Source organism: Lactuca sativa, chromosome 4, assembly GCF_002870075.4.
Source record: "Lactuca sativa cultivar Salinas chromosome 4, Lsat_Salinas_v11, whole genome shotgun sequence".
In the NCBI taxonomy this organism is placed as follows: domain Eukaryota; kingdom Viridiplantae; phylum Streptophyta; class Magnoliopsida; order Asterales; family Asteraceae; genus Lactuca; species Lactuca sativa.
This window is the reverse complement of record NC_056626.2, coordinates 238,048,397-238,120,485: the sequence shown is the minus strand read 5'-3', so window position 1 is coordinate 238,120,485 and position 72,089 is coordinate 238,048,397. Positions and strand designations below refer to the sequence as shown.

Below are 72,089 nucleotides of genomic sequence, written 5' to 3'. Positions count from 1 at the left end.
GTCTCGGCGGCTTTACTAGGGTACACAACTATTCCTATAAAACTTAAAAGAGATTATGTTGAGCTCTCAATTATTATCATACATCTTTTTCTCGGCTGTTTTTTGTTTTTTATGCTTGTATTCAACATCATCTAAATTATTCCTCATTGTCTATAGGATTGTCTTGTTAAAATTATAAGATCACAACATGCTGCTAAGTATGAGATTCACCCTTTAGACTATGGATGAGCATATGGATTGGGGAACCGGCCGGAACCGGTACCGGAACTGGCACCGGCATCGGAACCAGATGGAACCAGTCGGGCCGGGACCGGGACGTTATTTTTGTGGATTTTTGGAACTGGTAACCGGTAGGAACCGGAAACGATATAACCGGAACCGGTAGAACCGGCAAAAACCGATAGAACCGGCAAAAACCGGAACCGTATGATGCTATTTTTCGAAGACCGGTTCCAACATTTGAAGACACGACAAGAACCAGTAGGAACCAGGAACAGGTGGAACCGGAACCGGTAGAACCGCCGGGCCGATTCGGTTCTTGATTTTGGCCGAAGCCGGTTCCCGGTTCCGGCCGGTTCAGGCCTTTTTCTCATCCCTACTTTAGACCATATGCTTGAATGAGCAGTGTTCGGCATGGCATGGTTGGGGTCAACAAGATTTAATCTTTTCCGATTTAATATAACACATTATCCATTGTACAAGCAGTGTTCGACGTGGCATGGTAGGCAGATTTTTAAATCTAGTAAAATTGCATGGTTACGTGGAATATGTTTTTGAAAGTTTGATGTAGCGACAGCTACAGATTTAGGCCCCGTTTGATAGTTGCTGACTGAGAAAGTTCTGACTGAGAAAGGTCTGTCTGAGTAATAAATTCTGACCGAGTAAGAAACCATTTCGTTTGATTGTACATCTGACTCAATGTGCTGACCGATGCAAAATGACCATTTTACCCTGATGCTCTACTTATGCGTTATAATAATAATAATAATAATAATAATAATAATAATAATAATAATAATTGATTATAAAAGTTCAGGATCCAACTAGTAATTTCCATAAATTAGTTATGCAAGACAATTTATAAAATGTAGCCTCTGTTTGTGTATCTTTTTTTGTACGCTTGTGTTCTAGTTTCCTTTTCCATTTCCAGGTATTAAATTGATGGTTGAGGAAGGAGGATGGGGATGGTGCAGGAGCAATGGTGGAATGAATTTCAATCAGATTTAGTCAGCAATTGTTTTGGGTATTGTCACACCCCCAAACCGGAACGGCGGAAATGTTCAGGGGCGGATGACTTCATGTGGTAACGTAACAAATGAATACATAGTAAAGAAAGCAATACAACCATCATATATATAATTGAAAGTTTACATTGTTAAAAGGTACATGTTCAAAAACCAATTACAATATGATGCCAAAATATGAATTTAAACTGGCGCCGCAGCGTTCCTTCTTCAAAAGTTGTTTGTTACCTGTAATTACTGAATCCCTAGGACATACAAGTAGTTATGAAAGAGTAGATCAACATTTAAGCTGGTGAGTTTCATAAGTATTAAATGACAATGTTTGTATGAAATGAAATGTTTTGTTTGTTTTGTTTGTTTGTTCCTAGAAAATCCCATATTTTCACCTAGCATAAATATAGCCTTTTATTAAAACCAATGTTTGTTTCTAGGAAATGTATGTACGTATAAAATTTCCAATACGTCTGAAAACCCCGTAAATCAATGTGTTTTTAATACTCTATGTGAGTGTTATAACCATGCTATTGACTAGAAATGCCTATACACAACGTTCTTCAGGCGTTGGAATGTTCTGACGTTTGTCACCCCAAATGGTGTACTGTAGCTAACAGTAAGGGTGCGGGGTTGTCAAGCCCGTATACATCTATACACAAACACCATGCTCCCCCTCGAAGGGATTCTGGTATATAATACAGGACTTGACATGTGTACTCGAACGTACGTGAAGTTAATGTCTCACAAAACTTAGTATAAAATAGATTTACTTGTGAAAATGTTCGTTTGTTCTTTTAGGTGAAAGTAAACTTCTTGAAATAGTGTTTCTAGTATGTAACAGTTCGTGATGTTCTCGTAAAACTATACTTATTATAGTTTTCTAAAAGTGTGTCTCGTTTGTTTAGAAATCCCTAGAAAAATGAATCACTTGTTATGAAAGTATAAATTTTTATAGCGTCTAAGATGGACACATATACATACAGTCTAAGCAGAGTGTTTGATTTATACATATATAACAACATTTTTCATTTCAAAAGATATGATGTTATCGTGATATATTTTGCATACGAAAGTTTCCCTATAATCGTGTGTTTTACTTGTATTTCCCCCCCCCCCCTTGAAAGCATAGAAAAGCATTTATAAAAGATTTAAAAGTGTGGATTATAAGGGTATGAACTCACTTGAAAGATCGGAAAAGGCGAGGTGAAAACTAAGCAAATCTTCGACTCGAGAAAGCGGATTTTCTCGGGATTCTCGGGAATTTAGGGAGCACATACGACCTTCGGGACTTGAGCAAGGAAACCGGGGCATCGAGATAGTTCGTGCACGGAAAACGAGGCAAAAACGCAAGAAAGATGAGAGGAAATGGATCTTCTCTTCGGAACCCTCGCATCCCTTTTATAGGGGGTGGAAACCGCCTCCGTACGCGGGGCGTACTCGAGTACGTTGGGCGTACTCGTGCGTCACGCATGAGCGCATCCTCGACTGCTTCGGACTCCAGATGGGACTGGACATAGGCTCGCATAAGGCGCGGCGTGGACAATCCGAGGCCTAGGCCTTGAGTATGCTGGGCATATGCGTGTACGCTGGGCGTACTCGTGTGCGACTCAGCCTTCGGATAATACCGAAATTTCTATGAAAAATTATATTTTTAATATTTAATAAACTTCAAAAATTCATATCTTCTTCATACGAACTCCGTTTTCGACGTTCTTTATATCCACGCGTAGGTGAGAATACGCTCTACAACTTTCATTTAGATTTAGTCGGCAAATTTTGAAAGTATTTTTATTATTTATTTTTAAAAGGTGGTGGTAAGAAAATTTCGTTAGAAATTCATAACTTCTTTATCTGACGTCTGTTTTTGCCAGACTTTTTACCGTTGAAATACCATTGTCGAGACTTTCGATTATCGTTTATGTCATTCCGGCCAAAAGTCGCTCGATCTCCGATTCGAGTTTTTAGCTGTCTGTCGCTAAGCCGAACTTGGAAAAATCATAACTTCATTATACGAAGTCAGATTTGGGTGTTCTTTTTACGTACGATCACGGTTTAATGACATCAAACATAGTAGGTAATTATTTAGAGACTTTTTGGACTTTTTATTTTCGAAGTTAATTTCATTATATCAAAAGTGGTTACAATACTTGACTTTTTAGGTCATTACATAGAGTTGAAATATCGGGTTGTCACATCATCCCCCCGTTAGAGGGAAATTTCTTCCCGAAATTTAAAGTAAGAAAGCTACTTGTGAATCAGAGAAAAAGATGAGGGTACTTTTGTTTCATCTGATCTTCGCGTTTCCATGTGAATTCAGGTCCTCGCTTGGCGTTCCAGCGAACCTTCACGATGGCTATGCGACTTTGTTTCGTTTGTTTGACCTCTCAGTCCATGATTTCTACCGGTTCTTCCACAAAGTTGAGGCACTCGTTTATCTCAATCTCGTCGAGTGGAATAACAAGAGTCTCATCGGATAGACACTTTTTCAAGTTCGAGACATGGAAGGTTGGATGAATGTTACTAAGTTCACGTGGTAGATTAAGATTGTCAGCTATAGGGCCAATTCTGGCGAGAATCTCGAAAGGCCCTATGTATCTTGGATTTAGCTTTCCAAAGCGTATTAAGCCCTTCCACGGAGAGACCTTCAATAGAACGCGATCTCCTCCCTGGAATTCCAAAGGTTTCCTCCTTTGGTCAGCATAGCTTTTCTGTCGGTCTCTAGAGGCTTTCAACCATTCCCGAATCTGAACAATCTTCTCTATTGTTTCCCATATGATTTCCGGACCGGTGAGAGTGTTGTTAGGAACTCTTCCTTTAGCTAACTGGGTGTCGCCAACTTCAGTCCAACACAGAGGGGACCTGCACTTACGGCCATAGAAGGCTTCAAATGGAGCAGCCTTTATGATCGTATGATAGCTATTGTTGTATGAAAATTCGACAAGGGGTAAATAGATATCCCATGCCTTTCCAAAGTCAATCACACAGGGTCTCAACATGTCTTCCAAAGTTTGTATCGTTCTCTCACTTTGCCCGTCTGTTTGTGGATGGTAGGATGTACTCATGTCTAGCCTAGTCCCCAGGGAACTTTGTAGTGACTACCAGAACCTTGAAGTGAATCTACTATCTCTATCGGAGATAATGGATATCAGAACACCATGTAGTCGTACTATTTCCCTTATGTAAGTTCTTGTAAGCCTTTCCATCTTGTCAGTCTCCTTGATTGGTAGGAAATGTACGGATTTGGTCAATCTGTTGACGATGACCCATATGGTATCAAGTCCACCCGTCGTCTTGGGCAACTTGGTTATGAAGTCCATAGTAATCCGTTCCCATTTCCATTCCGGTATCTCCGGCTGTTGTAGTAATCCTGATAGTTTCTGATACTCGACCTTAACCTTAGCGCAAGTCAGGCATTTAATTATGAAGGTAGCAATTTCTGCTTTCATGTTAGGCCACCAGTACAGTTTCTTAAGATCCAGATACATTTTATCTAAACCTGGGTGAATGGAATATCTCGTGTGGTGTGCTTTGGCCATAACTACGTCTTTGAAACCACCATGTTTCGGTGTCCAGATACGGTCCATGAGATAATATGCTCCTCCACCCTTGATTTCTAGATTCTCTTCCATTCCTCTCAGGGATTCACCCGCCACATTTTCAGGTTGCAAAGCTTCCAGTCAAACCTCCTTAATTTGGGTGGATAAGTGGGAATGGATAGTCATAGTCAGAGATTTAACTCTCCGACCAGTGTATTCTTTTCAACTGAGGGCGTCAGCTACCACATTAGCCTTGCCAGGATGTTAACGAATTTCACATTCGTAGTCATTGAGTAACTCGACCCATCATCGTTGTCGCATGTTGAGCTCCTTCTGATCGAAAATGTGTTGAAGGATCTTGTGATCGGTGAAAATAGTACTCTTTGTTTCGTACAAGTAGTGTCTCCAGATCTTTAGAGCAAATACTACTGCTCCTAACTCAAGATTGTGTGTTGTATAGTTTACTTCGTGTGTCTTAAGCTGACGGGAGGTATAAGCAATAACCTTCCCTCTTTGCATAAGAACACAACCAAGTCCTTGGTTTGATGCATCGCAATACACTAGAAAATCTTCTATCCCTTCGGGCAGGGATAGTATCGGTGCGGTGCACAAAGCCTGCTTCAGTGTTTGGAACGCCTTCTCTTGTTTTGCTTCCCAGTCAAAGGCCACGCCTTTCTGGGTCAATGTAGTAAGAGGTTTCGCAATGCTAGAGAAGTTCTTTATGAACCTGCAATAATAGCCAGCGAGACCTAGAAATTGACGAATCTCTGTAGGTGTCTTTGGTGCCGACCAATTCTCAATGGCCTTAATTTTGGAGGGGTCCACGTGTATCCCCTTCTCGCTAACAACGTGGCCCAAAAATTCGACTCTTCGAATCTAAAATTCGCATTTAGAGAACTTCGCATAGAGCTTCTCCGATTGTAATGTTTCTAAGACTTTTTGTAGGTGCTGACTATGCTCTTCCTTACTTCGGGAGTAGATAAGTATATCATTGATGAAGACGATGACGAACTAGTCCAAGTAAGGATGGCACACCCTATTCATTAGCTCCATGAATACTGCTGGTGCGTTGGTTAATCCGAACGGCATCACTATAAATTTGTAGTGTCCATAACGGGTTCGGAAGGCTGTCTTGGGAATATCCTCCTCTAGTACTCGTAATTGGTGATATTCGGATCGTAGATATTGATGGGTTTTAGCCATAAGAACTTTCCTATGTGCGCATGCAAAACCCTAATGCTTGGATCTAGGCTTTCTAATAAACATGCTTTGAATCCAAGTCTTCTAATTACTAATTAGGTTAAATAACAACATTGAAACAGATCTAGAATCATACCTTTGAGTTCCTTGTTGATCTTGAGGTCTTGGAGCTTCTAGAGTCACAAATGTCACTCCTCTAATGGCTTACAAAGACCAATAGCAAGAAGAATGATTTAGGAAAGAGGAGAGGGGAGGAATTCGGCCAGGGTTCTCTTACTTTTTGAGATGTGTCGAATTCCCTATGCCATGGGGTCTATTTATACTTGTAGACTCCTTAAGGGTTACAACCTAAACCCTAATTGGATAATCTTCTCTTAAGGCTATCCAAATCCATTCCATAGATAAGCCTTTGGACGATTTTAGCTATCCTATATCTCATAGAATTCGTCAAAAGCATATCCCAATGGATTTACAGTCTAAAGTTTAACTATCAAACAATTGACAGTTTATACCCCTTTATTTAATTAATCTCTTTAAGTCACCAAATTAATTCTAATTAATTCTATGACATATATTAATCAAATAACAAATATATTATTCATTATATTATTCTCATAATATATTAATAATATTTACTCTCTCTTAATAAATCATCCTATCAAGTTGCTATGGTGAAGGCAACCCAAAAGGACCATGCACAACCGGGTCAAATACTTGTCTAATATAGTTGCAGCCTTAGACACTATTCCAACAATCTCCCACTTGGATAAGTCTAGTAACTATATTCACAAGTACAATTCGGTTTGCAATCGTAGCTCTCAAAGACGCTGTCAACTCTGATCTAATCAATCTTGTCCTTTAGATAAGGGAACGTACAGTCCTCTGTTAGATATCATGCTGACAATCCTATGGAATGGTTAGTCAAGCATTTAGGTTTCTCGATCTCTGATTTATTTGACATAGAACTCAATCGAACACATCAATTCAGTTCTGACCGGGCCCGACACATAAGTCAAATCACATCATCGAGCGGCCAAGATATCGCTTTTACCTTCTTAGATAAAAATTACAGATAAACTTCGACTTATATGCATTTACTTATTCATTAACCAACTAAACACAACAATACGTTTTATAACACCAAGTTACTGATGCGTTTTCGTATTATCAATGTACAATCAATTAACAAATAATAAACCATATATCTAGGTTTTAAGACTATATTATATTATCGTCTTGCGATCACCTTTTATATCGTATTCCATAAGGTGATTCCAGCAAGCGCGGGTTTATTCCAATGCTCAAAACTAGTTCATAAGCACTCATGAACGTTGCAGAAATCTTTTGCTATGTCTAACACCATTTAGACATTCTACACACCAATTCATGACAATCTTCATTCATATCTACTCCCAACATATGAACGATTGTGGACCATTTGAACAATTTCTATTATTCTTAATAATCTCAATTATTCTGGAAGTCAAAACATGCAAAATGAAACAATAGCTAAACAATTAACATAAGATAGTAACATTAATCATAAATAAAACTCCGTTATTTAATCATCAAATTTCAATTACATTTATCTATTACACGTTTCTAATACTATCTAATCTATGCTAATATCATCCTTTAGCCCAATACTCCTATCATGCTGCAAGTGCTTAACCCTACTCAGTCCCTTCGTAAGCGGATCTGCTGGGTTATCTTCTGATGATATCCTCTTCACTACGAGTTGTCCTTCTTCTACACGATGTCTAATGAAGTGATACTTTCTGTCAATATGTCTTGATCTACCATGATCCCTCGGTTCCTTGGTCAAGGCAACCGCGCCTTCGTTATCACAGAAAATCTCCATTGGCTCCTTTATGGCAGGTACAACTCCAAGATCACCTATGAAGTTCTTTAGCCATATTGCCTCCTTCGACGCTTCGCTCGCTGCAATGTACTCTGATTCGCACGTTGAATCAGCTACGGTTTCCTGCTTTGAACTCTTCCATGTCACTGCTCCTCCATTTAGGGTAAAGACCCAGCCCGACTGCGAACGGTAGTTGTCCCTGTCGGTCTAAAAGCTGGCGACACTATACCCTCGCGCCTTCAAGTCATCACTCCCTCCGAGGACTAAGAACCATTCCTTCGTCCTCCGAAGGTACTTAAGGATGTTTTTCACCGCAATCCAATGTGCTTTGCCAGGATTCCCTTGATATATGCTAACCATACTCAAAGCGAAAGCTACATCAGGGCGAGTACAAGTCATAGCGTACATGATTGAGCCAACTGCGGAAGCGTATGGTACTCAGCTCATTTCTGCTATCTCAGCTTCGGTACTCGGACTTTGAGTCTTACTCAATTTGGCATTACTTTGTATCGGTAGTTCTCCCTTCTTTGAGTTTTCCATACTAAAACGTTTTAGTACCTTCTCTAAGTAAGTATTCTGAATAAGTCCAATTAGTCTCTTACTTCTTTCTCTTACTATCCTTATTCCCAAAATGTAAGAAGCCTCTCCGAGGTCCTTCATAGCGAAGCACTTCCCGAGCCAGGACTTAACCTCCTGCAGAGTCGGGATGTCGTTTCCTATGAGTAATATGTCATCGACATATAGAACGAGGAAGCTTACTATACTCCCACTGGCTTTGACATACACACAAGATTCGTCTTCGCTTCGTACAAATCCAAACTCTTTGACTTTCTCATCGAAGCAAAGATTCCATCTGCGAGACGCTTGCTTAAGTCCATAAATAGACTTCTCAAGCTTACACACTCTATTCGGATGCTTCGGATCCACAAACCCCTCTGGTTGAGCCATGTAAACATCCTCAGCCAACTTTCCGTTAAGGAAAGCGGTCTTGACATCCATTTGCCAAATCTCATAATCATGAAATGCGGCAATTGCTAGCATCACTCTAATAGATTTAATCTTCGCAACTGGTGAGAAGGTCTCATCATAGTCAACTCCGGGAGTTTGAGTAAAGCCCTTCGTGACCAATCGCGCTTTATATGTGTGTACGTTCCCATCCACGTCGGTCTTCTTCTTGAAGATCCATTTGCACCCAACAGTCTTACGTTCGGGCACGTAATCAACCAAATTCCAAACTTGGTTATCATACATGGATTGGATCTCGCTATCCATTGCCTCTTTCCACTTTGCAGACTCCGGGCCTACCATGGCTTCCTTATAGCTATTAGGTTCATCAAGGTTTACTAGTGTACCATCACTAATATACGTGTCCCCTTCGGTAGTAATATGAAAGCCATAAAACTGGGGATGAACTCTAACTCTATCGGAACGTCTAAGAGGTAGGGATTCATCAATCGGTTCAACCGGAGTTTCCTCCTCGGGTTGAATGCCAGCGGTAGAGGTTCCTTCATCTATCGACTCTTGAATCTCTTCAAGTTCGATTTGCCTCCCACTGTCTCCTTGGCTTATGAGTTCTCGCTCTCGGAAAACTCCTCTCCTCGCAACGAAGACAACATTGTCCTTCGGTTTATAGAAGAGATATCCAAAGGATGTCTGCGGGTAGCCGATGAAAATACATCGCTCACTTCGTGGTTCAAGCTTGTCGTGAGTATCTCGTCTTACGAAAGCCTCGCAACCCCAAACCTTGATATGTTCCAACGAGGGAGCTCTCCCTGTCCACATCTCGTGAGGTGTTTTGTCAACCTTCTTAGTAGGGATTCGGTTAAGGATATGCGCGGCAGTCTCTAAGGCATACCCCCAAAAAGAGATTGGTAGTGAAGCACGACTCATCATAGAGCGAACCATATCCAATAAGGTTCGATTACGCCTTTCTGCCACACCATTCAACTACGGTGTCCTAGGAGGCGTCAATTGTGAAACTATTCCACACTCCTTGAGATAATCGTGGAATTCAAGACTTAGGTACTCTCCTCCTCGATCGGATCGAAGCATCTTGATTTTCCTGCCCAATTGATTCTCCACTTCATTCTTGAACTCTTTGAACTTTTCAAAGGTGTCTGACTTTTGCTTGATTAAGTAGATATACCCATATCTACTATAGTCATTGGTAAAAGTCACATAGAAGCGGTTCCCATCCTTCGTGGTTGATCTAAACGGTCCACATACATCGGTATGTATTAGGTCCAATAGACCCTCGCCCCTTTCACATGTACTCGTGAAGGGTGACTTAGTCATCTTTCCATGTAAATAAGACTCGCATGTGTCATCTTCCCTAAGGTCGAATGACTCCAACACTCCATCCTTTTGGAGTTGGGCTATGCGTTTCTTTTTGACATGTCCAAGACGACAATGCCACAAGGATGCTTTATCCATACTAGTGGAAGAATCAATATTCAAAACATCATTTCCTAAGTTATCAACAATCATAACGGTTTCATATATTCCATTACATGTTATAGCTTCAAAGTAAAAGACACCATTTAGATAAGCCAAAATAGAACCATTCTCATTATTAAAAGAAAATCTAAATCCTTGTCTATATAAACCATGAAATGAAATGATGTTTCTAGCCATTTCTGGCGAATAGCGACAATTGTTCAAATCCAAAACCAAACTATTCTTAAGCACTAAAGAATACACTCCAATGTTGGTCACAGGCGACGATCTTCTGTTCCCCATGATTAGATTGATCCTTCCTTACTCCACATCCCTACTTCTTCTTAGTCCCTGCACATTAGAACAAATGTGATAACCACAACCGGTATCAAGAACCCAAGAAATAGCATGATTAGAATCGTTAGATTTGATTGTGTATATACCTGCGAAAGATGGCTTGATCTTTCCTTCTTTGATCGCTTGCAGGTAATCCGGGCAGCTTCTCTTCCAATGTCCTATCTTGTGGCAGTGGTGGCACTCTGCCTCCTTCGAGTTAGAGCAGGGCTTAGCGGGATCAACTTTGATCCCACTAGAAGAGGCACCATCTCGGGCTTTCGCCTTGCGATAGTTCTTCGATGAAGCTTTCCTCTTTTTTCCCTTCCCTTGACTAATAGCCAAGACAGGAGCAGCGGACGGATTGGGAGTAGGTGCAACAGATTTGTCCTTGAAGTTGCTCTCAGCGACCCTCAAGAGACCTTGGAGTTTGCTTAGGGTGACCTCTTCTTTGTTCATGTGGTAGGTCATCCTAAATTGGTTGTACGTCGGAGGCAAAGAGTGAAGCACAATGTCGATCGCCAAGTCCTCACCGAAGTCAACATTTAACTTGCGAAGGCGGTCGACATACCTTTGCATCTTTTGCAGGTGCACGGTAAGAGATTCTCCATGACCCATCTTCGCAGAAATCATGTTGGTGAAAATCTCATAACGCTCTTGTCTCGCGTTTTGATGGTATCTCTCCAATAAGTCTTGGTGCATCTCGTACGGGTACATGTCCTCGTAGGACTTTTGGAATTCGGAGTTCATGGTGGCGATCATGATGCAATGTACCTTCGTTGCATCTCGCTCATGAGTTTCAAAGGCGGTGATTTCGGCGGGAGTAGCAACTTAGGGGTTGATTTTCTCGAGCTTCTCATCGAGGACATACTCTTATCCTCATAGCGAGCAATGGTGCGAATGTATCTTATCCACTCGCTAAAGTTCGTTCCATCGAAGGTGACCTTTTGGCAAAGGCTCATCAACGTGAAAGAACTAGCAGCATCGTTGTTTGCGTTCGACATCTACAATTAGAAAAGGACAAAGATAGATTAGAATAAGAATCCCTAATTATCACCCAATAAGAAAAATTAGGGCTAGGATCCAACAATAACATTTACATACTAGAAAAGGGATGCCGTAATCTAACATGCAAATAAATTGAAGGTAAGTGAATGACGATTCACTAATTCTCCATCATAAAACTTAAACTATTAGTCCTAAGTGTTTTTGAGAATTCCTAGGTTCGGATGAGATTCATTGAAACTATTCAATGGCATGTTTAAATCTCGATATGCCCCTCTCGTTTGTGACTGGGATGCCGAGGATCACAAAGCAGGTGTGAATTACCATGCAAATTCACATGGTGCCTTCATTGTAACGATCACCTATTCGATGTGCCGGTAAACCACACACGCTCCATCGAACTATGATGAACAATGAATCACCCTTTGCCACCTTCGCTTAGAACCAATTAGTGTGCCGGTAAACCACACACGCTCCACTAACATCTTAGCAAGGTGCAAAGTGTAATTTCATGGGATTGCATCAATTCATTTTTCCTAAAGTAACTAGGATTGGGAAATTTTAAAAAAATGTGTAGTTACTTTGTATTTCTTATTATACTTTTAATGAGAGGATGAGGTTGCCCTATCCTACCCGTTCGGCTAACGACCCTCCACCAATCAAGCAAGCGGTGGGTGTGAGTGTACACCCATTAACCGCCATTTTATAGGCCGCAACCTTATACCCACCTTATAGATCGGCTTCGTGAATGAGGCCTACTAACGGTAAGACTAGCATTTAGTTATACATATATATATTATTCTAGTAATATCATATTAGTATAGGGTTGTATTTTAAAACTTTTAAAATCTAGGGTTTGAAATTTAAGTTGTCTAAATTAAAACTTTTAATCACAAATATAAATTTCAAAACTTGAGGGTAGGTTTTAAACATTTAAAACATGGAGGATCAAATGACAAATAATTCCAATTAACAATTAATATCCTAATTATCTATATTTGATTTTATTCAAGATAATTACCAAAATAATTAAAATAATTAATTAATTATCATATAAGGAAATTAAATATTTTATTAGTTGATAAATATCTTTAACTAGATCAAGATAATAGTCATATATATCAAAAAATCGGATTTAGATTGATCTATTATGATTAAGGTAAGTTCCCATAAGATAAATATGAAAAAATCCCGAATCTGGCCATTCCTGATGCCTCGACTCGCCGAGTGCACAAGGGGACTCGCCGAGTCCACCTTGGGACTCGCCGAGTCAGTGACTCAGAAACCTAAAAATCGAATTTTGTAGGTTTGTTTCAGTTAATCAAGCAACAATTTAAAGAAAACCAAGCTAGGCTCTGATATCACTGATGGGTTTTAGCCATAAGAACTTTCCTATGTGCGCATGCAAAACCCTAATGCTTGGATCTAGACTTTCTAATAAACATGCTTTGAATCCAAGTCTTCTAATTACTAATTAGGTTAAATAACAACATTGAAACAGATCTAGAATCATACCTTTGAGTTCCTTGTTGATCTTGAGGTCTTGGAGCTTCTAGAGTCACAAATGTCACTCCTCTAATGGCTTACAAACACCAATAGCAAGAAGAATGATTTAGGAGAGAGGAGAGGGGAGGAATTCGGTCAGGGTTCTCTTACTTTTTGAGATGTGTCGAATTCCCTATGCCATGGGGTCTATTTATACTTGTAGACTCCTTAAGGGTTACAACCTAAACCCTAATTGGATAATCTTCTCTTAAGGCTATCCAAATCCATTCCATAGATAAGCCTTTGGACGATTTTAGCTATCCTATATCTCATAGAATTCGTCCAAAGCATATCCCAATGGATTTACAGTCTAAAGTTTAACTATCAAACAATTGACAGTTTATACCCCTTTATTTAATTAATCTCTTTAAGTCACTAAATTAATTCTAATTAATTCTATGACATATGTTAATCAAATAACAAATATATTATTCATTATATTATTCTCATAATATATTAATAATATTTACTCTCTCTTAATAAATCATCCTATCAAGTTGCTATGGTGAAGGCAACCTAAAAGGACCATGCACAACCGGGTCAAATACTTGTCTGATATAGTTGCAGCCTTAGACACTATTCCAACAGATATATCTTCGATAAGTAGTTTGCTCCTTGAAGTTGATCAAATAGGTTGTCAATGCGGGGCAGAGGATAACGATTTTTGACTGTAAGTTTGTTCAGTTCTCTGTAGTCGATGCACATGCGGAACGATCCGTCTTTCTTCTTTACAAACAAGACCGGTGCTCCCCAAGATGAGAAACTTGGTCTAATGAATCCTTTTTTATGGAGTTCGTTAAGCTGACTGGAAAGTTCTTGCATATCTGCTGGTGCCAGGCAATAAGGCGATTTCGCTATTGGGGTAGCCCCCGGAACTATGTCGATTCTGAACTCGACTTGGCGTTGTGGTGGTAATCCCGATAGTTCTTCTGGAAAGATATCGGGAAATTCGCGTACTTCTGGAATGCTCTTGATGTCCTTTAATTCCTTACTCGTATCGACGATGTATGCAAGAAATGCATGACAATCCTTCCGCAAACACTTTCGAGCTTGAATGCACGAAATGATGCGAAGGTTTGTACTTGATTTGTCGCCGTAAATCACTAATGTTTCGTCATTAGGGAGATTAAGACGAACTGATTTCTCAAAGCACATGATATCGACATGAAGAAGACTTAACCAATCCATGCCGACTATGATGTCGAAACTTATAATTTGGACCAGCATGAGGTTGATTGGGAAAGAATGATCGTCTAAAGTTAATGTACAACCCATGAATATGCAATTAATGTTCTCCGTTTTTCCGTTTTCCATTTCTATAGTGAATGATTTTTCTAACTTGCTAGGTTTATCTTTAAGTAAGTGAATAAAGTATTGACTCACAAAGATTCTCTCTGCTCCACTATCGAATAGTATGCATGCATATGAATTATCGAGAAGAAACGTACCAGCAACTACTGTAGGATCAGCTACGGCTTCTTCGTGGCCTATAGCCAAAACTCGTCCCACCCCGCCGGTATTTGCTGCCCTTGGGCAGTTTCTCTTGTAGTGGCCCACCTCGCCACAACCGTAGCAAGCTTGGCCCACACCACCGTTGGGAACTTGAGTGATCGGCTTCACGGGGGGCCTTGCAGAAACGGAAGGTGTGTCCCTTTCTGTTGCAGTTGGAGCACTGCATTTCTCGACAAAGTCCATGATGGTGGTAAGTGCATTTGGTGCACTTTGGAAGGTTACCCACATAAGGCTTTGTTGGGTAGGGATTTGTAGGGACGGTAGTAGTTATAGTAGCAGCATTCACTGAAACCAGTTGTTGTTTCTTCGAGGATTCTTCGAAAGATCCACCCTTCCCTTTATTCCATCCCCTCTTCCTGTTATTGTTATTGTTATTTCCCTTTTGTGGTTCTGGTGAAGAAATTGTTGAGTTATGATGACTTCCGTGATCAATTAGAGATTGTGCCAGTTCCTTGGCATTTTCAAAAGTGTCAGGTTTTGAAGCTAACATGCTTGACTGAATTTGGGGCGACAGTCCCCAAATATATCTCTTTATTTTCTTGCTCTCAGGAGCAATCATATCTGGGCAAAGGATTGCAAGATCGCAGAATCTATTGGTATAAGTTGCTATGTCGGTACCAATCATTCCAAGAGTCCAGAGTTCGTATTCGAGTTTTTGAATCTCTCCTTGTGGACAGTATTCACTCATCAGCATGATTTTTAAGCTCTCCCAGCTTATGGAATTCGCCACTATCAGAGTAAGTACCTTAACGTGGCCATTCCACCAAGTTAAAGCTCTATCAGTAAGCGTGACCGTGGCAAACTTAACTTTGCTGTGCTCGGGACAGGAGCAGATTTCAAAGACTGACTCTGTCCTTTCTATCCACTGCCTCAAAATCATCACACCATCTGTCCCATTAAACATCCGGGGTTTGGCATTCGTAAAGTCTTTATAGGTGCATTCTCGGGCTTGTCCATGACACTCGCCATGGTTGGAAGGAAGCGTGCCAATCCCCGAGCCAGTAGTAACAGGGGTATTGAGTTGTGACATTGCAACCGCCACAGCTGCTGTGACTGCTGCTTGGAACATGGCAACATCAAATTGAGGAGTTGAAGGCGGTGGTGGTATAGGTGCTTCCCCACCGTTGTTTCGTGTCGGGTTTCTACGCGGAGGCATCCTTCAACTATAGGTTGAAAAGATAAAGATAAGAATTCCATAGCATAGAAAATGAATGTGTCTCATGAGCTAAATTGCTATAGCTCAACAACAGATGATAGTATAAGTCTCAAAGATAGAAGAATGAAAGTTATTTGTAAGACTGAAATACGAAACAAGCATATGGTTTCTCCATAACATTTTAAGGATTGAACAAAATACTCAACGTAGTAATAATAGTGCCACTTATATTAATATAATAGTTGATACAACAATCACGAAAATTTGACCCCTATAAGGGTCTCCGGTTACAAAGTTTAAGAAAAATAAAAACTTTTAGCTGAGGTCCTAACTTATAACAAAATTTGGGATTTTGGCAAGCACTACTTGCGACGTAGGTTGCGCTTGGAGCTTGACTCCACACCCGATTGCTTCGATTCCATAATACGCCTATCGAAGGCGGCTTGTTGTTCCCTCTATTCGGCGAGGGCTGCAATCATTTGCGCTTGGAATGCCTCGGTTTGGAGTTGGGCATTGTCCTGAGCTCTGTCCAGCCTGCGGATGTCGGAAGTGTGAACCTGTACTTCCACGTTGACTTCCCGAATCTGGCTAGCTTGAACTCCTGATTGGTAGGACTGGTTGGCTAGTTTGCCCACCATGACTGGGAGTGCCCGATCAGCTGAACCTCCGCCACGGACATCGTAGAAGTCTCGGCACATGTCGTAGGGCAGGCATAGACTTTGTTGTTGGCTCCAATGGTGGAGGTGACTTCCCCAAATGGGAGTCGGTCCTTGAAAGTTCCTTACGTAGGCCGGAGGTTGTGCGGGTGGTGGGTTGATCACTTCCGGCTTTGAGTTGGTACCGGAGTCATCCTCTTCGTCCAATTCTATGGGTTCTTCGTCCTCCTCAGGATCCTCTTCAATCCAACCCCCGTTGCCTTGGTTGGGATAGTAAGGGTCGCCGGGGTGATGAAATCCAGCCATTTAACTGTACGAGAATAGGGTTACAAGAATTGAATAAAATTTGGAACATGTAAGACTAAACATGTAAGTTAAGCTATTTAAGTAGCAAATACTCCTATAGTATTTAAATTCGTGTTTTTGAACCCCGTGGCTAGTGTCTCGGCGTTCGTCGTGACTGCCGTTATAGTGGCCGGTGTAGCTACGGATTGCTTTCTTCCAACAAGTTTTTGAGATAGGTTACACTTCTTTTTGGTCCAGAACTTTCGCTTCTTGCTCGTAATTTTGTGGCCCGAGGTATTTTCGCTGGCAGGAAACTGTTGGTGTTCCTGATTGTTACCACAATCTGTATTTTCAGTACCGCTTCCACTCCTGCTGGCGTTGTTAGCATCAAATTGCGCCATGACAGCTGTCACGGCTGCCGTGACTGCAGCCTGAAAAGTAGCAGTGTCTATCTGCAGAGTTGGCGCCTTACTAGTTGGTTGGTTGCCTCTTGGTGAAGACATAGCTCTGTTTCACAATGAAAAACGTCTTCGTTAGTGGAAATGATTATCTTAAGTGCATCCTTACGATTTATATTTACGCATATAAATTTTTTCACATTATTGTACTATTCCTTAATGTTTCCGTTAACGCTCCTGAGATGGAGTTTTGGCAGTGGGTAGGAGTAGGTTTCATACAGGCGTTAAGATTTATTCATTTTAAAATCATGTTTGTCCAAACACGTTTAGCTGAGGAGTTTTGATGGGATCTGGTGCATTAGTGTTGGTATGATCGCACCCTATAAGTCCATGATGAAGGATCTTCCCAACGAAATGTTTAAAGGTGAGATGATAATGAGTTTTTAGAATGGCTATACGTCGCGAGTTTCTAACAAAGTTTTATCTTATATCGATTTGTAACGTCATTCGGTCGTTAAGGGCGTTCTGAAAACAATTCATAACGGGAGTCTTTCTATGGTAAACCTATGAATTTTTAGTAGTTCTGTATCCAAGTGAACCCTTATACTTGACCCAAGCTAGGTCCTTATTATGACCAATTGATGTATGCTTAGTTATATAATTAAGGCTAAGTAGTCCTTCGAGTCTGTTAGGTATGTCCTAAGCCCATCTTGTTAATATGACTGTAGTAATTCGGGTTTTAGTGAAAATTTTTGACCTAGATGTAGGTTTACCTCACATCTATGCATGGAAAAGTTTTGATAGCAACTAGATCCCTCGTTTAGTATGACCGCTCAAACCCCAGTGTCGTGCTTACGCCTAGAATAGAGTAGCACCAACGCATACTCACGAACCTAATTTACAAGGTCTTGTGAGCAGTATGAACTCTACTTACAATGATATGTCCCTTGCGATGCATGAGGCAAAGTCGATGCACCTTGCAAATCGATGCTTGGCTGCAATCCTCCTCTCTTTGAATGTTGTGTGTCTACCCCGTTACTCTCTTGCCTCTTCCTGAGTGGTGATAAAGTCCTAAAATAGAGAGTTGGTTTCCGAAATAGTAGTCTCCTTTCGAGTCTCGGGTACGTGAGACAGTAGGGCCTGTAGTAGCGTGTAGTTTCCGAACTCGGGTTATAGTCTACCTGCTCTAATCCCCGATGTTTGCGATCCGCCGGGTCTTCGCCGGGAGGGCTCTGTCAGTCCGTCCCCCGTGGTTGAGGTCATAGCACCCTCGTTGGTCCCCACGTGGTGGTTGTTGCCATTGCTATCGACATTCAACCCTCGATCATGATTGCCCAACGGGGCACAGGTTCGATGTAGTCGAAACGGTTCGTGGAAACCCTTGCTATGCATGGAGGATTGATTACCTCCGGTTCCGCTTCTGATTCTCCTCATAATCATTCACCACTTCTTGGGTTCGTATTGGGAAAGTAGGGGTCATCCGGTAAGTAGGATCTTGCTATGTTGTACTTGCGAGAATAAGAGTGGAAGAGATAATTACTATGCGTCTAACTCTATAATTAATTACTTATAGGGGTGATCCTTATTAGTTACTTCTATGATGACATAGTGCATACTAATTACATATAACAAGATATGATAGACTTTCGAATAAGTGATCCTACCCTAGATCCACATCCAAATAAGGAAAAGGAAGTAAGGCAATGACCACAATTTCTAAGTCTATGATTTCTAAGTTATGTAATATCTTAGGGTATCCACTTAGGGACTATAGACCTATTATTAAGGATCTATTTAGTTTTCATATAAGTTATGATATTACAAAATACTCCTATAGTATTTTAAACTCGTGTTCTGTTCTAATGATCTCATTGTGGTAGTGTTGGTAAGTTTTTAGACTTGTTGCCATATCACAACCATTCTTGGGCATCTGCTAATCACTCCTCAAACCAGCATAGTTGATCAGGCTATGCCACTCCCAAGACTGACCATACATCCCCGAGCTTACTTGTGATATCCAACAATCATTACTTTTGTTTTGTTCTAGAATGATGCTGACCTTAGTATGTATGCATGCATGTATACTTTTAATAGGAAATTATTTGTTTCTAAAAGTATGATTGTTTTGAAAACTTTAAATCAGAGACTTTTGTCCCAATGCATTTATAGTTTGTATATCTTATGTGGTTCGATATACTGAGTTCACTATAAACAATGCTCTGATACCAATCTGTCACACCCCCAAACCAAGGATGGCAGAAACGTCTGGGGGTGGAGGACTTCATGTAGAGTATCACAACAACAAGTATAACAGTGCTCAAAGTAAATACAACAATCATAAATATAATTGAAAAAGTTACAACAAAGTATATGTTTACATGATTCAAATCAATTACATTATGATACAAAGTGAACTGTTCGACGATTTATCGTCCCATCCTCAAAACGTGGTTGATTTCCTGTTTCACTGAATTCCTGAGAATACAAGTAGTTTTGAAAAGTGTCAACACAAAGGTTGGTGAGTTCATAAGCTTTTGACAGTAAGAGTTTGAAAATCGATCTTTGTAAAGAGATGTATGTTACCAAGAAAATCCAATATTTTCCTTACAAAAGTTATGTAGTCCTAAATACCAGGACCGAAAGTGAACAAATATTTGTCATACTTAAAAATATGAAAGTGGTTTTAAATTGGCATAAAACCCTTTCTGATGTGAGAAAAATTCCGTAATGAATGATGTGTAGTCTTAAATACCAAGACCAAAAGTATACAATAAAGTATGTAATTGTTGATGTAAAAAGTGATTTTAAATCGACATAAAACCCTTTTTGATATGAAGGCGTACAAATATTTTTCCATACTTAAAGTAATTTCAGTGAGCTAAATAGACATAACTCGCTAATTTAAAGTTAGAACCCGTAAACCTTATGATTGTTAATACCACATGTGAGCTATCATAACCATACTTGACATAGACGGCCTCGTATACAACATTCTTCAGGCGTTGCCGTTAAATGACACTTGTCACCACAGACCTGCCGGTCTAGCTGTTGCAAGCAGCTCTGGTGTGGGTTTATCAAACCCAATATAGATCTATACACAACTATCACGTTCTCCCTATAAGAGACTCTGGTTACAATTTACAGGACTTTTTGACTTTGTTACTTTGGAAGTAACCCGAAGGGAATGACTCACAAATTTATTCATTAACAGATTTACGTGAACTAAACTGAAAACCTTTGGTAAATAAGTTTGAGAAGTAAATGATACATAAACTATACCTATTATAGTTTATCCAAAACGTGTTTAATGTATAAGAATTCTTTTATGAATGCTTTAATGTTATGAATCCATTAACTATGCTCATTATAGCTTAATATATGTGTTTTAAATGAATGAATAATCTTATCATGAATGACTATATTTCAGTTTATGATGATAAACTAACAAGGAAACACATTCAATATTTAGAACTTATCGTTATACACTTTGCTCAACATAATACAAAGTGTTATGAAAGTTATAAGCTGTTAACATTTTTTCAACCTTTCTACACTGTTTTTGAAAAGTCATAGAAAAATCATACGAAGTTGAAAACTAAATCCGTAAATTCTGGGAGTCCCCAAAATGTGTCTAGTTTACTCATAATTTTTATCATGATTTTTAATGACCTCCAACTTGGGTGAAAAAGTCCATAATCACAAACTGGTCCGGATTGGTGTTTGAAATGATAGGCAGTTTTGTAAAAATCACCATAAATTGTAGAAAAATCGTATGGAGATGTGAAAGTAGTCATTTTAAAGCTAAGAACTGGAACTACTTACACCTAAAACAGTTTTTCAAACAAAAATGTTTAAGGTGTCCAAAACAGTCCGTGAACGGAGTCCAACTTTTCTAATGAAAGCTGTTAGAAAAATTTAGTTATGTTCTTGGTGTTTTGACTTGTATTCCCCCCACCTAAAAACTTAAGAAAACATAACAATGTAGGGGTATGAACTCACCTTGAGTGATTTCAGTAGGTAAGTGTTGAAGAAGAGAAGTGTTCAACCCAAGAACACTTGAATAATCACTTGAAGATTCGAAGATCTAACAAGAATGTGATGATGTTTGTGTAAGCAATCTTTGATTTTGAGTAGGATGATGTATAATAATCGTAAGAAAGATGATGATACTTACTAATTGTAGGAGAAGAGTCTTGGAGTATGCCTTGAAATTCTCGAATTAGAGAGAAAAAGATGAGAGAGTTTGGAGTGTGATTCTTGGTAAAAATGAGAGAATAACTAAAGTGTGAGGAGAGAGGATGGATGTTCCAGCCCTAAGAACGTGGGAATAGTTGAAAATAGTGAGAAAGGACCTATGAAGTGACTAGGGATGGGCTGGTGGTGAATAGTGACATGGAGTGGGTATGAGAGTGGTTGCTTGTGTCATAAAATAAATAAAGTCAACACTCTACCTTTGTACTTCACCCACTCTCTTTTGGATAAGGTTTTATCCTTAAAAATGTGATTAATTAATAGTTAAGGGTCCTTATATGTTAAAATAAAGTTTTGGGTGAAAATCCCATGTTAAAACAATTAAAAACGCGCCTAAAATGCGAATTTAGTCGAAAACCGGGAGAAAAAGCGTTCCCAGCGAGACCTCTCGGTCCTAGGCCGAGGTTCGGTCCTTGCTGGTGCTGAGCCGGAAGCGAAGGGTGCGAACCAGAAGCGAGAAGCGAAGGGCGAGGGGCCAGTCCGAAGGTTCGGTTCGGTTCTTTGAGTGAGGTTCGGTTCGGTTCTTTCAGTGAGGTTCGGTTCGGTTCAGCAGCCTTCTTCATCAGGAGGGTTCGGTTCCTAAGGGGACTTTCGGTTCCTAAGAGGACTTTCGGTTCCTAAGAGGACCTTCGGGTCCTAAGAGGGGTTTCGGTTCCTCAAGCCCGTTTTTCGCGTAGACTTCCGCTTTTGGGCTGTTTTCGCCAAATTCGAGGGTCGGAATGCCCCGAGTGATTATAGAAAGTTGAGAGAGATTTTGAGAGCGATTCCACATACTTAGAGAGATTTGGGAGAGATTTGACATACTTGGAGAGATTTCACATACAAAGAGATATTTGGGAGAGATTTCACATTCGTAGAGAGATTTGGGAGACATTTGACATTCTTGGAGAGATTTCTCATACAAAGAGAGATTTGGGAGAGATTTCACACACTTAGAGAGATTTAGGAGAGATTTGACATTCTTGGAGAGATTTCTCATACAAAGAGAGATTTGGGAGAGATTTCACATACTTAGAGAGATTTGGGAGAGATTTGCCATTCTTGGAGAGATTTCTCATACAAAGAGAGATTTGGGAGAGATTTGACATTCTTGGAGAGATTTCACATACAAAGAGATATTTTGGAGAGATTTCACATACTTAGAGAGATTTGGGAGAGATTTGACATTCTTGGAGAGATTTCTCATACAAAGAGAGATTTGGGAGAGATTTGACATTCTTGGAGAGATTTCACATACAAAGAGATATTTTGGAGAGATTTCACATACTTAGAGAGATTTGGGAGAGATTTGACATTCTTGGAGAGATTTCTCATACAAAGAGAGATTTGGGAGAGATTTGACATTCTTGGAGAGATTTCTCATACAAAGAGAGATTTGGGAGAGATTTCACATACTTAGAGAGATTTGGGAGAGATCTGACATTCTTGGAGAGATTTCTCATACAAAGAGAGATTTGACATTCTTGGAGAGATTTCTCACACAAAGAGAGATTTGGGAGAGATTTCACATACTTAGAGAGATTTGGGAGAGATTTGACATTCTTGGAGAGGTTTCTCATACAAAGAGAGATTTGGGAGAGATTTCACATACTTAGAGAGATTTGGGAGAGATTTGACATTCTTGGAGAGATTTCTCATACAAAGAGATGGAGTGAAAATGATTGAGAGAGGTTTCATTGGTGACCTTTTTGAGTGTCCGGCTTCGCAATGCAAGGTCCGTGAACCCCGTTAAGCCTTGTTTAAGGATCTTGCATACTCCTGATGAGTATGTAACATTGTTTTATCGGTTTGGCTCTCCACGTACCACCGTTTTAGGTTAAGGAGATCTAGATGTACGCACTTTTCGATTTATGATCTCTCATTAGAATAGAGAGTTGTTTAGAAATTACATAACGTAAACTCTAGTACCTACAGGCAAATTGGGTTGACCGGTTTGACTTGTTGACTTTAGTTGACTTTGACTTGACCGAAAATTGACAGTTGTCACACTATAATAGTCATAAATCACATATGATTCCGTTGATAAAATGTATAATGAAACTTTATATAACACACGATAATAATCGTTTGTTTTACTTGTATTACCCCCCCCCCTTGAAAGCATATAAAAGCATTTATAAAACATTTAAAAGTGTGGATTATAAGGGTATGAACTCCCTTGAAAGATCGGAAAAGGGGAGGTGAAAACCGAGCAGAACTTTGACTCGAGAAAGCGGATTTTCTCGAGATTCTCGGGAATCTCGGGAGCACAAACGACCTTCGGGACTTGAGCAAGGAAACCGGGGCTTCGGGATAGTTCGTGCACGGAAAACAAGTCAAAAACGCAAGAAAGATGAGAGCAAATGGCTCTTCTCTTCGGAACCCTCGCATCCCTTTTATAAGGGGTGGAAACCGCCTCCGTACGCGGGGCGTACTCGTGCGTCACGCATGAGCGCATCCTTGACTGCTTCGGACTCCGGATGGGACTGGACATAGGCTCACATAAGATGCAATGTGGACGATCCAAGGCCTAGGCCTTGAGTATGCTGGGCGTACTCGTGTGCGACTCAGCCTTCGGATAATACCAAAATTTCTATTAAAAATTATATTTTTAATATTTAATAAACTTCAAAAATTCATATCTTCTTCATACGAACTCTGTTTTCGACGTTCTTTATATCCACGCGTAGGTGAGACTAGTCTACAAATTTCGTTTAGATTCCGTCGGCAAATTTTGAAATTATTTTTATTATTTATTTTTAAAAGGTCGCGGTAAGAAAATTTCATTAGAAATTCATAACTTCTTTATCTGGCGTCTGTTTTTGCTAGACTTTTTACCGTTGAAATACCATTGCCGAGACCTTCGATTCTCGTTTAGGTCATTCCGACCAAAAGTCGCTCGATCTCCGATTCGAGTTTTTAGCTGTCTGTCGCTAAGCCGAACTTGGAAAAATCATAACTTCATTATACGAAGTCAGATTTGGGCGTTCTTTTTACGTACGATCACGATTTAATGACATCAAACATAGTAGGTAATTATTTAGAGACTTTTTGGACTTTTTATTTTTGAAGTTAATTTCATTATATGAAAAGTGGTTACAATACTTGACTTTTTAGGTCATTACATAGAGTTGAAATATCGGATTGTCACAGGTATGAGCGAGTCAAACATTGTTGACCGACCGGGTCAGATGCAATGTTGAGGCATATCAAACACATGGAGCTGACCGAGCCAGACATTTTTTTCTAACCTGACCCAATCAGATCCAAATCAAACAGGGCCTTAGACAAATTGGGTTATGTTTTGTCGGACACAATGAAAACTTGGGGATACTATGTGTATCAGACGCAAGAACACAAATAGATAGAGAAACTCTTCTCTGACTCTTTTGTATTAAAATAAAATAACCTCCCTCAAAAGAATAGTCTTTGACCTGTTTATATAATGCTTCTAAACATAATCTAGAAGAAGTCTATAATTTATAATTTAGGAAACTAAATACCGGAAAAATAAAGAAAGTACTTGACATAAATAAAATAGCTTTGCTTGGGCGCTACTCCTTTGTATCCACATTATTTGGTACTATTGGATTCCCATCATTCTCCCCAGCTTGAAGAAAACTCGTCCTCGAGTGCTGTAAAGGGTATAAAGGGACATCTGGTATAAATTTTGTCAAGTCAGCAACATTGAAAGTGGATGAAATAGAGAGGTTATCGGGGAGGTTAACAACATAAGTATTGTCATTGATCCGTCAAAGGATTTTGCAAGGCCCAATCTTTTTCATTTTTAGCTTATTGAAAGTACCCACCGGGAATCTTTCCTTCCGTAAATGAACCATCACGACATCTCCCTCATTAAAAATCTTCTTCCTCGATGCTTTGTAACGAGCATACTTGTAGGAAGCATTGGATGTTTGCAACTTATTCCTGACTTCAAATTGTATCTCTTCCATCTTCTGAGCGAGATTCTCTGCTGCAATGCTATGACCCGGTAATTTTGGAGGAGCAATGAGATAAATAGCATGCCTAGGTTGGCGTTGGTAAATGATTTGGAATGGGGTTTACCAGTGGATTGGTTCACCATGTTGTTAAAAGCAAATTCCATTGGTGCTAAAAATTGATCCCATTGTTTAGGGCACAAAGACTCCTAATCAAATTACCAATGGCCTTATTAACAATTTCCGTCTGACCATCTGTTTGTGGGTGAAAGGAAGTGCTATACTGGAGAGCTATTTGAAATAAATGCCATAAGGTCCTCCAAAAGTGACTAAAAAACTTAGTGTCACGATCAAAAGTGATGGTGGAAGGAACACCATGAAGGCGAACTACTTCTCGAAAACGAAACATAGCAACATTAGAAGCGTTATCCGTCTTTTTACAAGGAATAAAATGCGCCATTTTAGAGAACCTATCAACGACCACAAAGACCGAATCATTACCCCCATATATCTTTGGTAAACAAAGCACAAAGTCCATGGAAATGTCTTCCCAGGGACCATCAGGAATGGGAAGAGGGGTGTATAAACCTCTATTCTGAGCTTGCCCCTTGGCGTTTTAACAAAGAAGACATTTTGCAACAAATCTCCCAACATCATGTCTTAATTGGGGCTAATAGTACCGTTCTTCAAGTAAAGCAAAAGTCTTGTCCCTTCCAAAATGACCGCCTAAACCACCTCCATGTAGTTCCCGGATAAGTTCTTCACGTAAAGAAGTATGAGGGATACATAGATGGTTATTATAAAATAAATAACCATCGAGCTTAAGCATCGGTGGTTTGAGTGGGTCGTTCCACATTTGTTTGAAATCATCATCATTAGCATACAACTCTTTCAAATGATCAAAACCAATGATACTAGATTTTAAAATAACTAATAATTCAACACGTCTACTTAAGGCATCAACGACCTTATTTTTCTCCCCAGATTTGTGCTTTAAGACGAAAGAAAAACGTTGAAGATAAGAGATCCATCTACCATGCATTCGATTGATCTTTTGTTGATTATTGAAGTATTTTAATGCCTGATGATCAGTGTAGAGAATAAACTCTATATGAAACACATATTGTTCCCAATGTTGTATCGAACGAAAAATGGCATAAAACTCCAGTTCGTATGTCGTCCATTTCTGTCTTGCGGCACTTAGCTTCTCACTAAAAAATGCAACTTGTTGTTTTCTTGAGATAAGACGACACCAATACCAACAATCAAGGAATCACATTCTGTGACAACCCGGAACATCTATCTTGTACAATTGGTCAAATTTATCAATGTTAAACTCAATTCCATCACCTTTTAACACCGTTTAAGGGTTTGTAAAAGTGTTCTAAGCCTAGTACAATCAAAGTTTGGGTTCTATGTCGAGTTATCCCAAATCATAGCACAACATTCGGGCCAAACACCCCTCTAGGAGGAGTGTACGGTTATACAAATTTAGTAACTAGTTTTCATTACAAAATCATGCTTATGAACTCACCAGCTTTATGCTGATACATTGTCAAAACCGCTTGTATTCTCAGGACAATAACAGACAGGTACCCTTGCTAGCTTTTGGAGAAGACGGAGCATTTTGGAGTCTCGTCTTTTACCATTGTTATATTTTGATGTATACAAACTATGTTTTTAAACAAATGTAAATATTCATATGCAATGTAATGGTTGTGTTTACTTTGATTACTATGATGCAATTGTTGTGATACTACATATGACATCATCCACCTCCGAACGTTTCCGTCGTTTGTTTTACAGTTCGCGGGTGTGATACACTCTAAAGTGAAGACTTTATCAAAGTTGGGCAAAACTAATAAAGGAGCTGTGGTTAATTTATCTTTAATAAGATTGAAACTACGAGTGGCCTCATCACCCAACTGAAATTGACCCTTTTTCATTCATTGAGTGATTGGGGCCATGATGCTGCTACAATTACGAACAAATCGGCGATAAAAAATGGCCAAACCATGAAAGCTTTGAACTTCACTAAGTGTGCCTGGAATTGGCCAGTCACGAATAGCACGAACCTTCTCGTCATCCACTCTAATGCCAGTTGAGGTGATCATAAAACCCAAAAATAACAAATGATCAGTCAGGAAAGTACACTTTTTGAGGTGAAGATAAAGTTTATTAGTGGCGAGAACGGAGAGAACCTATTGCAAATGGACGAGATGATCATCCTCGGTTTTACTATAAATGAGAATATTGTCAAAGTATATGACGAAAAAAGATCCAAGAGAAGGTTTGAGCACTTGATTCATCAACCATGAAAAAGTGCTTGGAGCATCAGAAAGACAAAATGGCATGACCAACCATTCATACAACCCTTCCTTGGTTTTAAAAGTCGTTTTCCACACGTCATCGGGTTTAATGCGAGTCTGATGATATCCCTGCGGAGATCAAGTTTAGAAAATAATTTTGATCCTTCCAACATGTCAAGCATATCATCGAGACGAGGAATAGGAAAACGATATGCGACGATAATTTTATTAATGGCCCGACTATCAACACACATGCGCCAACTACCATCTTTTTTGGAACTAACAAGGCCGGAACAGAGCATGGACTCATACTTTCCCGAACCACACAATTTTTTGCTGTATGATCGTCCCAAGAGGCCTCATCTGCCGGGTAACATACTTCTGCAACCTCTTCTTCGGTCTCGGTGTTACAACCTTCTTCATGCAACTCATCCTCCCTGGTGGTTAAATTTACTTTGGCCAAAGCCCTGCAATCACTCGAGCGGTGACTAGGAACCCCACATTTAAGACATTTTCCCGTTATTGGTCGAGTATAAGGATTAGCCAATGTTTTGGTGGGTTGTGTAGATGACGTGGCAATACTTTTCCCGTGGTCCAAGGTAGTGGTTTTGGTTATTGGTTTAGTGTTTTCAGTGACAGGTGTAGGGAATGTGGTGGAGGGTGGTTTGGAACGAGTATAGTTAGTGTTTCATGTTTGTTTATTCTTGAGGATTTGGGATTCTGCTCGAATTGCTAAATTGTAGGCATCATCTAAGGTGTAAACAGGAACTAAAGAAATCTTGTCTTGAATATTGGGACGTAGTCCATTAATCAACCGAGAAACTTGTTGTGATTCTGTTTCGGATAAGTTATTTCTGGAAGATAGCCTATGAAATTCAGAAGTATATACTTCTACTGTACGATCTCCTTGCATGCATTGTTGGAACATAGTAAACAACATTTGATCATGATTAGGGGCAAAAATCGTATATCTAACTCTCGTTCCATACGATCCCAATTAGAAATATGTAACTTACCTTGTCGTTCCCGATTGATTTTCAAGTTTTTCCACTAATTTTGGGCTCCACCTTTAAGCTTATAAGCCACCAACATGACTCGCTTCTCCACTGGAAACTCATAGAATTGAAAAAAAAAATTCTAGTTCACATTTCTTATCTAAGAAATCTTCGATGTTCATGGAGCCGTTGAACGACGGAACATCCTTGGCTCGTTGCTTGTAATCGAATTCTCGGTTGTCCTTGGGCCATCTAAATCGACCCCCTCTTACCTGTTCATCACCCTGTCATCTTCCAAATCAGAATTCTCCCCAAAACGACCATGATCTTGTTGTCTCAGTCGCTCTTCTGGTTGATTCCTTTTGCCGATTTGCTTGCTGACGATTTGGTTGTTGATTAGGTGGGTTATTTTGATTGTTCCGGTTTTGCGTAGCATTGAGGGCTATTAAACCTTCTGTGATCGCTTGTAGTGATTGATGAAATGAGAGCATGGTTTGTTCGATCCTTGCAATTCGAACAAATTCGTCTTTTTCTCCGTCCATCGAAGGCTCTGATACCAACTGATGTAGCGACAGCTATAAATTTAGACAAATTGGGTTATGTTTTTTCGGACACAATGAAAACTTGGGGATACTACGTGTATCAGACGCAAGAACACAAATAGATAGAGAAACTCTTCGCTGACTCTTTTGTATTAAAATAAAATAACCTCCCTCAAAAGAATAGTCTTTGACATTTTTATATAATGCTACTCAACGTAACATAGAAAAAGTCTATAACTTATAATTTAGGAAAATAAATACTGGAAAAATAAAGAAAACACTTGAAATAAATAAAATAGCTTTGCTTCGGTGCTACTCCTTTGTATCCACATTATTTGGTATTATCAGATCCCCATCAAAGTTTCAATGATATATGGCTGTGATAATAACTTAGCTGTCCGATGGGTGACTATTCGGTTTTTGTTTGGTTTTGATGTATCTAACACATCAATTGACTCGATACATATGAGATAGTAGCCAAGAAATTCTCACTGCAAATGTTAGAAAATTTTGACATTAAAAAGATTGTTGATCTATTCATCTCCAAGAGTAAATTCTTGAAATCATCTCTATGATTTAGTCAAAATTACACGTTTGGTTTCTAATTATTTTTTTGCACTCGGATTTTCTCTGTGGTTTGATTTTGTTGTGTTTTTCATTCTTATGGTTTACTCTAAATTGCATGTTTGGTCCGTAACGTTATGTATGTAAGGGACTAAAAGCGCAACAAAATCAAACCACAAAGACGATCTGAGTGCAAAATGTAATTACGGACCCAACGTGCAATTTTGACAAAATGATTTCAATAATTTACTCGTCTCAGACCAACTTATTATCACATACAATTTTTTTTAATAAACTAAAGCCGTGGCGAATCATCCGACCTTAGATTGTCATCCCAACTGAGCTTTGAATTGTGTGATAATATATGGTAATAATAATATAACATATCAATGACAAAACCTTCTGTCCATTATCTTTCTCGGAGTTCACACAACTTTAAATATTGGCGATCAATATATATAAAATATAACCCTAATTGTATCATCACTCAAATAATTTTATTTCGACACTGAAACTACGGAGTTGTCTCTCCTGTTTTCAACGACTTTTACGTCCATCTTTTTTGCACTTTGTCACACCCCAAAACTGAGAACGGCGGAATACGTTCTTGGGTGGAGGACGTCATGTACAATATCATAACAATGCATAATATTAAAAACAAGCAACAACATCCATTGCATTAATATAGTAATTGTAATACAAGCGTCTTCTGTATAGTTTGTTAGACACCAAAAAGTATAATCAAAATAAAGAGGAGTCTTGTATGTGCTCCGTCTTCTCAAAAGCTGCATTTGCACCTGTCTACTGATGACCTGAGAATACAAGTTATTTTGAAAATGAGTATCAGCATAAAGCTGGTGAGTTCATAAGCATTTAGTGTCATTGCTTGTATAAAAGTGTTTTTAATCGTGTATCGTAAAAGTTGTTATCTAGTTTGAAAATAGTGTGAATCGCTAGAAAATTCTATATTTTCTAGTAAAAGTAGTCTTCTGCCAAGACTTGGTTACTTGTAGGTTTGATCCTTTGAGTGTGTAAAAGTTTTCCCAATTAGACTTTCAATTATAAAAATATAGTTTTGGAATTCATTCATGCAAAGTAAATGGGAAGATAATGTATTATTCCAGCAGTGTTACAGCCGGCTGAATGGAAAATAAACTACAGACTCTAGGTAGCGATAAGTATATAATAAACCTCGGGGAGTCTGTTTTACCTTTATTTCTTAATTTGTTGATTTAGGGATCCGAATGTGAATTTATATGTATCCATGCGGATAGGTGATCGAATGTCTAATGACCCTCCAGGTCACACGTAGTGTGGTAACATTTTGTCATCCTTGGGCCTAGTCAGCTCGGACTGTAGCTAGCAGTCGGGATGTGAGAGTGTCTGTCCTGTATGGATCTATACACGTAGTGCCCGCTCTCCCTCCAGGAGACTATGGTTACACGGCGAAGGCGCAGTGAAGTGTCGTATAGAGGAATAGTGTGTCACAATTTGTTTTAGTATATTCTCTTATATTAGTGTATAGTGTGATTCTCGGTATTATGTATTTAGTGTTCTTTTGTATAATATATAGTATTGTTCTTATATAGTACTTAACATGTAGAAACTCATAATAGTACTAACTATGGTAAGTATCATGGTAGTGGTAGTAAGGAGCGGTAAACCTTAACTATACCTATTATAGTTAAATAGCATGTTGTAGTCTATCTTTGATACACAAAAGTATTGAACTGAGTGAATACATTCATATCCAACACAAATATATGCAATATATAACTAAGAATTCAACGACAGTTGGACAGATAACAATATACCCTAAGACCCCAATCAAACTAGAACAGGAAATAAGGCGAGCTATCAGTCCTAAGTCCTTCAAGTCTTACTTATATAAATATATTGGTGTAGATATAGTTTGGGAACATAAGAAGTTTAAAAGAGTTTGGAAATAGTTTTTATGTAACACCCAAAATCAGAAAGGCCAAGAAAGGAAAGAAAACCCTAAGTCAAAGGGTCAACTCGTCGAGTCCAGGGAGGAACTCGACGAGTCGGAGTGGGATTCAGGGGATCGATTAAGTAACCGACTCGGCGAGTCGGAAAAGAGGACTCGACGAGTCCGGCAAAAAGAGGCAAACCCTAAATCCGGGACTTTGTGCACTATTTAAGCATCTCATTCTCTCCGTTAGGGTTCCTTATAGCCTCTCTTATCCATAATACAAAACCCTAAGCCTCCATTGTTGCTCATTCAAACTTTCTTGCCATTTTGGGTGATTTGAAGGAAGAAGGAAGAAGGGAACCATTGGAGATTCAAGGATTGGTAGTAGATCCAGAGTTTGTGGGATTTTCCAGAGCATTTGAAGGTAATGAGTCGCTACCTTCACTCTTTTTCATATAGATCAACCTTTATCATGAGATTTGGGGATTTTAGGGCAAGTTTAAGAACCATTTCGACTTAGAAGCCCAGATCTGAAGTTGCTACTTCAGATCCAAGTGTATCTTGGCCTAGAGAATCATAAAGCATCAGTCTATGGGTTGATTGTTAAGCCCCTTTGTCTTAAACCCTAGTTTATAGTGTTTTGAGCCTAGATCTCCTTAGCTACACGTAAAGTTTGCCACTTTACGTAAGGAATAGGCTTTAGAAGAGTGGATCTATAGTTTGGAGTCGATGCAAGACTCAAAAGCCTCTGAATATATGAAGGACTGAATAGACTCGGTGAGTCCTTCGAGTGGACTTGGCCAGTAGTATGAAGATGGAGATGAACTCGACGAGTTGGTTGAACAACTCGGCGAGTCTGTCGAAGATTGCCTTGGACACAGCGAGTTTGTTCTTGGACTCGGCGAGTCAAGTCGCGAAACCCCAAACCCTTCGAGTTAAGACTCGGACCAGTGAGTTGAGTGGGGACTCAGTGAGTTGGTCAGGACAGGACTCGGAAATCGGTAGACTCAGCGACTCAGGGGCTGACTCAGCGAGTCGAGTCGTGAATGAAAGGATTCTGAGCATATGAACTAGGCGAGTCAGTAGGCAGACTTGGCGAGTAGGGTTGACCTAGAAGGTTGACTTTGACCAGGACTTTGACTTTGACCAGATTGGACTTAGTTGACTTTTGGAGGACAGTTAGACTAAGTGTTATATTTGGTATTGGTAGATCGGGGAGTTTTTGGAGCAGTAGTTCGAGAGTGTCTAATAGCAGTCAGAAGGGTATCAGCAAAAACTCCAGCAGTACAGGTGAGTTTCCCTCCAGTAGGAACGGGTCTAAGGCCACAATGCCGGCCCGTTTAGTAGTAGTAGTTTCCGGACTTCGGTCCGATGCAGTAGTTAGTATGTTTGATGCCTTCGTGGCTCAAACAGGATTTATGTGTTATGTGTTTCGGGCTACAGCCCGATGTAGTATGCAGTATATGTGTTCATGCTAGTTGATGTGTTTATGCCATGCTATGTTCAGTCAGTTCCGGACTTCGGTCCAATACAGTTAGTTCCAGACTTCGGTCCGATGCAGGGGACAAGGACCCAGACAGTTCCGTACTTCGGTCCGATGTTGTTAGTTCCGGACTTCGGTCCGATGTAGGGGACAAGGTCCCATTCAGTTCCGGACTTCGGTCTGATGCAGTTTCCGGACTTCGGTCTGATGCATAGGGCAAGGCCCTGGTCAGTTCCGGACTCCGGTCCGATGCAGTTTCCGGACTTCGGTCCGATGTAGTGGGCAAGGCCAGTATGTGCTTTATATGTTTGTATGGTATGTGGTAGTTTGGGGGAGCTCATTAAGCTTCATGCTTATGGTTTTAGTTTTTGCTTTCTGGTACTCAGTTTTCAAAGGAGGAGCTCGGAAAGGTTGCAGTACACACACCATAGTCAATTAGCCTGGTATGTTTTACTCTAATAATAAGTTATGTTTGAAATTAATACTATGAATTATGTTATGACTTATAATACAGTTTTTATAAATGTGGTTTTAGTAATGTTTTAAAAGAAAAATTTTAGTTGTAAAGATTGGGTCGTTACATTTTATAACCATTTAACATGAAAAATGAGTTTGATAAACATTTAAAGCAGTTTTGATGGCAAAGCGGTTAAAAGTATAGAAATCCTTTTTTATTGCAAGTTACAAATCATAGGTGATTGATACTATAATTCGTTGGATTCGACTTGTATTCCCCCCATAAAGCGTTTAAAAACATTTGAAAGGTTAATTAAGGGGTATGAACTCACCTGCAGTGAGTGGAGTGGATGGAATGCCGGGTAGGATGCTAGGTGTCAAGTGAGGACTTGAACACACCCACGGATCCTATGTAACATGTAGTGGCACATAATGGTATCTAATTAGTTATTTAATCACTAATTAAGTAAGTAAAGACCCTCGACTGCATGAAAACACTTTGCTTCAAGTGCAAGGAGTGCTAAGGGTCGCATCTAAGGAGTGTATGGCCTCACTATGGAGTTTACTCCTCAATTACCCACCCTATGTGAGTTTACGGTTGAGGGACCATTTCCCCCATGAGTTTACGGCCGTAAACTCATGGAAGTGGTGTATTTGTGTGCTTTAAGGCTTCATGCTTCACAAAGAAAGGTTCTAAGGTCAAATCAAAGGCTTAAGAAGTGATTAGGGTTCAAAAGGGTACTCCCTTGGAGTTTGCGGTCCTTGGACCATTCCTTGGGAGTTTACGGTCGTAAACCCTAGCGTTTACGGCCGTAAACCCTTGGCCACATCATTCCTTTCGTTTTTTGTAGTTCTAAGCTCATTCCTACAAGTTTCTAGTCCATTAAACATGCTATCGAAGGATTTAGGGGCACCAAAACCCCTCTTTGGGGTGTTTACGGTTTTGGGAGATTCCCAAACCGTAAACACATGATCTTGGGGTTTTTGGGTGTTTAATCCATGGATACTAAGCCAATAACTAGTTAGGAGAAGTACACTTACTTATAGGAAGCTTGTAGAGGTGTTTTAGGACACAAAAACCCAAATGTGTTCTTAGTGATTTGAAGATCCTTTGAAGATCTATGTAAAAATCGGAAATCCATGGATGAAAAGAAGTATAAACACTAGATTAAGTGTTTTAGGAAAGAATCTAGGAAGAAAAACTTACATTTTTGGCGGATTTGGAAGAAGAAGGTGATGATACTTGAGAGAAAAAGCTAGTGTTCTTGAGTGGAGAGTGTAAGAATGAGGGTCAAAGGAGTAAACTCATGCTATATGCATGAGTCTTGAGGGAAGAGGGTGTTTACCGCCCAAACACCATTGTTTGGTTGTAAACACCTAGCTAATGTGTCGGGTTGTTTGGTTTGCCACACGTCACTAATTACGTCACTTCTTTTTATTAAATCGTTTGACGAAAAATAAAATAAAGCACCAAACGGGTTTAAATTCGGCCAAAAATGTATTAAAATATCTTTGACTAATATTGGAATGTTTAACTGTGGAAATTATACAATAAAAATTTCGGGTTGTCACACACTTGTACTAACTTTCGTATTGCTAATCTTGAATGGAAAGAGATGAAACAAAGGGAAGAACAAAAAACCACCTGAAGCAAAGGGCTCATGGCCTGTAATCGGACATTTGCACCTTTTAGGGGATCTGAACTACCTCAGAAGGTTTTAGGTGCCATGGCAGAAATATATGGTCCTATCTTTTCAATAAAACTTGGTGTCCACCGAGCATTGGTAATCAGTAGCGGAGAGATAGCTAAAGACTTCTATACCACAAACGATAAGGTGTTTGTGAGTCGACCTAAGTCTATGGCAGTAGTACTCATGGGATATAATTACGCCATGTTTGGCCTTGCTCCGTATGGGGACTACTGGCGACAAGTGCGCAAGATCATTATGCTTGAGGTTCTCTCTCAACGAAGAGTGTAGATGCTTGGACATGTTCGAGCTTTAGAGGTTAGAGAATCAGTGAAAGATGTATTTTAAGCATGGGTAAAAAACAAAGAGAGTGAAAGTTCAGACATGGTCAAGGTGGACATGCAACAATGGTTTAAGAACTTAATGCTAAACGTTATTGTTAGGATTGTTTCAGGAAAGAGTTTTTCACTAATTGATGAAGAAGGGATTAGATTTCAAAACGTGGCACGAAGATTCTTTGAGTTGTTCGGCGCATTCGTGGTGTCTGTTTTTATTCCGTATTTGAAGTGTTTCGACCTAGGGGGATACAAGAAAGACATGAAGATTACAACAAAAGAGATAGACGACATCTTTGAAGGATTGTTGCAGGCGAATAAGAGAGAAAAAGAATCAAAACAACAACATGAAAGTAATCAAGTCTTCGTGGATGTGTTAATTTCGGTTCTTGAAGGTGCCTATGAAGAAGATTTCCCTGGCTTTGACCATAGTACGATAATCAATGCCTCATGTTTGGTAAACTTCAACTTCATGATCTATATCACAAGTACTTTATCATCATTTGGTCATTAATACGTCTTCAAAGTTTATCAAAATGTTTTAAAGAGAGTATAGTATAAGGATAAGTTGTAAAAAAGTAAATTATGAGCATGTTGCGTGTTGCGTGTAACATAATCCAAGAATGTTTGGCAATATTCAATTTTTGTAGGCAATTCTAATCGCCGGATTGGACACGACATCTGTGACTTTAACATGGGCGTTGTCGTTGTTGCTCAACAATATAAGAAATTCGGGATAAAATAGCCTTGGAAATTCTAAGAATTGTGGTTTCACTTTCAGATTAAAGTATTTGGGTGTACTCCCAATCTTTAATCGGATAAGACTCAGATTTGAGATCAAGAACTGAAAATATGGATGTTATGAATTTCATGATTGTTACTATACCCAGAAAAAATGATGACCAAAAAGATTAAGTGGTTTATTTGTCTGAAAACCGTCAAGGTAGTCTTCTTCCAAAAACTACTCCAACTATCAAAACCAATAACAGTCACAAATTTTTTGTTTAATAAAGGTCAAAATGAAGTCAAAAACCGAGTTCATTTACAGAAAATTCAGCTCGACCCCAGCCAGGGGCTCTGCCCCATGGACACCGCCAAGGGATGCCGCCCCTTGGACCCCGCTCCCAGGGGCGCTGCCCCCGGACCCCTGTTCTTTTAGGGGTTTCGTCCCTAAATGACAGTCTATATTGAATCTTGAATAAATTTAAACAAGTGGGCACTCCGCGCCTTCCTTACTTGTTTAATATACATCAAGATTGAATTTGGTCAACAATTCAATCAATTACACTTAAATACACATTGATGATACAAAATCACCAACAAACAACCCACAAGCATTAAAAATTCGCCAAGATGAAATTGATGAACAAGTTGGAAGGGAGAGACCGGTAGAAAAGTCAGACATGAAGAATTTAGTCTACCTTGATGCCATCATCAAAGAGACATTCTGTTTATACCCAGCTGGACCTCTATCTGTTCCACATGAGTCCATGGAGGATTGTATTGTGAGTGGCTACAACATCCCCAAAGGCACACATTTGTTGCTCAATCTTTGGAAAATTATGGTCAGACCCTAACGAATTTCAGCCAGAAAGATTCTTGACAACTCATAAAGATATTGATGTCAAGGGAAAACATTTCGAATTGCTTCCTTTTGGTAGTGGTAGAAGAATGTGTCCCGGTGTCTTCTTTGCTCTCCACGCATTGCATTTCACATTAGCTACTTTAATTCAACAGTTTGTGCTTAAAAAGCCATCGAATGAGCCCATTGATATGTGAGAATGCTCGGGATTGACTACAAGCAAAGCAATGCCACTTGAGGTCCTTCTGCCCCCCGTTTATCGCTTGACATGTATCGTGTTAGTGCATACTAGATCAGCTTCAAATAATGTACCAACCCCACTCCAACTGCCCTCGCCTGCTATATAATGCCCTCGCCAGCTATATAAAGTGGATGTGAAAGATATCAAATTTAGGTAATAGGCAGAAAAGGTGGAACAATATTCTTATTATGGTTCGAAAGCGTCAACAATATCAGCAGGACTATTATGCAATAAAATTATTACTATATAGTTACATGAAATTAATTTGATGTCACGTAATTTGTGTTTTAATATATAGGCTCATGCTCTTGATATTTTTAACACTAAAATATATTAAAAGAACTATAAATTATCATTGGTGAATTTTTATTATGTTTTTTTTGTACCCAGTAGATATGGCCTACTAAAATGTGATTAATCTAACAAATGAACAATCTTTTTTTAACAAGAAACACTACCTTTAATTATTGGTAAATAGGCTAGCCAGAAGCTAGATATACGGAAGCGAGAGACATTTTTATTCAGAATACGAATTCAATTTATCCAACTAATTAAGTATCCTAGCTCTTTTTCTAGTCCATTGAAAGAATGCGTTATATTGAGTGCTTTAAAAATCGGTTCAACCGGTCGGTTGAACCTAACCGGAACCAGGGACAAGACGATTCAACGGCTATCGGTTTTATGTTAAGTTCTAGATAAGATTGAATCGGACCGTTTCTTCAAAACCGGGTTGAACCCATCTGATAGAATCGGTAAAAAAGACCATTTGAACCGATTTATTGGACTTGAATAATTGGATTTTATTTAGCTAAAAAAATAACATTTCATTTCCAATGAAATTTGAATAGCTCGATTATTAAGGTTATCCAAAATGTATACAACTCAAAGGCCGAGACACACCCAACTAGTTGTAAATTGGTAGCTGAACCAGTTGAATGGACCGTCGAACCAGTTAAGTTATTATCAATTCAACTAACAAATCTTTTTTAAAATATTTATTATACGACTCGCCAAATAGAACCTGATTTTTTTGGTAAACCGGGACATAATATGAAAGAACTGGGATTTATAAAGTGAAAAACTATATATGACTCGGTTAAACACAAAAAACTAGGGTATATGTTCTATTTAAGTAACTTGTTTCCCAACATAATAAGCGGGACTTTTAGCTGTGTTGGTAAGTCGGCCTTAAAAAACAACTGAGTTGTAGAATTACTTGGAGAGATACGTTCTAAGAAGCTATATGGCCCAAAACAACCGGACTTTTTGACTTAATTTAGCAAATATAAATGTAGCTTAATTAATGTCAGGGCATAGAAGCTATATGACCCATTTTTCAATAACCGTGATTTTTGACTTCATTTTTGGCTTAATTAATGAAAGAGGTTGAATATACGAATAACATTCTATAACCACGATGTACACATTTGCCAAACCAAAAGATGAAGTTTTAAATGCACACCAAAACAGTTGAAGATTCCTCATTCCATAATTTTATAATTTGGCACATGTAACATTAAACATAGACAAAGTATGCAATTTGTAACATCACACTTTGAAATTAAACATTGACTTATAAGTTTTAGTTAAAGGCCAAACACTTTATTACAGAGAAAAAAAGACAGCACAAAGGCGGACTCAGGATTTAAGATTAAGGGGACTCACATCGTAATAATATATTATAATATAATGTTATACAAGTATTAATAAGTCTAAATTCTTTTAAAAAAATTGACAAAAATTAGATATTTGTCTCCATTAGCCTGAATCTTCAAAGGTTTTCAACTAACTAAAAACATCGAATTATATTCATCCATTAAACTGTAAGTATTAAAACCATAATTAAATTATTAATTACAAATAACAATAAATAAAATCTGTTACCTAGTTAAATAAATAACTGAAATTGATGTAAACAGTGTTGCCGAAAAACAAATTTAACCATTTCGATGAATAACAATAGGTGCACACTCTCTTCAAAGTTGAACCGTTGATGAAGCCTAGATTAAGAAACCTTTTTTTTATAAACAAATGGGTATTTTGGTGTGGGTATTGATTCATAACCAATTAAATAAAACATGTATGTGAGGCGGTGGTTGTAAAATAGACATGGGTGGATGGACCCTCATAATTCTCATGTCTCACGCATTTTATTATTTGTACATATATAAAGTAATTGTTTGCCCTCATAATTCTCATGTCTCACTCATTTTATTATTTGTACATATATAAAGTAATTGTTTGCCCTCATAATTCTCATGTCTCACTCATTTTATTATTTGTACATATATAAAGTAATTGTTTTTTAAAAGAGTGGCAACGCTCAAACAAAGTTAATTAACCGATGTGGGCTAAATTTTATATGAATGGCTTTTCTTATCAATAATATAGCAACAAATGAAAAGACATTGGGGGCAGAACACCCGGCAGCCCCTTGGTGCCTCCGCCCCTGAGATAGTAGGTAGCTGACAAGTAGAAAAACAAAAGACATACATTCACATACATAGAACAACAAGCAAAATTACACATTGTACATATAAATATAAAACATTCACCGGTTTTACTTTAAAAATCAGCTTTGAAAAATCACTCTCACTTTATATTATAACATGTTAAAATGCGAGAAAATATAAGATGATAATATTTAACATGATAATTCCATTGCCCACATCCCATAGTCTAACACATCCATGAATTGACAAGTATGAGCAGCAGCTGAGAAATGCTGACCACGAACATTTTTTGCAGTGGCATTATAGAAATTGACATAAAAGATTTAAGAATGTTAATCTAGTATTTATCACCGACGACAAACTTAGTATCGCACACATTTTTATTTAGAATAAACTAAAGCCGTGGCGAATCATCCGACCTTAGATTGTTATCCCAACTTATCTTTGAACTGTGTGATAATATATGATAATAATTATATAACATATCGTCTGACAAAACCTTCTACGTACCCACGTATATTATCTTTCTCGGAGTTCACACAACTTTAAAGGGCAATCAATATCTATAAAATATAACCGTATTTCTATCATCACTGAGATAATTTTATTTAGACACTGAAACTATGGAGTTGTCTCTTCTACTTTCAACAACTTTTACGGCCATCCTTTTTTCTATTCTACTAACTTTCCTGCTGCAAATCTTGAACAGTAAGAGATGTGACAAAGCGAAGAACAGAGAACCACCTCAAGCAAAGGGCTCATGGCCTGTAATCGGACATTTGCACCTTCTAGGGGGATCTGAACTGCCTCAGAAGGTTTTAGGTGCCATGGCAGAAACATATGGCCCTATCTTCACCATAAAGCTTGGTGTTCACCGAGCATTGGTGGTCAGTAGCGGGGAGATAGCTAAAGAGTGCTATACCACAAACGATAAGGTGTTTGCAAGTCGACCGAAGTCTATGGCAGTAGAACTCATGGGATATAACTACGCCATGTTTGGCCTCGCTCCGTATGGGGACTACTGGCGACAAGTGCGCAAGATCATCATGCTTGAGGTTCTCTCTCAGCGAAGAGTGGAGATGCTTGGACATGTTCGAGCTTCAGAGGTTAGAGAATCTGTGAAAGATGTGTACGAAGCTTGGGTAAAGAACAAAGAGAGTGAAAGTTCAGACATGGTCAAGGTGGACATGCAACAATGGTTTGGGAACTTGATACTAAACGTTATTGTTAGGATTGTTTCAGGAAAGAGGTTTTCACCTAACGATGAAGAAGGGATTCGATTTCAAAACGTGGCAAGGAGATTCTTTGAGTTATTGGGCGCATTCGTGGTGTCTGATTTCATTCCCTATTTGAAGTGTTTCGACCTGGGGGGATACGAGAAAGACATGAAGAAGACAGCAAAAGAGATGGACGACATCTTTGAAGGATGGTTGCAGGAGAACAAGAGAGAAAAAGAATCCAAAAAGCAACATGAAAGTAATCAAGTCTTCATGGATGTGTTAATTTCGGTTCTTGAAGGTGCCTCGGAAGAGGATTTCGCTGGCTTTGACCACAATACGATAATCAAGGCCTCGTGTTTGGTAAACTTCAACTTCGTGATCTATATTACAATTACTTAATCATTATTTATTCATTAATACGTCTTAAAGTTTATGGAAATGTTTTTGAAGATAGTACATTATAACTTTATACAGATAAGTTGTAAAAAAAAGTAAATTATGAATGTTTTCGTGATCTATATTACAATTACTTTATAACTTTATCATTCTTTATTCATTAATACGTCTTAAATTTTATGGAAATGTTTTCGTGATCTATATTACAATTACTTTATCATTATTTATTCATTAATACGTCTTAAAGTTTATCGAAATGTTTTGAAGATAGTACATTATAACTTTATAAGGATAATTTGTAAAAAAAAGTAAATTATGAGTATGTTGTGTATAACCTAAATTGGCAATATTTAAATTTTGTAGGCAATTCTAATCGCGGGATATGACACAACATCTGTCACTTTAACATGGGCGTTATCTTTGTTGCTCAACAACCCAAGAGCATTAAAAATTGCCCAAGATGAAATTGATGAACATGTTGGAAGGGAGAGACCGGTAGAGGAGTCTGATATGAAGAATTTAGTCTACCTTGATGCCATCATCAAAGAGACATTACGTTTATACCCAGCTGGACCTCTCTCTGTTCCACATGAGTCCATGGAGGATTGTATTGTGAGTGGCTACAACATCCCCAAAGGCACACGTTTGTTGCATAATCTTTGGAAAATGCATCGTGATCCTAACATATGGTCAGACCCCGACGAATTTAAGCCAGAAAGATTCTTGACAAGTCATAAAGATATTGATGTCAAGGGAAAACATTTCGAATTGCTTCCTTTTGGTAGTGGTAGAAGAATGTGTCCTGGTGTTTTCTTTGCTCTCCACGCATTGCATTTCACATTAGCTACTTTAATTCAACATTTTGTGCTTAAAAAACCATCAAATGAGCCCATTGATATGCGAGAATGCTCGGGATTGACCACAAGCAAAGCAACGCCACTTGAGGTCCTTCTGGGCCCCCGTTTACCACTTGATATGTATCCTGTTAGTGCATGATAGATTAGCTTCAAATAATGTACCAACCACCCTTGCTTAATAAAGTCATCTTTTTGGCAAGTGGTATTATGGTGCGAAAGTGTCAACAATATCAGCAGGACTATTATGCAATAAAAGTAACTAGTATATAGTTACAAGAAATCTAATCCATGTCATTATGTTATTGTTCAGTGTAATTTTGTGTTTTAATATTATAATATAGGCTCGAGCTCTTCATGCTTTTCAGACTAAAATATACTGAAATAATGGATTATATATTATTGGTAAGCATTTATTATGTTTGTATGTTTTTTGTCTAGGTAGATATGACTTACTAACATGTGATTAATCTAAAAGATTAACTCTTTTTTTAACAATAAAGACCTTTATTAGTGGAAAAGGCTAGCGGGAAGCTTCATATACAAAAGCGAGAGACGTTCTTCTTTGCAATACAACAAAAATTTATCCAACTGATTAAGTAACCTAGCTCAATTTCTAGTCTATTGAATGAATGTGTAGTAGGAGTTGCGAAACAGGACCCTGGTTGTTTAAAAAACCAGGACACACTATGAAAAAACTAGGATTTATAAAGGGAAAAGCTATATGATCTAGTTTAACAAAAAGAAACGGGTATATGTTATACTAAATAACCCGGTTCCCAACATAATAACTAGGCTTTTAGCTGTATGGGAATGTGACCAAGTGAGGTTCTATTTGTCTTCTTTTTATTTTTAACCACAAATATAACCTACTTCTAAACTAGTTCTTAAATCCATATATTTATGATGGGATTTCAACCTTCAACCTTAATAAGAGAATACAACACCAGATATCTAGAAGCTCTTTGGTTATTAGTCTTACTAGAAGATAAACATTCTAAGAAGCTATGTATTTGACCTTTTTAAAAACAAATGGGTTTTTTGACTTTCTTTTAGCAAATATAAATGTGGCTTAATTAACAATAGAGCTTGAATATACGAATAACATTACATACCGACAACATACAGTAGCCAAACAAAACATTTAATTATTAAATCCACAACAAATTAAATAGGTGAAGATTCCTCACTCAATAGTCTTGTAATTTAGCACATATAACCTTAAACATTCACAAAACAAGCAGCTTGTAACATCACACTTTGAAAATAACCATTGATTTATAAGTTTTAATTAAAGTTCAAACACTTTATTACAGGAAAAAAGGCAGCAGGTAGCTGATAAGGAGACATATATTCGGTTGTTGAAATATTTGATTAAAATATTGGGATCAATCTCCATCATTTCCCAAAATAGACCATTGACCTTTGAAATCAAGACCAACATCTTTCAAGCCTTATTTTGTGGTCTTAGCTAATTGCCATCTATTCTTTCAATGACCATTTATTGTATTTTCCTTATTTATTTTTTGTATAGACTATATAATTTTGTACGTAGGCTTGTTCATACATATAAGAAATATAAAGTTATTTTAATTTCTCTTCCATTCCTCTGATCATCATGGTTAACATGGTATCAGAGCAGTGTTTATGATCCAAAAACCATTTGTGCTCATCATCAACCAGAACCAGAAGCAATGTCAGAAGAAGATAACAATAACCTAGCCATCAAAATAGCCAATCTCCTAAAAAATGGAGTTCAAAATCAAACCCAAAACCCAAAACCGAATTCCTCTGATAGCCTAAAAATTAGCCTGAATCTTACTAGCCAAAACTACCCTCTACGGGCTCGGATGATACGAGTTGCCATAGGGGGGGGGGGGGGGGGGGAATCGAAAACTCTTTTAAACTATCGCACCCAAAACCCACCAGAACCCAGTGATGACCAGTGGGAAAAAGATGATTAAATCGTCTTTTCATGGCTGATCCAAAATATCGAGTTGGTCCTTGCTAGCAACTTAACGGAGTTCCCGACAGAGAAAACCGCTATGGGATGCTCTTACGGTTACGTATAGCAGCAACAAAGACAAAATTCAGACTTTTGATCTCTATGTCAAAGCAAATGAGTTGAAGCAAAATGGCATACCGTTAGAAGAATTATGGATCGTAATGTAACATCCCAAAATACGACCCAAAAATTTTTGTTTAATCATTACTAAAATCATTAGGTTAATACCATAAAAATAAAACCCGTACGTCAATATCTCAAAACCATAACAAGTATCAGAAGAAAACTATATCAAGACTGAATCAAATCGTATCAATAAAAGGCTAAATCAACTCCCAGGACAAACTAAAGCTGTGGTGTGTACGATGCCATCATCCCGAGCTCTTCCCTTTACTTGTGGAAGTACCTGAAACCAAAACTAAAACTTTAAGCACGAAGCTTAGTTAGCTATCCCAAACTACCACATACCATACAATGACATGTAAACACATACTGGGCCTTGCCCACTACATCATACCGAAGTCCGAAAACTGCATCGGACCAAAGTCCGGAACTAACCAGGGCCTTGCCCTCTGCATTGGGCCGAAGTCTAGAAACTGCATCGGACCGAAGTCCGGAACTGACTGGGACCTTGTCCCCTGCATCGGACCAAAGTCCGGAACTAACTGCATCGGACCGAAATCCGGAACTGATTGGGACCTTGTCCCATGCATCGGACCGAAGTTCGAGAACTGACTGAGCATAACATAACATATCATAAACATATCAACTAGCATGAACACATAAACTGCATAATGCATCGGGCCGTAGCCCAGAACACATAACACCTAAATCCTGTCTTAGCCATGAAGGCATCAAACATACTAACTAATGCATCGGACCGAAGTCCGGAAACTACTGCTAGTTAAACGGGCCGTCATTGTGGCCTTAGACCCGTTCCTACTGGATGGAAACTCACCTCGTAGTCTAGCTGCTGAATGAACTGCTTTGGAATCTGTCTGCTGCTGCTCCGGTTTCACCCCGGCTACAATTTCCATAAGTACACTCAATCAAATACAGATAACTATACTGAGGGTAAATGACTATTTTACCCCTATCAAAGTCAACATACATTTGACCTGACTCGTCGAGTTGGCCGACCAACTCGTCGAGTCCCTACTCTCATTTCTCAATTCTGCTCGCTACTACTCATCGAGTTTGGCATAGACTCGACGAGTTCCTCTTTGACACAAACCCTTAGTCAATCTGCATCCAACTCGCCGAGTTGTATGAACAACTCGTCGAGTTCTCCTTCATCACATGAACACTCTAACTAGGACTCGCCGAGTTATATGAACAACTCGCCGAGTCCCTCCATTAATGAGTCTGGCTTCCGACTCACTGAGTCCACTTCTGGCTCACTTTACCTACTCAGCATACTCGAAAGGGGAAAAATCAAGGACTCGCAACCCGAATCGCCGAGTCTGAAGAACGACTCGCCGAGTCAGTTGCATGCAACTTCTATACAATTGATTCTGCTCAAAATCAATGCATATAATTTATAGATATGGGTTCCTAAGGCTTGTTTACCACATAAAGTTTCCAACTTTACATGTATACATGCATGAAAAGGGATTTAAAGGCTCAAAAGACACTTAGAAGAGTAGATCTAGGGCTTTCATGCAAAATGGCTCCATAAAGGTGTTAGTTCCACGAATTAGGGACTGAAACATGGCTAGAACTGAAGGCCAATTACCCCAATGTGATCTCTCTACCATAAATAAGCTAAGGAATGGATTAAATGGTCTAAATGTGATTCAAAAATGGAGAATCAAACATAGAAACAGAGGGAATCCGATTTTACCACAATAACTCTGTAATAGATGCAAGATCTTGGATCTCCTTCTACTCCCTTGGATCTAGCATCCTTCTTCTCTTCCAAAACTTTAATTCTCAGAATAAGTGCTCAAAATGCTCAAGGAAATGTTAGGGTTTGCTAAATGATGCTCTGAGGGTGAAGGGGACGAGGTTGGGGCTCATAACATGGTTTAAATAGGGTGCAAAACCCGAGGATTTAGGGTTTCATTCAGACTGATGGACTCGACGAGTCGCCAACTTAAACGTGCTCGAAATCCTGTCTCTACTCGACGATTCGGGCTACTGACTTGTCGAGTTCCTCTTGAAACTTGAATAAATAATAATATTAAATAACATACCAGAAACGGGGCGTTACAAATCTCCCCCACTAGTCTCAGACATCGTCCTCGAAGTCTGCTGCTGCTGCATCTGGGAACAACTCTAGGTAGTGCTCCCTCATCTCCTCCTCTGCCTCCCACGTCCACTCAGATACCTTCCGGTGCTGCCACTGCACCTTTACCAACTGAACCACCTTGTTCCTCAAGGTCTTCGTCTTTCGATCCAAGATCGCAACCTCTCTCTCAATATAATTCAGGCTGCCATCAACCTGAATGTCCTCTAAGGGTACGACTGTTGACTCATCCACCAAACACTTCCGCAACTGGGAAACATGGAAAGTGTTGTGGATCTGGCTAAGCTCTGCCGGAAGATCAAACCGATAAGCGACCCGACCCACCCGGGCTAAAACCCTAAAAGGACCGATGAACATGGGGCCCAGCTTGCCCCTCTTTCGAAACCTGATGACACCCTCCAGGGTGACACCTTTAGGAGGACTATGTTGCCTACCTGAAACTCCAAGTCTGAACGCCTCCTGTTGGCGTAACTCTTATGCCGACTCTGCACAGTCTGCAGTCTACTACGAACCTGCTAGATCAACTCTATCGTCTTGAGCACCACCTCGGTGCTCCCAATGACGCACTGACCGACCTCACCCCAACAAATCGGGCTCCTACACTTCCTCCCATAAAGCATCTCGAAGGGAGGGCAGCCATTACTCGCATGATAACTATTGTTATACGAAAATTCCGCTAATCGAAGATACGTATCCCAACTGCCACCGAAATCTAGGACGCATGCCTGGAGCATGTCCTCAAGAGTCTGAATCGTCCTCTCGCTCTGCCCATTCGTCTGAGGGTGGAAAGTGGTGCTGAAATGGAGACGAGTACCCATCTCGTCATGAAACCGCTTCCTGAATCTGGAAGTAAAACGGACATCTCTGTCTGACACCACTGTTACCGGCACTCCATGCCGTGCCACAACCTCTCGCACATATATCGGCTAGCTTCTCAACCGATATGCTCTCCTGGATCGGTATAAAATGATCACTCTTCATCAACATATCCACTATAACCCAAATCGAATCCACCCCACGTGTGGTCCTGGGAATCTTAGTGATAAAATCCATAGTGATATCCTCCCATTTCCTCACTGGAATGTCCAACGGCTGCATCTTGCCGTGAGGCCTCTGGTGTTGTGCCTTAACCTTCCTGCAGGTCAGGCATCTTTCCACATACCAGGCGACATCCCGCTTCATGCAGGGCCACCAATAGCGGGTCGAAGATCCCTATACATCTTTGTTGCCCCTGGATGGATGGAAAATCGAGATTTATGGGCCTCGTCCATCAACACCTTCCGTACTCCGCCCCTGTACGGTACCCATACTCTCCCATGAAGAGTCAACAATCCTCGGCTGTCGTAGGTAAAAGAAGCTACTCGGCCTACAATCCTCTCACACTTCTGCCTCTCCTCCTTGAGGCCCTCGGCCTACGCCTCTTTGATTTGCTCCAACAATGGAGTAATCACTATCATCCTCAAACAAATATCTCTCATTGGGGCCGCTACTTCCTTGCGGCTCAGGGCTTCGGCCACTACGTTGGCCTTCCTTGGGTGATAAAGGATCTCACAGTCGTAATCCTTCAACACATCTAACCATCGCCTCTACCTCATGTTCAGATTTGATTGATCCATGAGGTACCTCAATCTCTTGTGATTCGTGTAAATGGTACATTGGACCCCATAGAGGCAATGTCTCCAAATCTTGAGGGCAAGCACCACTGTCCCCAGCTCTAAGTCATGCATAGGATAGTTAGCCTCGTGAGGCTTCAACTGTCTCGAGGCGTAAGTTATCACACGGCCTTGCTGCATCAGTACTGCTCCCATACCTGTGATCGAGGCATCACAGTAGACTACAAGATCTTCTATTCCCTCCGGCAGGGTAAGAATCGGTGCCTCGCATAATCTCTATCTGAGGGTCTCAAATGCTGCCTGCTGCTCAGGCCCCTAACGAAACGCCACATACTTCTTGGTCAGTCGGGTGAGGTAGGTAAAAGAAGCTACTCGGCCTACAATCCTCTCACACTTCTGCCTCTCCTCCTTGAGGCCCTCGGCCTACGCCTCTTTGATTTGCTCCAACAATGGAGTAATCACTGTCATCCTCAAACAAATATCTCTGATTGGGGCCGCTACTTCCTTGCGGCTCTGGGCTTCGGCCACTACGTTGGCCTTCCCTGGGTGATAAAGGATCTCACAGTCGTAATCCTTCAACACATCTAACCATCGCCTCTACCTCATGTTCAGATTTGATTGATCCATGAGGTACCTCAATCTCTTGTGATTCGTGTAAATGGTACATTGGACGCCATAGAGGCAATGTCTCCAAATCTTGAGGGCAAGCACCACTGTCCCCAGCTCTAAGTCATGCATAGGATAGTTAGCCTCGTGAGGCTTCAACTGTCTCGAGGCGTAAGTTATCACACGGCCTTGCTGCATCAGTACTGCTCCCATACCTATGATCGAGGCATCACAATAGACTACAAGATCTTCTATTCCCTCCGGCAGGGTAAGAATCGGTGCCTCGCATAATCTCTATCTGAGGGTCTCAAATGCTGCCTGCTGCTCAGGCCCCTAACGAAATGCCACATACTTCTTGGTCAGTCGGGTGAGCGGTACTGCTATCTTGGAGAAATCCTAAATGAACCTCCTGTAGTACCCTGCCAAATCTAGGAAGCTCCGAATCTCAGATGGAGACCTCAGGACCTCCCACAGCATCACGGTCTCTATCTTGGCCGGATCTACCAAAATACCCTTTTGGTTGACGAGGTGTCCCAGGAACTACACCTCACGCAACCCGAACTCGCACTTGGAGAACTTTGCGAAAAGTTTCTCCCTCCTCAAAATCTCCAGCACCTCCCTCATGTGCTCCTCGTGCTGCTCCTGAGTCTTGGAATACACCAAGATATCATCTATGAATACTATCACAAACCGATCCAGCATTGGCCTGCACATGCGGTTCATGAGATCCATGAACGCGGCTGGGGCGTTGGTGAGCCCAAATGGCATCACCACGAACTCATAATGTACATACCTGGTCTTGAAAGCAGTCTTCTGCACAGCCTCGTCTCTGAGTCGTATCTGATGATACCCGGAGCGCAAATCGATCTTGGAAAACTAAGATGCTCCCTGCAGCTGATCAAACAAATCATCTATCCTTGAAAGTGGGTTAGGGTTCTTCACCGTTACCTTATTCAGCTCTCGGTAATCTATACACATACGGTGCAACCCGTCCTTTTTCTTCACAAACAAAATCGGTGCACCCTAGGGCGAACTGCTCGGCCTGATAAAACCCTTGTCTAGCAGCTCTTGCAGCAGCGTAGATAACTCTTGCATTTCTTGGGGAGCCAACCGATACGGTGCCTTGGCTATCGGAGCCGTACCAGGGATTAGCTTAATCCCGAACTCGACCTACCTCTCGGGAGGTATTCCAGGAAAATGCTCTGGAAATACATCCGGATAGTCTCGCACTACCGAAACATCATCAACTGTCGTCTTGTCCTTCTCCCGGGCATCTAAAACATAGGAAACATAACTGACGCAACTTTGCTGAAAATAGCGCCTCGCTCTCGACCGCTGAACATAGAATTGGTCCGCGTTGTGGCCTCTCTCCACTGGCGTCAGGAGTCGCTTGCGCCTTATCAGCTATCAGCTGAAAAGCCCTACTCTTCTCCACTGGCGTCTCAACTCGGCCCTGACGGCGATCTGTAATCCTCAAAGTAGCAGGAGCAGGTGCTGACACCTTCCCCATAGCAGCTAAACTCGGACACTGGGACTATTTATGTCCCCTCTGATTGCACTGAAAGCAAATCAGATCTGATGCCTTAATGGCGGTAGTAGTGGCTGTACAATCTCTGCTCATATGCCCACTCCGACCGCACTTGTAGCAGTCAGAACTCCCCGCCTTGCACGCCCCGTCGTGCAATCTACCACACTTGCCACACCGATCGTTGCTCTGCTGTCTCCTGGATTTGTGATCTGAAACCTTGGGCTTTTTTCCTGCACTCCCTGAACCCAAAGCCGCCTCCGGCTTCCTTTTTCTCTCCATCTCTAGGTAAATCTCTCTCTCTTAAGCCCTTGCAATCATGTCATCCAGCATTTTACAGCTGAAGCGGCTCACAAACTGGCGGATATCACTCCATAGCATTTCATGATAACGGCCCTTCTTCATTTCCTCATCTGCTGTGTACTGAGGAATGAGAAGTGCCCTCTCCCTGAACTTGGCGGTAATCTCCGCCACTGTCTCTGTAGTCTGAGTCAAATCCTGGAACTCACGTGCTAACTGCTGCACCTCTATAACGGGTGCGAACTCAGCTCTGAACCTGGTGGTAAAGTTCACCCAGGTCATGGTATCCAAAGTTGCGTCATTCCCGATGGCATGAACAACCTCCTCCTACCAATCCCCTGCCCTATCCTTCAGAAGATAGGACACCAACCTGACCTTGTCCCCCTCGGGACACTTGCTTGTGTGGAAAGCATTGGCTACGTCCGCCAACCATCTGGTACTCGCTATGGGGCCCCGCGCCCCGTGGTAATCTAGAGCTCCACATGCCCGGAACTCCCTGAAAGTAAGTGTCTGCGACCCCATCATGGCTGCCACCTCAGCACGAAATGTGCCTAGCTTCTCCTCCATCAACTCTAATATACCCTCATTGATCGAACCAAAGATCGCTGGAGTCTGCTCAAGAATGATACGAGTAACCTCTAAAGTGAAGAACTCTCTAGTCTGCTCATCCAACTGCTCGGCTCCCGAGCCTGATCCCGATCCCTCTCCGGCACCTGAACTGCCGCCTGCTGGTCTAGGGCGTAAAACCACCATTCTGAAAATACATCACAATAAACGTCAGAACACTGATATGACTCGAGGGATCATTACTACTACTATCGGCTTTTCGGTCTCATCTCAGCCTTCCTTGATCCAATTACTGATCCTCTGCTTCTAGTAGTATGGGCCCCTACTACCTTCCACATTTATCCGTACTTTCCTCAAGAATTGCCTCGACTCCACCTAGCCATTACTACTGCTGCTGATCTCTATTGCTCTCATCCTAGGCTTGTCCTAGGGAAATCTCTGACTCAACCCAATCAGTCCTCTGTTGCTGAAGGCCTCCTTGTAATGCCAATTAACCATTACCTGAATACCATCACATGTGGTGAGGCTCAGATAATCCTTCGAGTAAAAGACTCGTCCCCACAACGGTTAGACTCAAACAAGCGCTGTGCAGCAGGGACAAATCCAACACTCTGAGATTATTCAACCCTGTTCACATGTGATGTGGCGTATTCACCTAATGACCAATTCCCATCACTCAGAGTCTTGCAAGCACGAAGCAAACAACATTCGGACACGGAAAACTACTCAAGTAATTCTATCCTCATAATGAGAAACTGTACTAGCATACAATGCTAAGCTCATGCTATCAGGCATAACCTAAACAGGCTCTCCTACTGCTGTCTACTCAATACTAGCATGGAATTCTCATAAAGCTGAAATACATAAAGCAGGAACATAGGGCATCCTCCTAGATCCTTAGTCCTATACTAGCATGCTATTCTACTGAAACTGAAACAAATAATCATAATATAAACTTGTATGGGTAATTTGGGAGTACTTTGTGACAACCCGAAATTTCCATTCTGTACAAACTATATCACTTCAATAGAAGTTATAGCAGTCACAGTTAATTTTCAGACTTTTTCGTGTAAGTTTGAGTAATTCAGGGTTTACATTTCAGGAAATATCAGGAGAGTGGGTGCAGTAGGGTTTAGTGCAACACTGTTATTCCAACACTCTGTTGTATGAGAAATCATTTCTGGAATAAAAATATTTTCTGCCAAAAATATCTCAGGTCTATAAATAGAATTCGTAACCAAATTCATTCATTATTCGCATTTCCAACTAGAGAAAAGCCATTTTCTCTCTCACGGATCTTCAGGTTTTTATACCAAAATGTGAGTAACTCTTTCTAGTAGTGTTAGAAAGCTTTATATGTGCTTATAACATGATTTAGAAGGCTAAATCACTAGATTTAGGAGTTTACTCCCCAAGGTGTTCTTGGGCGGTAAACTCTCGAAACGAAGCCTAGACTGTCCCCCGTGATATACTACTGCCTTGGACATGTATATGAGTGTGTTAGTGACATGAAATCAAGCAAGAACCACCCAAGTTTGGGAGTTCACGGCCCAAGAATATCTTAGGCCGTAAACTCCAAATTCAAGCTTAAAATGGTGCTTTTAAGGCACCTAAGGCATTGGACATTTACCTAGACTTGTTTCCATTAAATCAAGGGCCTTCAACATAACAAAATCACCTTACAAAGTGAGTTTACGGCCATGACATGGTTCATGGGCCGTAAACTCATTAAAAGGGCACAAAAGTGTGACTAAGGCCTTCATATGCTTGGAATAAAAGTCTAGAACCTATCCCACATGTGCAAGAGACTTGAAAACAACAAAAATACCATTCGAAGGGAGTTTACGGCTGTAAACTCCAAAGGAAATGGCCTTGGGGCCGTAAAATCCTCTAGGGAGTGTTTCTAGGCCTTAAACCCTTTCAAGAATTGAACCACCAAGTTGGAATAATTCTAGAAATCATTTGTAACTTCAAAACACACAAAACCCCCATGGTTGGGAGTTTACGGCCGTAAACTCAAGAGTTTACATCCGTAAACTCCATGTGTGTTGGTATTTGAAGAGTAAACACATATAAGGGGTCCTTTGGAACCCTAAACACAAGTGCCTTGTCCCACAATAGCTTAGATGCAATCCTTAGGGCTTAAAACACTTATATAAAGTGTTTATTGTGTCTAGGATGTCTTACCATTATCAATTAGTGATTTAAGACTAATTGAATGCATATATGTGTGATTATATGTTCATTAGGATCGTAGTGTGTGTACAAGTCCTCACTTGACACCTAACAATCCTACACCGTCCAGTTCATCTAAACTACCAACTACAGGTGAGTTCATACCCTAATCAATGTTTAAATGATTTTAAATTCTTTAACCGGGGGGGGGGGATACAAGTAGAAAACAGCATGTTATTAAATCACTCTTATGTATTTTATAACTGTGTTTTCATTCAGCAGATTTCACATACTACAAAATGTGATGCATAAAATGGTTTTATATCTTAAAATACTTTGATAACAAAAGTATTAGTTTTGAAATGGTTATTAAAATGACATCAAGTCACTCTTAATTATTGTTCAAAACTCCTAGATATCTTGCAAAACCATTATTTTTACCTTCTTGAGCAAAACTATACTTATACGCATATGTTCTTATATATGTATTGATGTTATAGTTTCCATCCTTCATTAAATTTCCCACACCCTGGTGTATCGAGGGTGCATTAATCTACTTGAACAATCAATTACTTTCCAGTTAATTATCATAGGGATAGTTAGATGAAACAAAACATTATTCCTATTACAAGGAATCACACAAGAGTCAGTTCATTCATGAGTCTATACCAGTACCTTACATGATACATGAGTACAATTACCTAGGATTACATGATACATGAGTACGTTTACATAGCTACATTTATCTGAATACGATTACATGAATACCATACATGAATACTATTACTTAGATACATTATCCTGTATTCACTTACCTGGATACTTGTACCTAGAGTTATTAGGAAGATTTATTCGTACCTTCTGTGTAAATTTTCCTGCCTATCCCAGTTCAATGGGATGTCTATACGGGACTAACCATTCCGGCACCCAGCTCTTAGCAACACTGGGTAATGAACATCTACGGATGTCTAGGGTTGTTTCTGATATTAGGAGTCAGTTACGGAACTAACCATTCCTCCATCTCCTGTTGCAACAGAGGATGAGATGAAAATCTTCGGATGATCATTAGGTTAACGCAGTTATGGGACTAACCCTCCCTCCACCCTGCTGCCACTACAAAGGGTGAGTGGATAATCTTCGGATGTTCATAGGGTATACCTTTCGCTTCGGCGATGTCGTGTTAATCCTGGTCACCTAGGGATAACACTTACATGATTATGCTTTTTCCTGTTTACTTTATTTTGTGATACTTTCACATAAACGATGAGTTAGACTACGTACTTTAGTACTAGTCAATAGAAAGGAAAAACTATCATTTTACTTACATAACATTTAGGTCTTGGTAGAAGACTATCATATTATTTTCCTGTTTACTTTATTTTGTGATATATTCACATAAACGATGAGTTGGACTACGTAGTTTTAGTACTAGTCGTTAGAAAGGAAAAACTATCATTTCACTTATAGAACATTCGGGTCTTGGTAGAAGACTACATTATCATAACAAAACATCCGGGTCTTGGTAGAAGAGTACATTATCATAACAAAACATTCGGGTCTTGGTAGAAGACTACATTATCATAACAAAACATTCGGTTCTTGGTAGAAGACTATATTATCATAACAAAACATTCGGGTCTTGGTAGAAGACTACATTATCATAACAAAACATTCGGGTCTTGGTAGAAGACTACGTCTCACACTGATAGAAAATAAGGGTTTTTCTAGGGCTTTTCATGCTTACATCAACATTTTCTTTTAAAGGTTTACATGACTTTTAAAACAACTTTTAATAAGCAAGACAATGACACTTAAATACTTATGAATTCACCAGCTTTAAAGCTGATACTCTCTTTCAAAATAACTTGTATTCTCAGGTCATCAGTAGACATGTACGAAGGCCAGGTTTTTTGAGAAGACGGAGCAGACAAGTCTCGTCTTTTATTTTGATTATAGTTTGGTGTCTTATTACAATGAAAGGACACACATGTATTAAAACTTTACTTATAATGCAATGGATGATGTTGTTGCTTGTTTACTATTTTACACTGTTGTGATACTGTACATGACGTCCTCCACCCAGAACGTTTCTGCCGTTCTTGGTTTTGGGGTGTGACAGATTGGTATTAGAGCATTGTTTATAGTGAATATAGTATATCAACCCATAAAAGATATACTAACTATAAATACATGGGGATTAAAACACTCTGTCTAAGAGTTATACTTTTAAATAATAAAATATTTAAGTAAGTATACGTGCCTGAATTCATACTAAAATCAGTGTCACAATGACAAGAACAAAAGTATTACGATTGTTGAATATCACAAGTAAGCCTGGGGATATATGGTCAGTCTTGGGAATGGCATAGCTTGATCAAGTATACTGGTCCGAGGAGTGATTAACATATGCCCAAGAATGGTTGTGATGTGGCAACAAGTCTAAAAACTTACCAACACAACCATAAAGAAATACCATAGGAGTATTTGGTCTTATTGTAATTATCTTAGTCAGTTCGTCTATTTAGCTATTTCTCATATCCCTTTTCTCGTGTAGATTAAAATGGTTGGATTTCACCACGGCGATCCGTACTTCCCGAACCAAGGCAATGCTGGTTGGCTAGAGGTAGAACTAGAAGATGATCACCAAATCCCTTTGGATGATCACCATGCTGAGGGTTTTTCCGATAGTTCTGACTTAGAGCCTGAAGTCAATAACCTACCCCTAGCTGCTCAAAACCCAAACCTGAACCCCCATCCTGCATTTCAAGGACCCACACCTCTGTGGGCCACTAACTTGAATACATGGAGTCATGAACAGGGTCAACCCATTCCCTACAATGGGGACCGAAGTTTCTACAACCTCATTGAAGGAGGTTCTGCTGATAGAGTCCTACCAATCATGGTGCGTAGGATTTCTCGGAACACGATAATGGCTCAGGCGACTATCAATCAAATCTTGGAAGTTGACGCCAACTCTGGTGTTAACACTGTCCACATTCGCCAACTAGAGTCTGCTCATGAAAGGACTCTGGTCCGCAATGCAAATCTGCAAAGGGAACTTGCTGAAACTCAAGCTGAAGTTAGAGAACTTCGAGCTCAGCAAGTGAGAGCTGACAGGCGTATGAGGGACATTGAACGTCTACTGTCGGGATCGAGAACTCATGCAAGCAGTTCTCGTTGCCGATAGAATCTCGTCGACTCATGTTTTGGATATAACCTAGTTTATGTAAAACTTTGGTCTAATTTCCTGTCTTTATAAATCTTAGACCTGTTAGGTCTTGATCTAGTCTTAATTCTGTCAAAATTTTCCATCTTGGTTGATGTAAGGCCTACTTCTAGGCCATTTTTCCCGAACTTGTTACATCTGTAATTCCAGTATTATTGACAGATATCCAATTGTATGGAAATTATTATCCAAATGCTGTCATCTTCATTTAGTCTTTCTATTCATTCTGTTGTTGGACTATGGGGAGTTAGTCCATGAGACACAATCATAAATCATTTATTCTTATCCATGTCGTCATCTTTTAAACGTATAGTTAAAGATGCTGCCACGCAGAAGTACAAGGCGTAACCCAAACAACGAAACACCGATACCACCTCCACCACAACCTCAACCTCTTCAACCGCCTAATCCTTTTGATGACAACATGTTCCAGGCAGCTTTCACAATAGCAGTTGTAGCTGCTGTGTCAGCAATCAACGCTCCTGTCCTTATTGGATCAGGAACAGGTGCACCTCCCTCGAACCACGGCGAAAGCCATGGACACCCTCGGGAATGCACCTACAAGGACTTCACGAACGCCAAACCCTGCAACTTCAATGGAACTGGGGGTGTTATGGTGTTAAGGCAATGGATTGAAAAGATGGAATCCGTCTTTGAAATCTGTGCTTGCCAGGAGGGCAACAAGGTCAAGTTTACAGCTTGTACCTTCTCTGACAGAGCACTAACATGGTGGAACAGCCATGTTAAATATCTGACTTTGGTGGTGGCGTATTCCATCAGCTGGGAAAAGTTGAAAGACATGCTGATGAAAGAATACTGTCCTCGAGGCGAAGTACAAAAGCTCGAGCAGGAATTCTGGGGTCTACAAATAGTTGGATCCGACATCACAACCTACACAAATAGTTTCTGTGATCTGGCGAACTTATGCCCTGATATGGTTGCTCTCAAGAGCAAGAAGATAGAAAGATATATATGGGGACTGTCGCCCCAGATCCAGTCAAGTGTGCTAGCCTCCAGGCCTATCACTTTTGATAGTGCCAAGGAACTGGCACAATCTCTCATCGATCACCGGAAACCTCAGAACCCAACAATCCCTACACCCGTACCACAAAAGTCCAATCCCGACAACAACAGGAAGTGGTGAAATAAGAGGAAAAGAGGGGCTTCACAAGGATCCTCCAATAAACAACAACTTGTGGCGATCAATGCTGCCACATTGACTCCCATTGTCCCAGCGAATCCCTTACCAGCAAAAACATATGCTGGAACTCTCCCGAAGTGCAACAAATGCAGCTTCCATCACCGCGGGCCTTGCAGGGAGATGCAATGCACCAACTGCAACAGGAAGGGGCACACAACCCATTTCTGCCAAACTCCAACAACTCAGGCCGCCCATGTTCCTACTGCTGGTATGGGCCAAGCCTGCTACGGTTGTGGCGAGGTGGGCCACTACAAGAGGAATCGCCCTAAAGCAGAAATGGCTGGCGGAGTGGGAAGAGTTATGGCCCTAGGCCACGAGGAAGCGGTAGCTGATCCTACAATAGTTACTGGTACGTTTCTCCTCGATAACTCATATGCTTGCATACTTTTCGATAGTGGAGCAGAGAAAAGTTTCGTAAGTCACAAATTTGAACACCTGCTTAAATAAAAACCGCGTGCATTAGATCATTCATTCATGGTAGAAATGGCTAACGGGAAAATGGAGAGTACAAACTGCATATACGTAGGTTGTACCTTAACTTTAGATAGCCATACTTTCAAGATAGATTTGATGCCAGTCCCAATGAAATGTTTCTACGTTATCATCGGCATGGATTGGTTGAGTCTTCTTTGCGTCGACATCATGTGCTTTGAAAAAGCAGTTCATCTTAACCTTCCTAACAACGAAACCTTAGTTATCTATGGTGACAAACCTAGTACGAGCCTTCGCATCATTTCGTGCATTCAAGCCCAGAAGTGCTTGCAAAAGGAATATCATGCATTCCTCACACACGTCGTCGATACCAGTCAAGAACTAAAAGACATCCAGAACATCCCAGAAGTACGCGACTTTCCCGACATATTCCCAGAAGAACTTCCCGGTTTACCACCGCAACGCCAAGTCGAGTTCAAAATCGACTTAGTGTCAGGAGCTACCCCAGTAGCCAAATCTCCTTATCATCTGGCACTGGCCGAGATGCAGTAACTTTCCAGTCAACTTAATGAACTTCTCAAGAAAGGGTTCATTAGACCAAGCTTCTCACCATGGGGAGCACCAGTCTTGTTTGTCAAGAAGAAAGATGGATCGTTTCGCATGTGCATCGACTATAGAGAACTCAACAAACTTACCATTAAAAATCTTTATCCCTTTCCCCGCATTGACGATTTGTTTGATCAACTTTAAAGAGCCAACTACTTCTCGAAAATAGATCTGCGATCTGGATATCACCAACTACGAGTGTTAGAGGAGGATGTTCCCAAGACAGCCTTCTGAACTCGTTATGGACACTACGAGTTTGTAGTGATGCCGTTCGGATTAACTAACGCGCCCACAGTATTCATGGATCTGATCAATAGGGTGTATCATCCTTACTTGGATCAGTTCGTCATCGTCTTCATTGATGACATACTCATCTACTCTCGAAGTAAGGAGGAGCATAGTCAACATCTCCGTAGAGTCTTAGAAACATTGCGAGCGGAGAAGCTCTACGCGAAGTTCTCCAAATGTGAATTTTGGATTCGGTGAGTTGAATTTTTGGGCCATGTTGTTAGCGAAGAAGGTATACACGTGGACCCTTCTAAAATCAAAGCCATTGAGAACTGGTCAGCACCGAAGACACCTACAGAAATTCGTCAATTTCTAGGTCTCGATGGCTACTATCGCAGGTTCATTCAGAACTTCTCCAGCATAGCGAAACCTCTGACAACCCTGACCCAGAAAGGCGTGGCCTTTGACTTGGAAGAGAAACAGGAAAGAGCGTTCCAAATGCTTAAACGAGCCTTGTGCACCGCCCCTATACTATCCCTCCCTGAAGGGATAGAAGACTTCATTGTCTATTGCGATGCATCCAATGAAGGACTCGGATGTGTTATGATGCAACGAGGTAAACTCATCGCCTATGCCTCGAGACAGCTGAAGACACATGAGGTTTACTACACAACCCACGATCTTGAACTAGGAGCAGTTGTGTTTGCTCTGAAGATCTGGCGACATTACCTATATGGTACAAAAAGCACGATCTTTACAGACATAAGAGTCTACAACACATTTTCGACCAGAAAGAGCTCAACATGAGACAACGACGGTGGGTTGAGCTACTCAGTGATTACGAGTGGGATATTCGTTATCATCCGGGTAAAGCCAATGTAGTAGCCGACGCCCTAAGTTGCAAATAATATTCTGGTCGTAGGGTCAAATCTTTGACTCTAACTATCCATTCACACTTGTCCATGCAAATAAAGGAGGCTCAGCTCGACGCTTTGAAACCTAAAAACGTGGCTGGTGAATCAATTAGAGGGATGGATAAGAACTTGGAAGTCAAGGGTGGCGGAGCCTTGTACCTCATGGATCGGTTCTGGACACCGAAACACGGTGGCTTCAGAGACTTGGTCATGACGGAAGCATACAACACTCGTTATTCCGTCCACCCGGGTTCAGATAAGTTGTATCTGGATCTTAAAAAGTTATACTGGTGGCCTAACATGAAAGCATATATTGCTACCTTCGTGAGTAAATGCCTTACTTGCGCAAAGGTCAAGGTCGAATACCAGAAACCCTCCGGTCTCCTACAGCAACCGGAGATACTAGAATGGAAGTGGGAGCGGATCACTATGGATTTCATAACCAAGTTGCCCAAGACAACGGGTGGACTTGATTCCATATGGGTCATCGTCGATAGATTGACCAAGTCTGCACACTTCCTGCCGATCAAAGAAACAGACAAGATGGAGAAGCTTACCATAACTTATATTAGGGAGATTGTAAGGTTGCACGGTGTTCCTTTATCTATCATCTCGGACATAGATAGTAGATTCACTTCGAGGTTCGGGCAGTCATTACAAAATTCCCTAGGAACTAGGGTGGACATGAGTACAGCCTACCATCCACAGACCGACGGGCAAAGTGAGAGAACTATCCAAACCTTAGAAGATATTTTGCGTGCCTATGTGATTGACTTTGGAAAAGCTTGGGATACCCATTTACCCCTTGTCGAAGTTTCCTACAACAACAGTTATCACACGAGCATAAAGGCAGCTCCATTCGAGGCCCTCTATGGCTGAAAGTGCAGATCCCCTCTGTGCTGGGCTGAAGTGGGTGATACCCAGTTAGCTAAGGGACAAGTCCCCGAAAGCACTCTCACGGGTCCGGAGATCATTCGGGAAACGACAGAGAAGATCGTTCAAATTCGTGAACGATTGAAAGCCTCTAGAGACCGACAGAAAAGCTACACTGACCAGCGTAGGAAACCATTGGAGTTCCAGGTGGGCGACCGAGTCTTACTGAAGGTCTCACCCTGGAAGGGCTTGATACGCTTTGGAAAGCGTGGGAAGCTCAATCCAAGATACATAGGGCCTTTCGAGATTCTTGCTAGAATCGGCCCTGTAGCTTACAAACTCAACCTACCGCACGAGCTCAGTAACGTACATCCTACCTTCCACGTCTTGAACTTGAAAAAGTGTTTGTCCGACGAGACTCTTGTTATTCCACTCGACGAGATCAGGATCAACGAGAGCCTCAACTTTGTGGAGGAACCAGTAGAGATCATGCACCGAGAGGTCAAGCAAACAAAGCAGAGCCGTATCCCGATAGTGAAGATTCGCTGGAACGCAAAGCGTGGACCTGAATTCACTTGGGAACGAGAGGATCAAATGAAACTGAAATACCCTCATCTTTTCGCTTAGTTATGTGTAATTTCTTATTTGCTTAAATTCTAATTTTGGGACAAAATTCCTTCTAAAGGGGGGGATGATGTGATAACCCAGAATTTCCATTATGTACAAACAATATCACTTCAATAGAAGTTATATCAGTCACAGTAAACTTTCAGACTTTTCCGTATAAGTTTGAGTAATTCAGGGTTTACACTTCAGGAAATATCAGGAGAGTGGATGCACTAGGGTTTTGTGGAACACTGTTATTCCAACACTCTATTATATTAGAGATCATTTCGGGAATAAAGTATTTTCTGCCAAAAATCTCAAGACTATAAATAGAATTCTGAAACAATTTCATTTACTATTTACATTTTCAACTAGAGAAAAGCCATTTTCTCTCTCATGGATATTTGGGTTTTTATCCCAAGTCGTGAGTACCTCTCTCTAGTAGTGTTATATAGCTTATAACGTGTTCATAACATAGATTAGATAGCTAAACAACTTGATTTAGGAGTTTACTCCCCAGGGTGTTCTTGGGCGGTAAACTCCCGAAACAATGCCTAGCCTCTCCCCCGAGATATACTACTGCCTTAGGCTTGTTTATAAGTGTATTTGGGACATCAAAACAATAAAGAAACACCAAGGTTTGGGTGTTCACGGCCCAAGAAGATCTTGGACCGTGAACTCCAAAAACTTGGACCAAATTGTGCCTTTTGTGCACCTAAAGCCTTGGACATTTACATAGAATTGTTTCCACTTAAATCAAGGACATAAAACACATCAAAAACACTTCCCAAAGTGATTTTATGGCCCTAATAAGGTTCTTGGGCCGTGAACATAAAACTAAGGCACCAAAGTGTGCCTAAGGCCTTCATTTGCTTTGGGTAAAAGTCTAGAACCTATCCTACATGTGTATGAGACTTGAAAGCATCAAAAACACCCTTCCATGAGAGTTTATGGCAGTAAACTCCAAAGGAATTGGCCTTGGGGCCGTAAAATCCTCAAAGGAGGTTATTAGTGCCCTAAACACTTCCAAAAATTAACCCACCAAGTTGGAATGCTTCTAGGAATCATTTAGCACCTCAAAACAAAAAGGACATTAAGCCTTGGAGTTCACGGCCATAAACTCAAGAGTTCACGGCCATAAACTCAAGATTTTACGACCGTAAACTCCTTGTGTGGGGTTATATTGAGAGTAAACTCAAGTATGGGGTCCTTAGGAACCCTAAACCCAAGTTCCTTGTCCCATAATAGCTTAGATGCAATCCTTAGGGCTTATAACAATTATATAAAGTGTTTATTATGTTCTAGGATGTCTTAACATTATCAATTAGTAATTTAAGACTAATTGAGTGTATATATGTGTGATTATATGTTCATTTGGATCGTAGTGTGTGTACAAGTCCTTACTTGACGCCTAACAATCCTACACCGTTCAGTTCATCCAAACCACCATCTACAAGTGAGTTCATACCCCTAAATGAATATTTTAAATGTTTTTAAATTCTTTAATGGGGGTGGGGGGAACACAAGTAGAAAACAACATGTTATTAAATCACTCATATGTATTTTATAACTGTGTTTTCATCCAGCAGATTTCACATACTATAAAATGTGATGCATGAAATGGTTTTCTATCTTAAAATACCTTGATAACAAGAGTATTAGTTTTGAAATGTTTATTAACATGACATCAAGTCACTCTTAATTACTATTCAAAACTCTTAGATATCTTGCAAGACCATTATGTTTACCTTCTTGAACAAAGAGTTACCTTTCAGTTAATTATCATAGGGATAGTTAGAAGATACAAAACAATATTCCTATTACAAGGAATCACACAAGAGTCAGTTCATTTATGAGTCTATACCAGTACATTACATGATACATGAGTAAATTTATCTAGGATTACATGATACATGAGTACATTTATCTAGGATTACACAATACATGAGTACGTTTACATAGATACATTTATCTGAATACGCTTACATGAATACCATACATGAGTACCGTTACATAGATACATTATCCTGTATTCACTTACCTGGATACTTGTACCTAGAGTTATGAGGAAGATTTATTCGTACCTTCTGTGTAAATTTTCCTGCCTATCCCTGTTCGACGGGATGTCTAGACGGGACTAACCATTCCGGAACCCAGCTGTTAGCACCACTGGGTGATGAACATCTATGGATGTCTAAGGTTATCACTTATAATAGGTAGATTGATATCGGAACTAACCCTTCCTCCATCCTGCTGTTGCAACAGAGGATGAGATGAAAATCTTCGGATGATCATTAGGTTACCACTTATATTAGGAGTCGGCTACGGGACTAACCTTTCCTCCAACCTGCTGCTTCTACAGAGGACAATTGGAAAATCTTCGGATGTTCATTAGGTGATACATATTGCTTACTGCGATGGCATGTTAGTCCTGGTATCCAGGGATAACACTTACATGGTTATATTTTTCCTATTTACTTTATTTGTTGATATATTCAAATAAACGATGAGTTAGACTAAGTACTTTTAGTACTAGCCAATATAAAGGAAAAACTATCATTTTACTTACAAAACATTCGGGTCTTGGCAGAAGACTACATTATCATAACAAAACATACGGTCTTGGTAGAAGACTACATTGTCATAACAAAACATTCGGGTCTTGGTAGAAGACTACATTTTCATAACAAAACATTCGGGTCTTGGTAGATGACTACATTGTCATAACAAAGCATTCGGGTCTTGGTAGAAGACTACATTGTCATAACAAAACATTCGGGTCTTGGTAGAAGACTACATTTCATACTAGTAGGAAATAAGGGATTTCTTAGGGTTTTTCATACGTATATCAACTGTCTTACTTAAAGGTTTTACATGACATTCATAACAGCTTTTCAAAGCAAGCCAATGACACATAAATACTTATGAATTCACCAGCTTTAAAGCTGATACTCTCTTTCAAAATAACTTGTATTCTCAGGTCACCAGTAGACAAGTACGATGGCCAGGTTTTGAGAAGACGGAGCATAGACAAGTCCCGTCTTTTATTTTGATTGTATATTTTTGGTGCAATGAAAGAACACACATGTATTAAAACTTTACTTATAATGCAATGTATGATGTTGTTGCTTATTTACTACTTTACACTGTTGTGATACTGTACATGACGTCCTCCACCCGGGAACGTTTCCGCCGTTCTTGGTTTTGGGGTGTGACAAAAGAGATTAATTAAACTTAAGGGAATGGAATTGTAATTATAAGATAATTTCCATTGGGCTAGGGATTGCCTTTTATTATAAGGTTCGAAGAATTCTATGGGGAAACCCATTGGAAATCGTCCAAGGCCTTTAAGGAAACGAGTCCATGGGTTGCTTAGGGCTTAAGCATCCAAATTAGGGTTTCCTTGTTAGATAACCCTAATAGCCTCACTATATATAGAACCCTTATGCTCCAAAAAGTGGTGAACAAATGGTCTAGGGTTTCCACATGTTTTTGAGAGCCTCCTTCTCTTCTCTTCTTCATCCTCTTGCTCTTGGTGTTTGTGAACCATTAGAGGAGTGACATTTGTGACTCTAAGCTTTCTAAAGTGATTACAAGGAGGATTTGAGATTGTTATTGGTACATAACAATCAAGGTATGATCTAAACCCTGATTATATGTTGTATTGATTATCATATGCTAGATCTAGGGTTTATAGTCTTGGATAAATTGCATGTACAATAGAGAAACCTAGATCCAAGCCTTAGGGTTTGTATGAGCACATAGGATGTTCTTATGGCCAAAACCCAGCAGTGGTATCAGAGCCTAGATTGGTTTCTATTGAATTCATGCCTTATGTAGCTGAAAATCGAATTCTGGCTTACTGTTCGAGCTGACTCGGCGAGTCACTACTCGGACACGGCGAGTCAGTCCTATTCGGCGAGTTCCAAAGTGTGAATCGGCGAGTCGGAGCGTCAGACAGAGGAAATTTTGGATTTTGTTGCTGTTTTGCTTAAGGATAATTACCATATTCGTTTTAAACCTATAAAATACGAATTTTATTGTTTCTTAAAGAATATCCTTGCCAAAACACAAGATAATTACCAATTGATTAGATAATAACTTCCTTAAATGATTAAAGTTGATTATTTGTATGAATTGGGTAACTTATTTTGCAAGAAATTGAAATTAGGTCAAATATAGATAATGATGAAATTAATTGTTTAATTTATATTATTTGTTATTTGATCCTTGTGTTATGAAAAGTTTCAATTTTCCCCTTTAGGTTTTATAGTTTAAATTTAAACTCAAAAGTTTAGTTTTGAAATTTAAATAGTTGAAACCCTAATGTTTTGAAAAGGTTTCAAAACATGCCGTCAAGTTTTGGAATTTAAATTTTGATTAAAAGTTTAATTTTGATGTATATTTAAATTCTAAACCTAAATGTTTTCGAAATGTTTCAAAACTTGCCCTCAGGTTTTGGAATTTAAAAGTTGGTTAAAAGTTTAATCTAGGAATGTTAAATTCCAAAACACTAGTATTGTTTTGAAAAGTTCAAATCACACCCTTATGGTTTTATTAATTAATTAAGCTGTATAATTAAAAGAGGTTTAATAAATCCATAAAAGTTTTGGTTTACATTTAATTGAATTAAAAGTATAATCGTTAAATTTGACCACCTAGTATTTTAAAAGTGTAAAATACACCCTATACTATATATAACATTAAAAGTCTAACATTATATATATGTATGATTAAAAGTCAGTCTTACCATTAGTAGGCCTCATTGAAGAAGCTGGTCTATAAGGGGTGTTTAAGGAAATTGCCTATAAAATGGCAATTGAATGGGTATCCACTCTTACCCACTGCACTCTTGACTAGTGGAGGGTCGTTAACCGAACGGGTAGGATAGGACAAAGCCTTCCATTATAAGTATAATGAAATACAAAAGTAACTAAATGTTTTACAAATTCCCAATCTTAGTTACTTAGGCAAAAGTGTATTGATGCAATTCCATGAAATTACACTTTGTGCCCTTGCGAAGACGTTAGTGGAGCGTGTGTGGTTTACCGGCACACTAAATGGTTCTAAGCAAAGGTAGCAAAGGGTGACTCAATGTTTGTCATAGTTCGGTGGAGCGTGTGTGGTTTACCGACACATCGAATAGGTGACCGTAACATGTGAGGGCACCATGTAAGTTTGCATGGTTATTCACACCCGCTTTGTGATCCTCGGCATCCCAGTCACAAACTAGAGGGGCATATCGAGATTTAAACATGCCATTGAAAAGGATCTAGGAGTTTTCATAGATTTAAAACTTAAATTTCTTTTTTGTTTTTCATGGTGAAAATTAGTGAATGGTCATTCACTTACCTTCAAATATGCTGCAACTAGATTACGGTATCCCTTTTCTAGGTTGTAGCGTATTGTGTTGGTTCCTAGCCTCAGTATCTCATTTGGGTGATTTACTAAGGACTCAATCAATCAACTAACTTGAATTTGTTTTCTCCTGTTTTGTAGATGTCAAAGTACGACAACTATGGTCTTCCCAAATCCTGTGGAACAAGCTTTCCACATGAAGATGATATTCCACGATTCGATCGAGGAACAAGAAATCATGCTTCACTTCCTCCACCTCCTCCAATTATTCTCCCTAACCCACAAGTTCGAAGGGTTGAAAAGTTCAAGCTCACTCAAGCCCTTTTGGCAAGTAAACATGAAGAAGGAAAGTCGGTGTGTGCACACGTCCTAGGGATGAAGTCACACATTGATAGGTTAAGAATGTTGGGCTCCGTTGTCTGTGAGGAGATGGCTGTTGATTGGGTTCTTCAGTCACTTCCTAACTCATATAGTGAGTTCGTAAGAGAGTACTATATGATGAACTGCGATGTGACCCTTATAGATCTCACCTATATGCTTATTGCTGCTGAATCAGCAATGGTTTGGCGCAATAGAAAAGCAAAGTTGATTGGTAAATCTGCCTTCAAGACCTCTATGGATATAGACAATGGCAACGAAAGACATGCTATGATCGAAAAGTCTGATCATAAGAGAAAGGCAATGTCTGAAGTAGTTCCATGTCCTGTTCCAAAAGAGTCAATTTGCTTTTATTGCCAAGAGAAGGGGCATTGGAGATGAAGTTGCCCTATTTACCTAAGAGATATAAGAGATGGGAGAGTCAAAACGTATGGCTGTGCTTTAGGTAAAATCCATTGACTAACTCTTTTAGGCTTCATTCTAGATTCTTAATACATAATGTGATAAGATTACAATTGATGTTTTGTAGGATCGAAGAAGAGAAAGGAAGCTTAAGGGAAGAAGTGAGCAGAATCTAACCGTGAAGAAATGGATTTCGATCGCATTACTTGAAGATTAGATTCTTGAGCTACTTCTTAGAGTTAGAATTAGATTGCTAAGAAATATGTATTAACATAGTTTTTCAATGAATTGCATTGTAAGGACAAATTTTTTCCACAATAAAATAAATTTTGATTTTATATTATTTATTTATCCTTGCAATGGCGTGTATGAAAAATGGATGTTTGAATGTTTCTATTATTAACAATAATGGATTTGATTCTTAATTATGGAAATGTCGAAAATTTACCAAATAAGGAGAGTTTCTCATCGCCCAAGTTTCAGTTGGACAGAAATTTGGAATCACGCAAGTTGGTTTCATGATGAATGAGAAGTTTCATATTTGGAAATTAGACTAATTCGTTGACAAAGTGTCAAGTGAAGGACTAGGAGATCGAGTACACAAAATTGTGTGTTGATCAAAGTCCACCATAAGAGTAACAAAGATATTCATCATGATTTGCTAAAGGTTTAGTAAATATGATTATACTTATAGGATTAAGTGTAATTCTGAATTGATTGAAAAAGTTTAAATCAATAGCAGAACGAATATGAAGAATCAAGTAGGCAGAAAAGATAAAAGTGTCTCCATTCTAAGAAGAAGGGATAGTACATTTTATGCTTTATGATACGTCTTAATGATTAAGAACCATATCTCAATTGATCCTCTAAGTGAGTCTTAGTACAGTTATATGTCTAAGAAGAGGAATCAAGAATTGAAGAAATGGTTAAATCAAGAAGTCAATCATACTTCGGTCCAAAACAAGTCTTAGAGTTAAGATTGTGACATTGAGTGAAAAGTATTAAGAAGGTTTATAGCATTCATCAAATGTGGAAAGTTGTGATGTCTTGGATAAGACAAAGACCAACTAGGACCAATTTATGAAGTGTTTTAAACTACAGTAACTCTTGAATATTTGTTTGTCAAGAAATGTTTATTGACAAGAGAATCTTATATGTCAAGGAGTCAGTGGGAGTCTTAATGGTCTTGAAAGGTTTCAAGAACAAATCAAAATAAACCTTATCGATCATCACTAGCACACGAGTTGAGGCTTACAACTTGTCGTGTTGACACTATATTGTTTTTGTGCCTTCCAATTTAGTTAATTATGCATGTGAGCCCTATGAGTTCTCATTTGAATGCATAAAAGGAAAGGACCTTGATCAATGAAAAGTACATTGATAGGAAAAGGTGAGCTGCTTGACTACTTGGAAGACATGGTGGGCAGCCGTGCTACCATAAGGCAAGAAATCAAGATTAAGAAAGTTTGGTCCATATGAGTTTGAATTTGTCGTAAACTTTGGTTTTGACAAATTCACATGGATAGGAACACATACACCATTAAAATCTAAGTGTCATAAGATTCCCTCCTTCATGAAAGTGACTGTGAGGAAATGCTTTCAGTAAGAAAGATTTTAAGAAGATAGTGATTGTGAAATTGAATTCTAGAATTCGATTATGGTTACGGTATCCTTTTCCATGATTCGAATTGTGAGATTTGGAAATTAGTCTAAATTGTTTAGACACACATATGAGCTATCTAAAGGAAAGGTGTATAAGCTTAGGTAAAGGATTATCAAAGCATTGGGTATTAGAAACATGAACTTAAGTTATTCAACAAGTATTGTTTTTCTAGAAGTTAAGCTGGTTTCTGAATACATGTCAATACTAGTGGGAGCATAAGTGTTATGTTTATAATAATCATCATAATAGTGGGAGCATAAATGTTATGATAGAGTATGATTATTATGGAAAGTATTGCAAGTTAGCAATATTAATTATAGAAAACAAGAGTTATACTTTGCAAAGTCACAATAATTGAAAAGTTGTTTTGTTATAATTAAGGGAGTGAATATTATGCTTCATTTCAAATCTAAAGGCTTAGGTCGTGGAATGTTAATAATTTAGTCAAGGATACATAGTGTGTTTTCAAATTTCGATTATGATTACGACATTCCTGTTCATAGTTTGAATGTTGAGAACGTAGCACATAGAATATTGTGGCAGAAGATTAATAAAGTATTAAATCTTCATGTAAGACATTATGCATCGTGTCCAATACGCTTCGGGTATGGGATCGATTGCAAATGCTATAATATTTCACCATTCTAAAATTTTTCAAATGTCTAGTGCATTTAGAGGGAAGAAGGACAAGAATCGGTTTTGACTAAGATAATTAAACAACCATCAAAGGACAATCCAAAGTTCGCCGAGGATTGGTCACTTGTGAGTAGTTAGAAGCATAGTATTGAATGGACCATATTGACATTATTATGAATAGATAAGATTATATTAAGAATGAAAATCTATGTCTAGGTTAGAAAATTTTATGCAAAACGATGTTCAAAGGAATGTACTTTAAGTGAGAGACATCATATCTAAGGAATTGTATTGTAACAATCTCCGATAGAGGACTTTGTAATATCGTTGGCAATAGTCTTTGTGACTTTTAGTGCTACGACATTACGAAAAGGATCATTGCGTTAAATGTTAGAATCTAACATATTTTATATGTGGACAGACTTTGATATTCTTTCACTTATGAAAAAGGATTTGGAGTTGTGAAATGATTATGATTGGAAATGTGTTCATTTGATATATTTCACAAAGTAAGAACCATAAGCAAACATTGTGTGCATGATAAGAGCATGGGACAAGTGTAATAATTCAAGTAAGAAGTTGATTACCCGAAACAACAAATAATGAGTAATCGATATGGTGATAAATAAAAGGTGTTTCATTTATGCTCAAAGGTTTGAGGCCATATGGGATTAGTATTATTCTTGTGTTTCACTTTGCATGTTTTGACTGCCTGAATAATTTAATTGGTTTAGAATAGTCAAATTATTTGAACGGCCACAGTCGTTCATATGTTGGAAGTAGGTATGAATAAAGACTGTCATGAATTGGTGTGTGGATTGTCTAAAGAGCATTAGACATAAGTAAATGTTTGCTGCAACGTTCATGAGTGCTTATGAATATGATTTGAGCATTGGATTAAACCCACGCTCACTTGGATCACTCCATGAATTGTATCACAAGTGATTGGTGAGACGATAATATCTTATACTCTTGAAACCGAGATGTGTGTGTTGTATCTTGCAAATCGGTTGCACATTGATAATATGTAAACGCACTAGTAACTTGGTATTATAAAACATATTGTTGTGTGTGATTCGGTGAGTAAGTGCAAGCGAGCATTGAATCAAAGTTTATCCGTTCCTTTTATCCAAAGTAGGATAAGAGCGACATCTTTTGGCCCCTCGATGATTTAGTGATGACAAACGTAAATGCTCAGCCGGGCTAGGGCTAATTTGATTTATTCAATTAGTCGGCCGTCATAAATCGGAAGTTGAGAAATGATACAAAGAGAATGATTAAAATCATGTCTTATACGATATCTAGAATGGAAGAATATATGATCCCTTATCTAACGGACACGCGTATCTGATAGGATCAGAGTTGACAGCGGGTTTGGAAAGCTATGATTGCAGATCAGGATCTGAAGTCATACGCAGAATAGTTATTAGACTTATCCAAGTGGGAGACTGTTGGATTAGCGTCTAAGTCCATAATTATTTTGGTATGTACTTGACCCGATGGTGCATGGTCCTTTTGGGTTGACTTCACCAAAGCAACTTGATAGGATAAATTATGGAGAGAAAGGATTAAATATGATTTATTAATATATTAATATAATAAAGGAGAAATCATATTGTTTAATTAATATTAGTCAAGAATTAATAAGAATTAAGTTTGTGACTAAAAGAGATTAATTAAACCTAAGGGACTGGAATTGTAATTATAAGATAATTGCAATTGGGCTATGGATTGCCTTATATTATAAGGTTGGACGAATTCTATGGGGAAACCCATAGGAAATCGTCCAAGGCCTTTAAGGAAAGGAGTCCATGGGTTGCTTAGGGCTTAAGCATCCAAATTATGGTTTCCTTGTTGGATAACCCTAATAGCCTCACTATATATAGAACCCTTATGCTCTTGCTCTTGGTGTTTGTGAACCATTAGAGGAGTGACATTTGTGACTCTAAGCTTTCTAAAGTCATTACAAGGAGGATTTGAGATTGTTATTGCAACATAAGAATCAAGGTATGATCTAAACCCTGATTATATGTTGTATTGATTATCATATGCTAGATCTAGGGTTTATAGTATTGGATAAATTGCATGTATAATAGAGAAACCTAGATCCAAGAATTAGGGTTTGTATGAGCACATAGGATGTTCTT

The 72,089-nt window shown here is 39.5% G+C and overlaps 1 protein-coding gene and 1 pseudogene across 1 annotated transcript; both read left to right on the top strand.

The window, feature by feature from the left end:
- The first annotated feature begins 34,166 nt into the window (after nt 1–34,166).
- LOC111912906 (demethylepipodophyllotoxin synthase-like) lies at nt 34,167–37,508 on the top strand (annotated as a pseudogene).
- Nucleotides 37,509–40,413: 2,905 nt separating this feature from the next.
- Nucleotides 40,414–42,789, top strand: LOC111912931 (cytochrome P450 CYP82D47). The gene is made up of 2 exons (XM_023908662.3): nt 40,414–41,490; nt 41,890–42,789. The coding sequence occupies exons 1-2, from the start codon at nt 40,534–40,536 to the stop codon at nt 42,520–42,522; spliced, it is 1,590 nt and encodes a 529-aa protein (XP_023764430.1). The 5' UTR covers nt 40,414–40,533; the 3' UTR covers nt 42,523–42,789.
- The last annotated feature ends 29,300 nt before the right edge of the window (nt 42,790–72,089 follow it).

Bases quoted from the DNA above. Each gene is read 5' to 3' on its own strand.
- LOC111912931 (XM_023908662.3), top strand. From the start codon at position 40,534: ATGGAGTTGTCTCTTCTACTTTCAACAACTTTTACGGCCATCCTTTTT. The intron at 41,491-41,889 runs GTAAACTTCAAC...TAAATTTTGTAG, and splicing joins TAATCAAGGCCTCGTGTTTG to GCAATTCTAATCGCGGGATA.